Source organism: Salvia hispanica, chromosome 5 (assembly GCF_023119035.1).
Source record: "Salvia hispanica cultivar TCC Black 2014 chromosome 5, UniMelb_Shisp_WGS_1.0, whole genome shotgun sequence".
NCBI classification, from domain to species: domain Eukaryota; kingdom Viridiplantae; phylum Streptophyta; class Magnoliopsida; order Lamiales; family Lamiaceae; genus Salvia; species Salvia hispanica.
In genome coordinates this window covers 25336510-25406091 of record NC_062969.1, presented here as the reverse complement: position 1 = coordinate 25406091, position 69582 = coordinate 25336510, and the positions used below count along the sequence as shown (strand labels likewise).

Genomic DNA, 69582 nt, shown 5'->3' with positions numbered 1-69582 from the left:
TTTGATTGAGTAATGCTATGCAGCTACATTATGGCTACCCACACAAGGGTATAATGGTACTAAACACTATTAAAATATTAGAAAAACTAAGCTTAGTTGTTAGTGCATAAGTATTTTACCTAATGGCCCTTTCCCTTTAAAACTTTATATTTCTTCAATATAAAACTAATAATTCGTACCAAATTCTTTAAGCAAAGGAGATTAGTTTGACTAAGAACGATAATTTATATAGTTTGAATTAATGATGATTTATAGATTCGGATATAATTTAAACGATTGATAATAGTAATAATGTTAATAATAATAATGATATAATTATTACTATTATCATTAGATTATAACACACCTTTAAATTATTAATTTATAAAATATAATAGGATTATTATACTTTTATATATTAATATTATTCAATATTATAAATGTAATATGTTATACTTGTAGTTTTGTAAATTAATATATGTAGTACGGAGTACTAATTATTATTTACGATATAAGGCTATAACCGTATAAGTATAACATGTTTAAATTATTATATTTTAAAGTTATTAATCAACTGAATTTAAAATTTTTTCAATTCATATATTGGACCTCAATTAATATTTAGAGATTTTATTTTTTATTCAATTGAATTGAACAATTTATCATTTAGTATTGATTCTAAACACGATGCATAACTTAAAGATAAAGTACACACCAATAATTAACTTATTATAATTAATACAAAACACAAATGTTTAAAAATTAAGTTTTAATATCAAGATTATTAATAATGTAACTTCAAAACTGATTTCACGTAATAAATACTAAATAAAAGTACATATAGATAAAACAATAAAAACATAAATACATATACAATATATAAACTGAAACTCCAAGTTATTTAATTGAAATGAATATCAATTGAATAAAAATTACAATGAACTAAATTACAAACTTATGATTAAAAATAGAGTATTAATTTTCCCATCAAAATAAAAATAATAAATTAAAAAAATACTAAAAAGTAAATAAATATTCATTTTCAATCAAATGTATTAATGATCATACTTTTAATTGGAAACACCTTAGTATTTTATTATTCCGTTTCAACATTCTTATGTATATTAAGTCACCTCAAGAAACAATACTATGACTAAAACGTATTTTATGGGATTATTCGGTTTTTAAAATTATAGTTCGGAATTAAATATATATTGTATTTGGTTCATGAGATTGAATCTCACAACTCAATTCTAGATGAATAATTATTTGATAATTAGTCAGAGCCACCCTCTTTCAACTAAAATAATCCCACAACTCAATCCTACACAACGATAAGAGAGTAAAGTAGATGTTTTATTTTTTGTCAAAAATGAAAATGACTCAACTTTGTTGAACGTCCCAAAAAAGAATACTATGACTCAACTTAGTTGGAACGGGGGAAATAATAATAATTATTATTACTAATTAATCTTTTAATATTGTCATTATTTAGACTTTATTACAATGTCGTAACATTATTTTTTAAATTATCATTAACTTCAAATGTTAACTCTGTATTTTATTTTATATCACTATATTTATATTACAATTTATTAGTATTATTATACTCCCTCTGTCCCAAGATAAGTGACCTACTTCTTTTGGGCACGGGATTTAAGGAATGGTATTTAAATAAGTTAAAGTGGAGAAAGTAAAGTATGAGAGAGGGAAAAGTAGAGGAGAGAAGAGAGAATAAAGTAGGTGGAGAATAAAGTAAGAGAGATGACTTTTTGCTAAAAATGGAAATAGGTCACTTATAGTGAGAAACCCCAAAAAGGAATACAAGTCACTTATCTTGGGGCGGAGGGAGTATAATTTATTAGTGTAAAACATGACACTACACTATAGCATGTACAGTAAAAAAAATTAAAATTTTATTATAATATTATACTATAGTATACTTACTTAATATTGTAAATTCTTATTATAAAAATCTGAGAAAATATGAAAAGAAAGTATGCGTATATCTTATAGAAAATTAAGGAAAATATTTGTTGATGAATTAAGGCAGAGGGTAGAATAGTCCTGGAAATTTTGATACTTTCTAAGTGTATTAAATTTGATTGAAATGAGCATTAAAAATCTGATTATGTCAGCCATAATGTGGCCATTTAGCATCACTCTTTTTTATTAGCCTTAATTTTCCTAACAAAAAATATATAAATGCGACTCAAACTACAAGCATTATTATTGAATGGGGTCTATTTATTTCCATTGATTAATGGATGAAATAAATAATCCAGAATAATATGGGAAACTTAGTCATAATATTAGTATATTAAATAAGAACTGTCGATTCGAAGTCGATATAAATTAAATATGATAAGTCAAGATTCCAAGCTCTTCTCTGGCTATTTGGTTAGGATGGCATCGTCAACAATTTGCCGCACTTAATTTCTTATGACTATTATAACATAGAATTAAACTTTTATTAGGATGCCAAAAAGCAGTATATGTATGTTTGTGGGGTAGTGATATAATACAAACTCTAATAATTGTACAAATTTCAAACTATGATCTGTACCGGAAAATGTCAACAGATGACAAATAATAGCAACAAGAAATGTCAAACGCAGTGTCAACATAATGTCAACAGAGCATCAACCGTTGACATTTTGTATTGCTATTATTTTATCATCTGTTGATATTTTCCAACAGTTTAGAGCGTAGTTTGGAGTTTGTATAATATTAAGAGTTTACATTTAATTACATCCTTTGTGTGTGTATAATTATATTACTACTACATCCTTTGTGTGTGTATAATTATATTACTACTACATAAAAAGTTACATGATGAGCGAATGAACAAATAATGGTAGAAAAGTTGACTCAACTTTTGGCCGTCAATGAGCCCTAAACTTTCAAATACTTTAAGAAAAAGTCTCATCTTTTCTTTCATTTTAGTTAATCCCCAAATAATTAACTATTTATATGGCAAGCACCACACAGATTGAAAGATTGAACATAACACATTTCAAATTATTTAATCATATAACAAGTAAATATATATTGTTATCATAGATGTTTTAAATAAACATAAACCGCTAAATACTTCATTAGACATATTTTACCGTGTAAGATGTACGATTGCACCATGTTTGAAGCTAAACAATTTCGAGAAGAAAATTAAATTAACATATAAGTTATGCTAATCCCAACAGTTTATTAGTTGCTAAACTAATAATTCAAGTACATTAATTACTTCCGATCTCCTCAAACTAGCCGCCATGTTTTAAATTTACAAGTAAGCGGTACAATTGATCTTAAATATTACTCCAAACTATAGACGAATTATGGTATTCATCGCAAACTTTAAAAGTGTACTTAAAAATCACAAAAATTTAGATCGATGTCAATATTCCAATGCGGGTCATTCTTCAAACTTAACATATCTGCGAGACACATTTTTATCTTATCAGACATGTATTATTCAACGTTGATTCAAGAATTAGAGCATCAATATGACATCAGTTCATGCACTATAATTTAGACTAAGCCAGATAGGTTATGCAGCTAGTCACATAGGACAAAAATATGCCGAAATTGGACCGTGCTTGGAAAATTGCTCGCATTAAAAGTTTATGATATTTAACACCACTTTTAGAGTTCACAAAATATCAAAATTTGCTCAATTTTATAATTTTTAAAACCAATATTCCTATATGTACAAACATCAAATGTTAGTAATAATCCAAATGGCAAATGCTAGACGAATCTTTTTACATGGAGTGCATGTTAAAGTTCACGTACCTATGAATCAAAGAAGCATATTTTATTTAGCCATGGATCATAAATTAACAAGTAAAACAAGTTCAAAGCATGACCTAAGACGACAAACTGCCGAAAACATGCTTAACACCTAAACGTGGGGGCCTTTTCCACATTTGTACTTCCCTTAATTCATCTACATTATTAATATAATAAATCTCATCATAAGTTAATCAACCACTAATCTAATAACAAATTAATCTTTTGGGCCTCACCTCCTATATATAAACTCCATTCCACAATCACATCCAATTCCAAACTCTTATTACAAATCAAACAAGTCTAGTGAGTGAGAAAGAGAGAAAGAGAGGGTTAATAATCATTAATCAATCTCATCCAATTTTGAAAAATCAAAGATGGGAAACAGCCTAAGGTGTTGTTTGGCATGCGTTCTTCCATGCGGGGCGCTAGACTTGATCCGGATAGTGCACTTAAACGGGTCGGTTGACGAGATCACGGGTCGGGTCACGGCCGGAGAGATCCTAAAAAACAACCCGAATCACGTCCTCACAAAGCCTTCCTCCCAAGGCATGGCCCGCCGGATCCTCATCCTCTCGCCCGAATCCGAGCTCAAACGGGGCTCCATTTATTTCCTCATCCCCTCTTCTTCGCTTCCCGCCGACAAAACCAATAAAATTCTCAAAAAACTCAGCCCCTGCCGGAAAAAGTCGCCGGAGGTCGCCGCCGTGAAGATGCCGGAGAAGAAGCAGTCGTCGAGGCGACACCACCACCGGAGCAGGAGCAACGCCGGAGTTGCTTGGACGCCTTATCTTGAGAGCATTTCTGAGGACTAGTTTTTTTAACTTCTATATTTGGAAACAAATTTTTTTACCCCTTTATTATTAGTTGGGGGTTTATTTTTCTCTTAATTTGGTTCATAAAATGTGGATAGTTGATCATCTCTCTTTTCTTCTTTCTTGTTTGATTTTTTTTTTGGGGAAAAGGTTATTTCTTAATTTTTACCTCAACAAGAATCCATAAAATGTTGAGGTGTGTACGTACCTGTAATGTGGAGTAACTTTTAAGAATAATATTTTCCCTCTTTCATATAAAAATCCTAGATGTTTTGTGTATTTTGGTTATAAGTCTAAGGGTGACACGAGTATTATACAATTTACTTATGTTTTCTCTTTGATTTTATGTAATAAAATATCTTAGATACAAAAACCACAGATCTTTACTACTAGTATTAAGATATGAAGTAAGATCATTTCTAACTAGTTACACTAAACTCAAATTCATTTTTGAGTATATGTCACACAGTTTTACTCTAATCATTTACACCATATTTAAAATTTATATTTTTGGGTATTTGTCTCATAAAAATTTTGAAGTAACATCAAATATGGTGCTATTCCATTGAAAAATTCAAAAATGGGTTTTAGTTTAATGTATGGTTGGGGAAATTGTCTACACCAAGAATGAGTTTTGGTGTATGATTGGAGATGGTCTAATACTACAAATTTAATTTTATTTACAGTTTGATTATGTGACTAAGGACACTTGGTTACTTAATTACTTAAGTAGTGATTACTATGCTTCTAGCCAATCGGCGAACCATACAAATTTATATAAGGAAGTACGATGAATCTACATAAGACTCAATCATTATATGATCCAATTTATGTATGTGTTGTCTGTAATTTCTAAAAAAAATGACTAGTATTGGCTAAAATTGTTAGTTGACAAAAAAATCTAATATAGATTGTAGTTCCAAACCTTATCATACAAACGAACCCAACATAGATGATCTGTAACAATTATCAAAAGGAAAAATAAATTACAGTATGATGAAAAAGACAATGTATGTAGCAAAAGAAATATTATTGAAATAAAATAGACTAGGGGGGAAGTATAGAGTTTGTGAATTAAAAGTAAATTTTATTTTGGAAGTTTAAAATAGGAGTTGTGTTTTGGGATGTAGGAGCAAACAAAAACATTAATAATGGTGTCCCTAATTAATATGACTTCTTACACGGAAAGTAATCATGGTTTAGCTGGCACTTATCTCAAATAATCATTCATCACATATGTTTGATCGGAGCATTAGCCGCCGATGATAGCTCTACAACTGTGCAGTTATTAATTTTCAAATTATTGTCTTCAATCACCTAAAATAATTATATTCATCAATTAATCGAAGAAATATATCTTACCACAGTGTATGATAGAATAATATACTCCAATTAAAAAATAATAATAAATAAATAAATAAATATAATATAATACTATTATTTTTTAATGTGCAACCTGAATCTAGTCTAGAATTATTGAATTTTTAACGGATTAACCCGATAAGAACACAAACCCAATAAAACTTTACTTAAAACTCATTAATTTTGTGTGTTCATGTCAGATTTTAATATGTTGTCGAAAATTGTAAGCCAGTCATATTATACTTTGATGAACACCTTGCCTATATTAAATGGTAATTTAAATATTATGTTAAATTTTAGCAATATAGTGGAAGTTCGGTTAATGAAATAAAATTATCTTGAGATGCAGTTTAAGATACACTAAAATAGACCTTGACTAGGATTAAATTAGTCTCATGCATGGTTGTAGAGTAGGATGGAGAGGAGAATAATGAGGATAGCGAGATGGACAAATTAGTAGGAGGGGATGAAGTGAGATGGTTAGTTATGAGATTAGGGGAAAAGGAGTCCATTCAAATGGGCAGAAACAGCTCCAAATCTACAATTGTTAGCTAAGATTTGGTTGAAAGTGTGAATGGAGAAGATAAAAGTTATCTTGGGAGCCGAACTGGCACATAGAAAACTTCAAATTATTGGCGTGATCCTTGATTTTAGTGAAGAAAAAGCTAAAACTGATCGTACCTATATTTTATAGTTTAGCATCTATTGGTATTAAGTACTCCCTCCGTCCCAAGGAAGATGACCCCTTCCTTGGGCGGCACGGGATTTTATGCAACTTTATTTTATGTGTTGAGAGAAAAAAGTAAAGTAAGAGATAGAATAAAGTAGAGATAAATGTGTTTCCATTTTAAGTAATGGGCCATCTTGATTGAGACAAACTAAAAAGGAAAGTGAGTTATCTTCAATGGGACGGAGGGAGTAGTATTTACTATTGAGTGATGCTAACGAGTAGCCCACTTCAAATAATAACTATAGTCTATATACATTGGATTTTGATTTAAGTTCTTGGAAGTGAGGGCCAGGTTAGACATGGAATTACGATAAGTTAAACCATTAATAACATTGCCGGGACCAAAATATGTGGTAATACTTGGAAAGTACAATGTTGAAAATGGTCGAACTAAATGTATGTGGTAATAAATTAAGTTTTGGATGGAAGAATTTGGTTGAACACGATTATTAGCCGGTATAATGTAATGACCTGTATAAATTCGATTTAATATGAAGTTGTATATTCAATTGAAACCCTTTCACCAAATCAAATTATGTAAACGTACTACCCTTTATTGATATTGAGCACAATAGTCAATGTTTGTACCAAAATCAGGTACGCGATGGAGAGAAACCATAGATATTTATATGTTTTTATTTTATGTCATTAATAACTTGAAAGAGATTGAAAAATGATAATGAAGAGCTGGCAATTCATTGATTCACATAATTGTGTTTGGCACATGTCATGTCAAGTTTCCTCTGTATAAATAAATTGACTAAACCAGACGTCCCTTTCTCACACTCCAACCTCAGCTTAATTTGGATCACACGCTTTCTTCTTTTGTACTACCTTTCTTTCATGGGTTTTTGTTTTCGGTGATATTGATGGTTATCGGTGGTGCACACCACCTGAACTTTACATTAGTATGATATTATTCGCTTTGAGCAAAGCCATCATAGTTTTGCTCTTGGAGTACTCCCCAAAATGCTTCATACTAATAGAGTTGAAATAACTCATATATATGCTTGCAACTCTTGTTCATTCTCCAATGTGAAGTATTATTTGCCCTCACAGATATTTCTTCAACTTTTTTGTAACTCAGCACCTAAAGAATATGCTCACTTATAGATACATTACAGTAACCAATGTATTCTAGTTTGCTTTATGCTCCATATAATAGTCACTTACAAGATTGTCTTACTATTGTTTGGGGGTGAAACTGTTTGCTAAGTAACATACTCCCTCCGTCCCAAGGAAGATGACCCCTTTCTTAGACGGCACAGGATTTTATGCAACTTTATTTTGTGTGTTAAGTGGAGAGGGTAAAGTAAGAGAGAAGGAATAAAGTAGAGATAAAGGGGTTTCCATTTTAAGCAATGAGTCATCTTGATTGGGACAAACCAAAAAGGAAAGTGAGTCATCTTCAATGGGACGAGGAGTACTTGGTAAGATACGATGATGAAGTGCAAATTTATTGGTGCAGCATTTTACCTTCGACCGATTAGGAGGGGGTTTAAGTCATCTTGGCTGCGTGAGCATGAGATGGCTGAGAATTATGCTAAATGGACTTACAAATATAACTTGAGCATTAGAACTACAGAACAATTTGGGCTTCAGTTCCCTTGACTGTATAAATGACCTACTGAGCAACCGCGGCTAACGTGGCCTTGACCTACTCTTTATTTTCCTCATCAAGTATTCCTCCAAGCCAGCACCAGCATCTACTAATCTAGTATCAGACTTGATCTCCACCTTCACAGCCTGTTTTAACGCTTCTTCTAATGCTTCTGCATCTTCTTCCTCACAGATCCGCGCTACAATTTCAGCCCAAGTGTCGGTATGTGGAACGCTCCCATGCCTCAACAACTCACTCAACACTTCACAAGCATCCTCTAGTTTACCAAGTTTACAGAAGCCTTGTACAAGCATATGTATAACCGAAAAATGAGGATGAAATTCCTTGGACAACATTACCTTAATATACCTCTTGGCCTCGTCGTACATGCCCTGATTGCACAAGCCCCCCACTATATTTTGATATGATAACAAATTTGGTAAGCACCCATTTGAAGACATGTCATCAAGAACCTTACAGGCATCAGCAGCACACCCTACTTTGCAATAACCTGAGATAACTGTATTATAATGGACAATATCAGGATTGCATCCCTTTATTTTCATCCGACAAAGAAGCTTGTACGCCTCCTTCAGCTTTTTCTTCCTGCACAAGCTATTCAAAAGAGTAGTGTAGCTTAAACTGTCGGGCACAAACCCTTTGTTTAGCATGTCCTCCAGTAAATCAACAGCTTTATTCACCTGACTCTTCCTGCACAGTGCTTGCATTAGAATCCGATATGACTCTACATCAGGAAGAACATCACGCTTAAACATGTGATTGAACAAAGTATATGCAATGCTCAAGTCGCCATTCAGGCAAAAGGCTCGCATCATTATTTTGTAGGAATTTGTGTTGGGGGAGACTCCATATCTGTGGGCAGCCCGGAACAGGTCAAATGCAGCGCGGAGGAAGTTACTGTTAGCAACAAGGATTTCGAGGATGCAGTTGAGGTGTTTCTGACGGGGCTTAATATTGAATTCAAGAATTGTATAGAATGTTTTGAGAGCTTTCTCCGGTTGGTTTGCATCACCATATATTTGGATGATGTGGGTAAAGAGAGAAGGGGAAATGGAATAATCAAGAGACTTGAGGCTTGAGATAACCGCATTCATGAGAGAGAAATGGCGAGAGCGGCCCAGTTTGAGAATAAGGGTGTGATAGGTAGCATAGGAATGGCGGAAGTTGGGCTGACGTGAAGCCAAGTCAAAGATTTCCTTTGCCAGAAGTGGATCTGTTTGAGAAGCTATCAACTTTTGGATTCGAGCTGGAGAACCAATAGAAGGTTCTGCTTTCTCCTTTGGCTCACGGTCGTATTGTCTGTATCCATACTCTCGTTCATCTTCTTGATTACGATTAATGGGTGCTGATGAGTATGAACAAGAAGCTTTTGGAGTTTCAACAACAATGAAGATCGAGGAGATGCTAGGTGCATATCTCTGCAACTGCCGGATGTAATTGCAGAAAATGGCATTCGCCATTCTGCAAGTATCACATATGGAATTCTTACTGGTTTCTATCCCTCAAGTGAATTTAGAATTATAATCCTGAAAGGTAGAAATGTGAGCAAGGTTAGATTATGATTACATGACAATAACGCAAAATTTGCATGCATACATTTATGATCTTGTGTAATCGACAATTCTGCTTGCTATTATCATAGCATGTAAGGACCAAGCATATCATACATGTAACACCCTTAATTAATTAAATCGAATAAGTGGTGTCGCGTTTAACGTTTTGATGCACTTAACTTCTTATTAAAAACATGTCTTTCTACCGTGTACATTTTTTTAAAGCATAACAACTCTTGCACACTATTAAATAATTCACCAAACCTGCTAGCAATAAAAACCTACCAACTACACATAAAAAAAACCTCAACTAAGCATGCCACGTGTAACACTTCAACTTTGCCGGCAAAAGAGATAATAACTTGACACGCACAGTTGCCCAACAAGTGAGATATCTCACCACTTTACTCAGCAAAGGGACAGATAGGGGGTGAGAAGCTCGTAATGTAATCACATTACAGAATAATGTCATTACATCACATATAAGTTAAAGTATTTCCAAATTCTTCATGTCAATAAGAAAGAAAGTAGTTCAATTTTAACTAAATAAGAAATCCCAGAAAAACTGAGTTCTCACGGCTGTCCCAAATAATAGTAATCTCAAGGTTCATTCTTTTCATCATAATTCATACTCCTACTTGTTTTATATAAAGAAGGTGATTCCCAAGCCAAATTAATAAGCCAAAGCACAATTTTCAACATTAATCCAAACATGTAGGTTGTCCGGAAAGTCCTCTGTAATCAACGAATATTTCATCTTCAAAGTAACCACATAATATTGCATTGACAACGCAGCCCCAACTTGATATTATCCTAAATTCCATCAAGAAGATAACTTTCTTTATTTAAAATTACTCTATGATTTCACAAGCTACTACATAGTGTTTAAAACCACTTCATGCTCCCATTTTTAGTGGCTAAAATAGATTTTTCAGATTCACAAAATCAGTTTTTCAACAAATTAATAAACAATCTCTCAGTTTAAGTCATAAGCTTATGGCTCCAATTGCATAATTTCAATGTTAAATTACATAAATTTATCACAAATATAAAATCCCCAATTCAAAGAACCCTAGTTTTTTATTTTATCACAAACTGAAATTAAATGCTATTTTCATGATTAATCATGCTAGAAATTCATTCTACAGTCATTTCCATCAAAAAGAATCAGCCAACAATTTGAAAATTGAAGTGAGAAAATTGACAGCTTTTCAATATTGTTCTTACTCATACCTAGAGTCCAAATCGCCCACTGTAAGGCTCAATACTAGTTTTAAAAGCAAGAACAAGAAGTTGGAAGGAAACTCAAACCTTCAATATGAATTTATGAGGGTGGATGAATTGAATGGGATTTAGGGAGGAGACTGATGGTGTGGGCTGGCGGTGGCTGGACAGTGAGAACAGAGGCGGAGGCGGAGGTGGAGCTTTAGAAACTGGTGTGGAGAGAAAAGGTGAGAAGAGAGAGATACTGCTCTATTTTCCCTTCCTTTTCCTTCTTACTTTTCTGTCAAAACATTATTCAAATTTAGTTCTTTTTTCTCCTTATTTTCATTTTCTAATCTAATTAATTAATGCATACAACTATAAATTCTAGATCTGATTTATACTTCTATCTTCAGCTACTTTTCTCAAGTTCAACTGAAATTACATCTCTGAGCCGGCTTTTTCTATCACAAACAACCAAATTTCAGCTTTTTCACCACATAACTACAATTAAATATTTAACCGTTCTTGAAAAAACTAAAAAAAGAAAATAGAATTTCCTTTCAACAAATTAAAATAGGTTGAGCGCGACATAAATCCATACTATTTCAGGATGTTAAGGTAGCCAAAAAAGATCAGTACAGCAGCATGTTTGCAAGTAGTTTCATAGCCACAGCCACTTAACCATCCACACATAACTTCTATTTCACCATTCATGCTTAATAGTAAAAAAATATCATATATCTATAGCTATTATAAACTCACGAATCAAAAGATTTACCTATCTTTTAACATTACTTCAATATCCCAAAAGAATTGAATTTAGAAGTCAAAATCCTAACAAATTTGGGGAGATTAAAACTTCTATTTAAGGGGGCTCTGGGTCCTATATCAATCTTCCACCACAAGCCACAATATCTTCCTTTCATCATAAATACTCAATCAATGTAACAAAATAAATATATTGGAAAGAGTTCTTAACGAAATTTGCCGAAAAAGAAGACGGGAAAAGCTTGGGTTTCAACCTTAATTCATTCTTAAAACACATTTAAATAGTGCGCTACCATTAATTTTCAACAAGTTTTAAAACACATTAATTTAATAATAATGGGATAATTTGTCATATTTCATAAAAAATTTGCAGTAGCACCCTATTTGGTGTTGTACCCCAAATTTGATATTGTTCAGTAAAAAACATTCAAAAATAGGTTTGGGTTTGGTGTATGATTGAAGATGTCTTATATACAAAAAATGAGTTTTAGTGTATGGTTAGATATGTTCCTGGTGCTGCATAACTTCTAAACAAATTCAGAATTTTGGCATCTTGTTATTATTGGGTTTCTAAATAAATAATTAAACAACTAGGTTAAAAATAACAAAAAATCTTGCAGGAAAATCAGATTTTTCTATTATTTTGTGAAGACTAATAATAGTAGAACCAAATGATTTTTCACGTCCACAATTTGACGATAGATAGAGAGAATTTTTGTAGGTATTTTTTCCTTGTCTCATGCATGTCCATCCTTACTCCATACTATAAAACTTAGTGAAAATTAATCAAGTTAGCTGTTTTGAGAAAATAGTATGCCAACAAACTTCATTCTTCTCTCTCAGATTTGATAGCATATTTTTCCTTAGAAGATAAAAAAGAATTCATGAAAAATGCCAGCTTCATCTACATTAGGACATGTGGAGGGACCAGATGGGGGTGAAGAAATGTTGATATGTCAATTTATCCACATGACAAATTCACAGGGAAGCACATGGTTTGGGGGAGATCCCTTCTCCTACACCGTTCCACTTCTCCTAGCGCAGCTTATTCTCATCTTCATCGTCACAAGCCTCATCTGGCTCTTCCTCAGACCTTTTAAGCAAGGCATGATCAGCGCACAACTCATCGTAAGAATTATAACCCCCCCCGGTCTTCCTTTCATCTCCATGTCCATATCAATATCATATGTTTGATCATCTGAATCAGGGAGGCATCATCATGGGAAGGTCTTGTCTCGGGCGGATCAGAGCTTACAGCGATAAGATATTTCCCACGTCAGGAAGACAAATTCTAGAAACTTCCGCAGACTTAGGGTTCATCTTGTATTTGTTTATAATAGGAGTTCACGTAGATCTAAACTTAGTGAAGAAGGTGGAAAGATATGCAGTGGTGATTGGAGTTTCATGCTTCATTGCCCCTCTGACTATTGGCTTGGGTGTTATTTTTCTGGTGACCAACACCATGGACCTCGACCCCGAGACCGTTTCATGTCTTCCTTTTGTCGCGAGTTTAACAGCTATATCTTCCTTCCCGGTGATCACCAGCTTGCTCACTGATCTCAACATTCTGAATTCAGAGATTGGGAGGATGGCCACCCTGGCTTCAGTGGTGAGCGACATGTGCAACTACGGCTCCTCACTGATTTTTGGTGGATTGGTTGTTTATTTGATGACCAAGCAGTTCGCAGTGATTATGTCGGTCATCTGTGCCATTTTATTTTTCATGATCATCTTATTTATACTTCGTCCCATGATCACATTCGTAGCTAAGCGTGTTCCTGAGGGGCATCAGATCAAGGAGTCGCATTTTGTTGTGGTGGTGGTGGTGGTCTTAATATGTGGGTTGGGCTCGGAGATTTTGGGGCAACCCGCGGGGCTTGGGACGTTTATCTTGGGTGTTTTGATTCCGGATGGTGGGAGTTTGTTTGCGAATAAGATGGAGACATTCAGCATTGGGTTGCTTGTTCCCGCTAAATTTGTTATTAGTGGTCTCATACTGGATATTTCATCTATCCACGCTTTGTCCGGATTTGCATATGGAATAGTTCTTCTCGTTTGCTACACTTGCAAGTTCCTTTCAGTTTTCATTATTTCCCTCTACTACAAGTTGCCCACTCGAGACGCTTGCGCCCTCGCTCTCATCATGTGCTGCAAAGGCGCAATCGAAGCGGCTCTCTACATCACCTTGTTCGAGGATGGGGTCATTCACTCTACTTTTCTCTTCTCTACTCATTCGATAATTGATTAATGTTGTTTTTGTTGTACAGGTCATAGGACGTCAAGCATACGCCATGTTACTACTGTCATCATTGTTGATGACCGGAATAGCCAGACCTCTAATAGCACACCTTTACGACCCATCATCTCGATACCTAGGCCTTTGCAAGAACTCCATCATGTTAAACCAGCCCAACGAAGAGCTACGGATGTTGCTCTGTATCCACGATGCAGACAACATTCCCACCATCCTTAGCTTCATTGATGCTATGCATGGCAACAGGCCCATCGCCCTCTTCGCCCTCAACCTCACGGAGCTCAAGGGCAGAGGCGCTGCGGTCCTTGAACAAACCACCGACATCACTTCTAACCAAGCTGCCAAAGCCCTCAACTCACTAGCAGACAGGATCGCTGGCCACTTGGTCGTCCGCCACTTCACCTCCGTCTCCCCTTATGCCAGTATGCACGACGACGTATGCACCCTCGCGGCCGACCAGGTTGCCAACATTGCCATCCTCCCATTCCACAAGCAATACACCATGGATGGAGCCGTGGGGCTATCCTCCCCTTCCATAAGGATGGTGAACCAAAATGTGATGGAAAAGTCCCCCTGCTCCGTGGCCATCCTAGTCGACCGCGGCCAGTTCCTCACCAACCATAAGTCGAATCAAAGTTTCCACGTGTGCCTCCTCTTCCTAGGTGGCATGGATGACTGTGAGGCCCTTGCTTTATGCACCGGCTTCATCCACAACCATAACGTCACCATCACCTTCCTTTGGATACGGTCGTGGGACCACGCCAAGTACACCCAACAAAACATGGAGATTGAGATGGTGAACCAATTCAAGGCGAAGACGATGGGTTACCATAGGATCAACTATAAAGAGGAGCTTGTGAAGGACGCTATAGACACCACCAGGATTATTGGATCGCTCAAGGACTACGATTTTGATCTATGCGTGGTGGGAAGGTCCCACGATGCCGAGTCAGAGATGTTGGCCGGGATTAATGAATGGAGCGAGTGTCCAGAGCTTGGGGTCATTGGAGACATGCTGGCTAATCCTGATTTCCACTTTTCTGTGCTCGTTGTACAACAGCAGCCGGCGGGGGCGGATGTCTTCAAGTATGCCAACGTCCAACCCGTTGCTAGCGGATATATTTCATCGTCGCGTTATAGCGATTGCAAAGATGACTTCGACTCGTTTCATCGTGTCTAGTGTAAGTGTATGGATGATCATCTGTAAATGTCTATTTTCGTTAATTCACTTCTTATAATTTATTGAACATTTCGTCTTTGAGTTTGAAACTAAACAAAGATGATGAGATTGCAACATATTCTATTTGACATAATAATTTCCAGGTATGACTTGCACATCAAATGTTCACTTTTATCCATCAAATTTGCATATTTTTCTTTATGAATTCAAGTTATATGGCATGTGATTTGTGAATGTGAATTCAATTTAAGCATGTGAAAACAAAATAAAGATTTTGAAAAAGATAAAAGAAACATTAAAGGAATTTTTAGTACATCCAATGTGAGAAAATATTTTGTCCCATTTATTTACTGGGATTGTGCTTTCTCAAAAGTAATCTCATTATCAATTATTATATTTTGTGTTATGAAAATAAGGAAAGTAATTTTATATTTAAAAATAGAAAGATTTATGCAAAATTTCAAATAGTGGCGGGATAGAAGAATAAAATGGGAGGGTGGAATGACCACTAGTACAAAGGCTCCATCCCTGGTGTCACAGAAACTCGGTTTAAAAGAACTAAATATTAATATGTCATCTTTTGATGCACTATAATTTCTTTTAAGTATGTTGTTATCATAACTAGAACATTATTAATGAAATTATTAAAGAAAATATTATTCCTTCATGACGTTGGGTGTAAATATGGCATACTAAGATAGTAAGATGCCACATCCATTTTTTCGTTTATTTTAAAACTATATATCACACTAAATTTTTAAATCTAAGAAAAACTTTATTGTAAATAAATCCAATTCACTAATTTCTCTCGCGATTAAGTATTAAGTTAAAATTAGTAAGACTATCAAGCTCTATATAAATGACATGATTAGTTATCAGTTTGTGTTAGATAATACTAATTGGATAACTAAATGAATTGTATAAATACATTAAAACAAAATAAAACATTATGAATTTTTAGACAGTGGTTACTTTGTATATCTTTACATGAGTATAACATTTAGAGCATGTCCAACTATGCCTTAGCTAAGAGCGAGCTCGTGCAATTGTTACGGCAAGCCCGCGAGCTCACCATTGGGCTCTCCCAGCAAAAAGGGTATTGCTCCACTCTTTGGATTAGGGCATCCTTAACTCAAAGTTGTTTGCATCAATGTGAGGATCCTCGGGGGTAGTTATCAAGTTATCATGGTTGAACATTTGCATCACGGGTACTAGCTCCTTATTTTTCCTTTCTTGCTCCTCCTTGGCGGCCTTCTCCGCAGCTTTGTCATCTAATAGTTCTTGTATTTGTCTTCGCAAAAATGCGATCTTTTCTCGTGTATTGTCTCTCATCTTACTTTGACCACTCTTAATTTTCCTACGAGTCTTCTCGATCTCCGGATCAACGGGAGCTAAGATCTCCTTCCTAGAACGTGTTCGCATGCACAACCTATAGAAAACAAAACCAAAATAAAACAAAAATTAAAAACAGAAAGCAATTAAATCCAAATTGGCGAAATAATTTGTTGAAAGATATCAATCACAAAACGTGAACATATTCCCCAGCAACGGCGCCAAAAACTTGATGCACTTTTTATTAGCACTAAATAAACCTACAAGTATACAGAGTAGATCTAGTATAGCTAATGGTCAGTATCGAATATCGAACACAGGAAAAACGATCACAGACTGACTATCTCTTACTAAGCATTTTTCACTATTTGGAGACACAGTTGGTTTTGATGACAAATAATAAATAAAAAGGAAAGCAAGTGAGCAATTGCAATAAGTATTGTCCATGCGGCACAAAGTAAATCACACACTAGGATTGCAATCTAAAAGCACATAAGACTCATATTGTTCTCGCTCATTAAAAGTATCGTTTTAAGGGGAATTAATTGTAGCGTCAACTAAACTCTATAAACATGCAAATCCTCTCTCGATTACTTTGCAAGTCAATAAATCATCACATAATGTATTGCTCAAACATGAAGCATCATCCCACACTTAGAATGAAATAAATGATGAACAAAACGGATATTAAATAAATATAAACTATATAAATCAAAGTCGTTACCAATACATCCTAGAATTGTATGAATTTAGCTACTCATGGACAAATAAACTAAACCCATAGTTTGTAGGAAAAACATAGAAAACATAAGAACTACGATAATAAAATCCAAAGGTTGAATCCCGTAGCCTTGATATTCTTGAATACACACTTCAAACTCCTTCATTGGTTGAAAACGATGATGAAAAGTGGAAGAAACTCTCAAATATTATTCTCCGGTGTAATATGCAGCAAAAGGTTCCTTTCATGAAGCCTTAGGGCGTATTTATAGCCTCCAAGTCATGCACAATGATATGACAATTCTTCAGCATACTATGGTAATTCTTGGAGAGAAAATATGGCGAATTCCATGTGCCGCTGGATAAAGTCCAGCGGTCGCTGGCCAACATTCTGTAGCTTATGGACTCTGATGAGCGGTCGATGTGCACAGTCCAGCGGTCGCTGGGCGTATTCTCCTTTTCAGCTCAAATTTCCGAGATGGGCCGCTGTAGGGACAACGATCGATGGGCGCCAGCAGCCGTTGAGTAAGGTCCATCGGACAACTGGCTGGCTCGAATGCTCAAGACTTCCAATTTTGACTTTTTGCTATCTTTTTAGGTTATATTTTGCACATTTCTCATAAAACACGTCAAAATACCAAAATATATAAAATATGCAAATAATTGACATGTAATGCAACTTTGACACTTAAAACGGACCAAACAGTGATCTCAAAACAGTGCAAAATGCGAGCGTGTCAACAAATTTTGGAAGAAGATTGTTATGACATACAATCGGACGAAGCCCGTATGGGCACGTGTGCGTGATTTGGACCATCTTCTGAAGCATTGGGGCAGGTTGATGGAGGAGGAACGTGGCCACTTGAAAAAAAAAATTAGTTTTAGTTTTTATGTTTAAACTAGTGTAGTAATTGTTATTTGAAAGTAATATAAAATTATTTTTAAATGATTTTATAAAATTAAATTGAAATTGATTACACTGTAATTTTTTAGGATGGAACTAAAAAAACTAGTGTAATAGCTGAAAAAGCTGGATTTTAGGAAGAGCATGGCGGATGGCCTTATTCAATTCCTCCGTCCTCTTTTCACGCCCCTGTACAGATGTATAAATATAAAAAAGAGTGAACTATATAAATGGTATTCCCTCTGTCCGCGAATAAGAGTCTCATTTTTTCATTTTAGTCCGTTCGCGAATAGGAGTCCCAGTTCACTTTTACCATAAACGGTAATAGGGTCTCACCTTCCACTAACTCATTTTACTCACATTTCATTTAAAATTAATATATACAAGTGAGAACCTTATTCCACTAACTTTTTTCCACCCACTTTTCTTAACATTTCTTAAAACTCATGCCGCCCATAAATGAGATTCCTAATGGCGGACGGAGGGAGTATCTGATATTTCACTTTCGCATATAAATGATACATGATCTTTATTTTAAACTAGTATTATTTTTGGTACTCGTGACAAATATGATTGGCTATATTGGATATGATTGGAAATTTCAATTAAATAGTACCTCCTCCGTCCCATTATAGATGTCACACTTTCCTTTTTAGTTTGTCCCATAAAATATGTCACATTTTCTTTTGTGGAAAAAACTCCTTCTCACATTAATAAAAATATATTATTTTCTCACTTCACCTAATACACAAAACAACATCACCTAAAATCTCGTGTCAATTCCCAAGTGTGCCATCTACTATAGGACTGAGGGAGTACCAAACATGTGATTTTTTTTCCTTTCTTATTTCTTTTTTTCTTCTTTAGTTTCCTCTTGTTTCTTTCATTAGTTTCTTCTTCTTTCTTTTTTTTTTCATTTTCTTCTTTCTTTTTAGTATTTTATCTTCCTTTCTTTTTTTCTTAGTTTATGTTTCCTCTTTTTTTTTCTCTTCTTTTTCTTCTTTCTTTTTAGTGCTTTGTACACACATCTAATTGCATTCATAATATAAATCAAAAACAAAACATCTAATTAAATTAATTATTTAAAGTAACTAACTCAATTGAATATTTTTTATTAAATTATTTTATGCTCATTTTAGGGTTGAAACACCTAACTAAAAATATTCAACTCTTTATGTAATTATGAATACAATTCAAAATTTTAAATTTTTACTAAGACTATATTGATTAGTTATTAAAATAATATAAAATAACAATAATAATAACTATTATATAATATTATATGATTCATAATTTAAATAATTATTACTAGTCTTTAACAATAATTATTATTATTATAATTAAATATAATTATAACTATAATTATAATTAAGTATATTTGCATAACATTAAAAAATAAATTAATTTATAATTTATAATATTAATATAACAATATTAATATTGATTAATAATAATAGTATAAACAGAGGAGAATAAGAGAAGATATTATAATATTACTTTTGGTACTAGTTTTGTGTATGTTCAAATTATCTTCTATGACACAAATGAAAAAATATACTGATTTATTTACAAGATATTTTAGAATGAAAATTAAATCAGTTATAAAAAATGTAATTTATAAATATAAAAAATAATATAAAATAAAGATCAGTTCACTCATATAAAAAACAAAAGTTATTGACATAGAAGCTTCTATTGAGCTCTCTCTCGCTAGGGCGACAATGTGACATTGACCCACCCACCACCACCGTGCGCGCGAAGTAACTCCTAATAAAATTTTGACCCATTCAAATTAGACTGCTATTACTTTCGTGTCTGATTTTTCTTTTCTTATCCATAGTTATCCTGCAAATTTTGGTAACAAAAATTCTGATTCAGTTTTAAGATGAATGTGGACCACCACAAAATATCCAGTTTTCTAATATCTCTTCATCAAAGTCAAGTCGGCATATAATGTAAATAAAATTGATTAGTTCATAGTCTAGGATTGGGTTTACTTATCACATTACTTTAATCATTGATTTGAGCCACAGATCATTTTATTTATTTATTAATTTTAAAAATTATAATGGACCAGAATTAAAAATGAAATCCTTGTGAAAATTGCGGAGTAATACTATATCTCTCGGGATGTACAAGAAATAAATAATATGTATGTGCATTACAAACAAATATCAAGAACCCAAAAAATGAACAATCAACAATTCGAAACCTACACCTAATAAAGCAGACACCCTCTCAAAACCCAAATTGTGTAAGGCCATCAGTTCAATACTTTTCTTCTGCAGACAACAACAAACACTGATCTGATCTCAATTCAGCACAACAATGAATCGAGAAACAAGTCATCTTTAGGCTCATCTTTGGCTCTTGAAAACGGTGTAGTGTTGTCGTAGGTTCCAAAACTCGAGTAGCCATAGCTTCCCATGTCATAGCCATCGATCATGGGCTTATTTGGCAATGGGGTCGGCCTGCCATTACCATTACCACTACCACTACCACGAGCAGCAGGGATGTCGTGGTTGTGCTTCCCTTCGTACGTTGTTATCACCGACCGGGGATCCTGAGATGCCCGCTCCACATGCTTCCTCACCGCGCACTCTGGAGTCGTGCACTTGTAGTAGCTCCTAGAATCACCAACAACTCAACATCAACAAAAATGCAAATTCCTCACAAATTATACAAATTTTGTTACCTAGGATTTGGATTCCCCTTCACCACTTTCTGGCCATACTTTCTCCATCGGTAGCCATCGTCGAGAATATCAATGTCGCTAGTCGTTTGAACTACCACTCTGGGTTCTCTCACAGCCTTGCTTCCAACTGCAGAAACGCATTCGCTCTCACTCTCGCATTTCCTGCCAAACACACCATCAAAATTAGCCTAATTAAATATAAACCCTAATTGCAATTGGGGATTTACATACCATCTCTTGGTACGAGGCTCTTCATCGTCGATCTCATCTCCACCGGACCTACTCTTGTGCGAGCTCTGCTCCAGCTCATCATCCCCAATCGAAATCGTCGAGTTGTCGGGAGTTGCGACGGAAGAATCGATCCTCTCCTGGCCGTACGATTGCTCGGAGATTTGTGCAGAGTAGGACTTGGGGTGTACGGATGAAGAAGACAGCGACGATCTTCGAGTGGGCTGAGGCTTGGGATGGTTGTGATTGCCTTTGTAGACGATCTCAGTGATCCGTCCGTCTAAATCCGTTTCCACTTTCTTCTTCATCGAGCAATTCGCGAAGGTGCACTTGTAATAGCTTCTCGGATTTTCGCTCCCCTTCACCTGCTTCTGCCCGTATTTCCTCCAGTTGTAGCCATCATCCGACTTCCGATTCTGAGACCATGATTTATTCTGATTGTATTCTATTTGCGCGCTTTGATCGTTTCCTTGGATCGCAGCCATTTCTGGCGAGTAGCTCGGCGTTTGATCGATTTCCGATTTCGCGCCTGGTTTGTCTTGATCGTTTGGATTGGCGGATTGCTGGTAATTCCATCTCTCTTCTCCCTGATTCAACAGTTTTTTGGTAAGATTATGAGAAGAGAGATCAATCGAGCACCAAACAAACAAAAATTGAAGAAATTAGACGTACCAAATTATAAGACGGCAAAGGCGTTTGGGTTTGGAAAGAGAATTCTGAGAAGTTGTTGTGTTCGAGCTTGATGTCGTTTCTATTGGAACTACTCTTCCAACCGAAATCCTGAATCGGAAAAGTCCCGGTGGTCGGAGACGGCAAAATCTGCATTTACAAACAGTAAAAACTCAGGTAAACATAAAAAGCTAGGAAACGCATGAGAAATAAGGAATAATCAGGAACTGACATTGGAAGCGGGAAGAAGAATCGGAGAATCGAGAAGCTCGGCGGGGCTGAGGCCCGGTGGAATAGCGAACCAGGAAGAAGGCGAGGCGGCGGAGAGGGGAGTTATCGGCAGCGAAGGCGGCGGCAGGGACTTGAATTTGGGAACACCAGAGCCAGTCCTCTCAGCTATCCGATCACCGAGGCCTCTGCTCACGGTGGAGGAGGTGGTGGTGGAGTGGTGGTCGGAGGTGAGGAGGCTGGTGAAAGAGGCAGAAGACATGAATAGTTGCAGAGGAGAAAATGGATTATTGGGCGATGAATTGATTGTGTGGGAACACCAGACTTAAAATGTCATCATTTTCTCTTCTCTCTCTGGCTATATATTGTCTTTTAATTTCAGCCTTTTTTATCTTTGCACTGTATTTTCAAATTAATTTATCCTCTTATTTTGCATTCACACTCGTGAAAAATATGCATTTCTCCTCACTATTGTGCTCCCTGATAATTATTGGGCTAACCTATAAACCAAATGGGCCACGAGTAATTAAATTGGAATGAGCTCTTTCTCAAAGTTATATGTATTTAAATTGAGCCACCAATGAAATATTAATTTATAATCCTTCATCAGACTAAATTTTTTATAGATAGATTTTCAATTTTCACTTTTATTGTGACTTTGACGTGGGATGAATGGTAGTTTAATAGATAGGTTTTCAACTTCAAATTTCTTTATAATTTCGATAAAAGACAATTAGTTTCACACTTTAAAGAGAGTTTTTGTTACTTTATGTAAAGCTTTGTTTGATTTCAATATAAAATCTATATTAAGCCTAATGGTAAATGTGTTTTAAAAACTTTAGAGGTATGGGTTCAAGCCCCAAACTCAACTTTTTGTTTTTAATTTTGACTTTTATTATACTTTTCTCATTTATTCGATTGTTTTTTGTTTATACTTTTTTCCTATAAGCATGTTTATATTTTTGTGATAATGTAAATTTAATTTAATTAATGTAAGTGTTTTTTTCAACTAATGTAAGTTTCCTATAAGCATGTTTATATTTTTATGGTAATGTAAATTTAATTTAAGTAATGTAAGTGTTTTTTTCAACTAATGTAAGTTAAATTTGTTGTGTGTTTATAGTACTCTCTCCGTCTCATAAAAAATGTCATACTTTTATTTTTAATTTGTCCCACAAAATATGTCACATTTCCCTTTTTGGAAACAACTCTCTTTCACACACTTAATTATAGAGTATGTCACAAAAACTTTATTTTAGATTTCTAAACATTTTTTTGGAATAGTTTTAGCCCTCAATTGAAACCCTACTACAAAATCCAATCATAAAAATGAGCTCTCTTTTTAAATTAAAAAAAAAACTTATAAATTCTAATTTACAGTAATCCCTAAAACAAAACAATTATCTAAATGAAATAAAAAATTTGTGAAATAAACTTATAAATGGTATAGTGGAGTATATAAAAATGAACCTGACTCAAAAAATAAATCAAGTAATCAAGTAATGGTACGTGCTTAATGCTTTAGAACCTGTGTTTGAATTAAATAAAGAGTGAACTATATAAATGGTACAAGATCTTTTACTTTCGCACGTAAATGATACCTGATCTTTATTTTATATCTCTTTTGGTACTTATAAATCACATTTTTGGTACCTGATGCAATTTTCTTCTCAAAATATCCTCTAAACAAATACATTTTCTCATTTATGCCATAAAGGATATTTTAGGTAAACATAAAATTAGTACCAAAAGTGATATTTTAATATTTTCTCTCATTCTCCGCCCTCTTTATACTATTATTATTAATCAATATTAATATTATTATTTTGATGTTATAAATTAATAATTAATTTATTTTTAATATCATTCAAATATAGTTAATTACAATTATAGTTATAATTATATGTAATTATTATAAAAATATTATTGTTATAATACTAAAAACTTGTAGTAATTAATAAATAATTATAGTATAATTATATAAATTATGAACCATATAATATTATGTAATAAAAGTTGTGAATTGTATTCATAATGATATAAATAATTAATTTAATTAGACATTTTATTCTGATATAAATAATTAATTTAATTAGACATTTTGTTCTTGATTTTTATTATGAATGCAATTGATGTATGTATAAAAAACTAAAAGGAAAGAAGAAAAAGAAGATAAAAGAAAAAAGAAAGAAGAAGAAATATAAATTAAGGAGAAAAAAAGAGAGAAAAAGAAAGATAAAATACTATAAAAAGTAGAAAATGAAGAAAAAAGAATGAAGAAGAAACTAAAAAGAAAATAAGAAAGGAAGAAAAAATAATCACATATTTAGTACTATTCAATTGAAATTTCTAAAAATATCCTCCGTAACAAAAAAAATTTACATATTTGGTACCTTAGATTATTTTTATCACATGGTACTAAAACCAATATCAAATAAAGATCAGGTACCATTTATGTGCAAAATGATCGTGTACTTATTTACGTAGTTTCCTCTTAAATAAAATGGCGTGGGTTTGATGCAGTGTTTTTAAGCTCAGTAGGGTATACACTCCCGAGAATACCCTTCGTCTCTACAATCTACACCACTCTCTGTTTCTAATAAACCCCAAACGGCCAAACCTTGAAACCGAAAACCCCAACTACAGCTTATTCGTAACAAAAAAAAAAAAAAATCAACAAGTAAATATGTTGCTCCGATCACTCCTCCGAGCAACCACCGGCGCCGCCTCACCACTCCGGCAATATCAGTGGCAGCTCACCAATTGCCGGAACATGGCCTCTAAAACCCCTAAAGCTAAAGGTGGTTCCACCAAAGGAAAGAAAACCCAGCCAAAATTCGATAAGAAAACACAGACCAAATCCGATCTAAAGGATAAGAAGCCTGAAGAAGTGCTGGTGGCGAGCCCCGACTCTATTGCTAAACAAGATGCGGAGCTCCGCCGCCGTCTGCTAGCGGAGGATGAGAAGAACCCCGCCCTCGACGTGGGCCCCAATGGCCGCTCTCTCTTCACTTCCGCTCCGTCTCTCTCGTCCCTCACCGATAATGATGTCAACCATTACTTTCGATTCAGGTAGTGCATTGCTGATTAAATAACTCAAAATCGTTTATTGCTTCCAATGTAGGTTTGAGAATTTGCTGCTCTTAACTGATTTCATTTTGTTATTTGCCGTCGGGAAATTTATTTTAATCGCGTCTGAGCTGACCTAAAAGGTGAATTAGCGGTTTGTATATTCGGCATTGATATGTAGCTTTCGCTTGATGAATTTTTTTTTGGATTAAGCCGTTTCTTTGGTTTACTAAAACTCTGATATGTGGTGATATGCGAGTGAATGATTATCTCATTGACTTGCAAAGTGTGGCCATGGCATTTTCTTTATGATCAGTTCCAATATGTCATTTGCTGTTTACACATTGCCCGTGTGGATGTGAAGTAGCAAAATTTGATTGTTAGATGCAAATATATTTGATATGTTTTGTAGCATGAAGGAGTTAAACGAGGTTTTGCCAGAGGGGCTTCCATTGGGAATGGTGAAGGAATTTGAGGAATCATGCAGGAGTGCCTTGTTGGTGCGGCGGTGTTTCATTGAACTTCGGGATAATTTCAGGCAGGCTGCTGATCCTTCATTAGCAGCTAAGTCTAAAGGTCATTTTCCCCCTTCTTTGTTTACTGTCATGAGTATTTTCTAATTACATTGCAGAGATTTTTCTTCATGATTAGTTCAATGTTATGTGTGTACACAGTCACTTGTGGTGTACTTTATGTATGAAGTTGTTCTTATCGACTGTTTTTTATTCTTTCAAATAGAAGAACTACTAAAACTTTTTTGGTGCTCTAGTTTCATTTGAAAATGAGTAAGTAATTTCCATGATCTTAAATAGCAGGTCATAAAGTAAGAAAGCAAATTGTACTAGATGGCCTTTTGAGTTGTGGGAAGAGTACTGTACTTGCAATGCTTGTTAACTGGGCCCGCAAGGAAGGTTGGCTTGTGCTTTATGTCCCTCGAGGCCGAGACTGGACACATGGTGGATTATTCTATAAAAATCCTGAGACTAATCTGTGGGATACCCCTGTGCAGGCTTTAAACATTCTACAAGTAAGAAATCTTAAAACTTAATTTCACTTTTCTTACAGATGACACTGTTTCACTATAATTCATTTTTTAATTGCATTTTTTATGTTGCATACGATTCTTTACTTGCTTACATCAGGTTGCTTTTACAAACATTTCATCGGTTAAAAGCCACAAGACTTCAAAATTAGGCCTTTCAGTAGCATCTCTACCTTACAATGATTTTGTTGTCATGACTCTGTCCAGTTTATAGTTATTCCTGCAGTTTCTTAATCACAGAACTTTCCTCTTCAGTTGAAGTCATTTAATAATATTTGTGTTTGTTTCTTTTATTAAAAATGATCGTGTTTGACTCCATTTCTTGTATTAATATCGACTCTGGTTTCTTGGCTGTTTATTGCAGGATTTCTTGAAGTTCAATAAGTCTTTATTGGAAGGTATAACTTGCAAAATACTTGATCCTATTCCTTTGGGAGAGGGTGCTGGTGTTGGCTGGCCAAAGGGTAGGGATAAGATGCAAATTCTTGAAGGGACAACTCTTTCCCAGCTAGTTGAGGCTGGAGTTAAAGACTCACATGCTGCTGTTGGAGTGGTGGTTAGATTGAGGAAGGAATTATCTAAAGTGACTAGCGTCCCCGTTCTTATTGCAATTGATCAAGTGAGGATTCTTTCAACTTCATATTTCTGTTCACAGAGTGACTGTTTGCATTTTGGAATCTATTTGCATCTTCTACTAACTGGCTGCTGTTGCATTTGAACAGTATAATAATTGGTTCACATTTACTGACTTTGAGGAGCCAGTGACGGATCGTTCTGTTCGACCCATTCATGCTAGAGAAGTTGCTACTGTAAGTTGTGATTTATAAATATATAATTGGAAATTTTCAATTTGTTGTGTGGTTATTTTGTCTGGATATTTGAATGCTAGCTGTGTATATATTTCAATTTAGTGGACCAGGAAGAGACAACTTTGGGGACTTTGTTTCCCTTTCTCAAGTAGAGATGTACTATTATATGGTCCGGGACACTATGTTTGAACTGAATCACCTTTTGGAATACTCTACTGTGTTAAATCTTGGGCTGTTTAAGCTATGATACTTGGTTTTTCGCTATATAATTACGATGATCCCTTTTTTACGTTTGAATCTTCATATTTCTGCAAGAGGAAAAGAAGGTAACTTTTGGTCTTTGGTGACAATTTAATAGATCCTGGCAAGATAATTAATTCATTCATAGGCTGCATGTTGTAATACTGAACATTTTATTTTATGTCAGATGAAATTCATTCCATATATTTGAAATCAGGTTTTAGAATTGCAAGCGACATAGATAAATAGATCCTCTTGTACAGTAGGACCTGCTGAGATGCTGCTTCTTAATTTTGAACTTTTGGATATTATACTGCATCGCCTCACAGTATTACCTGATTTTGTCTTACCGTACACGTTTATAGAAATGTTACTACTACACTACTACTGCTATAGATTATGTTAATAGAATAAGTATCCCACATAGGTTATGTGACCTACTCTAGCTTAGTCTCATGTATTATATGTGCTTAATAACGTTCTATAACATATTCTATAATAACTACTATTGCCATACAATATTATTTAAACTGGCGTCCTTTGATTATTTATTTGTACAAGAAGCAACTTGAAAAGAATGGAGCTTATAGGGATGGGGAACCTCATAGGCAAAAACAGTCCAAGTACAATCACATTGTCAATTTCCTAATTATCTAAATGACCTTAAGAGTCATTAGGTTTGGGACCAATTATATAAAGATGACTGTATCACACAATTGACACCTCTGAACAATCTTCTTCATTCTAAATAAATTCTATTATTCACTTTCCAGCCATTAAGAACAAAGGGCTGGAACAATTAAACCCTGTATGACACTGCCTTTTCTACAAATAAAACTACAAATACTGGAAAAAAATAGATCATGGATCAACTGTGGCACTGTGGTCAAGTCCAGCATACACCACTCATTGAACACTCTATACAAAGTCCGAGAGTGAAGTGGCACCTTTGTTTTTACTTCATACAATATTATGTTTTCTTCATCACTTTCTTAATCTTCTCAGAGTGTCCCCTTGTATATTTGTCTGAAACTCCTATAGGTGATACCGTGATATTGTGGTGTACACAGTACCACAAGGTCTTAGAATCTGGCTTACGTGGGACTTGGGAGGAATGGATTTGAAGTGTTTTAAAAAATAATGAATCTTTTTTCTTTCCTATTTCTCATGCTGGACTGGATGAGAAGTTCCTACTTAATTTGGGTGCAATTAAGAATTCATTAAATTCCCAAAGAGTGTTTCACTCCAACACATGCACACCTATCGTTTACTTTAGATGTGGACAACCTGATTTACTTTTCACTTTACACGATGTTTTTTGTCAACATTTCCCTCTAGGTCAATGCATTCAGGTCAATGATGCATGATGATATGATGGTGGGCGCCTTTTCTCATTCAACTGCCGTTGGAAAATTGCGTCAAGAATTGCCAGATGTTCCTACTGATGCTCGAATCATTCTCCCTCGGTACAATTTGGATGAGGCCGCTACCGTCTGCCATTACTATCTCAGGTTTGCTCCTCTTCACTTGTAATTGAGCATAACTGTATAAATATATAAAAACTTATGTTGTCTCATTTACAAGTTGAAGTAACTGCATATAGATGCATCTATCCTTACTCTTTCTTGTGCAAGATCATGCATGATAGTTTTAGTTAAGCTAGCGCTATGTAGTCCTGGGATTCGGGAACTTTAACTCAAAAACACATACTCATCCCCTACTTTTAAGCTTCCCTATATAACAATCATCATTAATTTAGAAAGTCAAAATGCTTGGATCCTATAAGTTGAAAAGATAATGAGGGACTTTTTTTTCTTCCTTCAATCCTTACTCTCTCTTGTCTTGGGCAAGATCATGCGTGCTAGTTTTAGTTAAGCTAGTGCTAGGTAGTTCTGGGATGCAGGAACTTACTATAACTCAAGCAAACACATTCCCATCCCTTAATTTTTAGCTTCCCTATATGACGGTCATCATTTATTTAGAAAAATCAAAATGCTTGGATCCTATGTGTTGAAAAGAATAACGGGAGAATTTTTTTCTCTTCCATCAATCAAATAATTTTGTGGAAGACAATATATTACTACAGTATACATACTGTAGAAAGTTAAGTGGTCAAAGGAAAATTAGAACAATGTAGCGAAAAATTCATTGGCAAATTTTCCCACTACACCTTGGTATTTGCAATCACCAGTCACTCCAAAAGTTTCAATCAACAATACTCAGATGATATTAGTTGACAGTTAATAAAGACCTTTTTCATATAAATTAGAAAGGATATTCAAGTACAGGTGGTAAACAGTCACTGACTAAACATGAGATTGTACATAGAATTACTAGAATTGATTGACAGCGTCACATGCATGTATTCATCTCATCTAAGCCAAATTTTAGATATTAAGTGTTGCAGTTGCTACTCCAGTTTGGACCGACATATTTGAGGGTACATAATGTTCTATTTAAGTAGTATATTCTTGGTAACTGCAGATCCTTGCTACTTCAAGTAATTGTGATGGGTCGATTTTTAACTAATAGTATCTATGTTCATTTCCTTGATGTCTAAGATAATTGTGGGCATGAATAACCTGTATTATTAATTTTTATGTTGGGGGAAGAGCTTGAGGTTAAATAGCTATAATTTGGGTTCGTCGCAACCCTTGCAATTCAGCAGAATTATGGGGACGTATACTCTTGACTCTACCATAAAGTATGGCATGTTTAGTTTACAATATGGGATTATGTATAACTGAAATTCCAACATTTGTAAAGCCTTCAGGGATGGAAAATTTGTTTCCCTCTTTTCCTTGATTTACCTGAAACAAAGAATATGACGTGTTGCAAATAACACTCTGTTCAACAGGCAAAGACTAGCGAAGCATGATGCATTTACGGAGGAAAACTGGAAAAAGATCTTCTACTTGTCTCATGGAAATGGAACAGAAATGAGATATTTAGTTCCTTTCATGCGGTGACACACATCAACTCTCAAAAGACAAATGCTAAAATTTTCACGGTCCCAGCAGTCAGAAGAAGGTTGGGAGCATGCTGCCTTACACCAGAGAACCAACTTAAAAAATGTTGTGTTTTGTTTGAGATAGGATACCGCCATTTCAGGTTAATGTGTTTGGACATACTAGTATAATGCCCTGAATTTTTTTGGGGGGTTGGGATTATTAACAATCTAGGATTTTGGGTACAATTGAATTATTGATGTCATGCCTAGTCTCCCATGTTTTATTTTGGATATAATATTTTCCGCTTGTAATGAATAAGGCTGTCATTACATACAGGTTGGTGCTACTATGCAACAAGTATTTATATTTATATTTTTCTATGTTATCAATATTTTCGAATAATTGAACATAAGATATATGGAGTACTACATATTATTGTAAATTAGATTTTTTAAAATTTTTTTAATTAAGAGTTAACTTCTACTACTACGTTTTAGGTGTCCGAATAATTGCGTTAAAACCTTTACAGTCCCCAATAAATTTTAATATCATTATAGAGTTTTTTATCCACCAGAATTGTTCATATATTACAGCCGCTAATATATGTGACATTTAGAGGATACAAGTGAAGAGAAAGAGATCCAAATAAAAATATGATTGGAGTGAGAACGTGATAACCGATCGATTGAATTAAATATGGAGTATGTGCATTGTGACAAAATTAAGTTGTTGCATGACTAATAAAGTTGTACTCGTTTCTAAGCTCAATGCAGAATTTGTATATTCGGTCATTCGGTGCAAGTCATTTATTGATCCAACACACTAAATACTATAGTAAATACTGGAGTAGTATGTTTTTATTATTAGTACTCTGATTATCGTCAGTATAATTCACTGCTATGCACATAATTGATTACACTGTAAACATTGACACATTCAAAGTGTGAATCTAGATAAATTTCATGTCTTTGCAGGTGCAATAAATTACACGACCATATCATTAAATTTATTGGGAAGATTCATTAATAATAAGGGGACGAATCAGTAATTTCATTTTCATCTTGCTGCCAACACAGTAATCTAATGTTCGTTTTTGTGTAACAGTACATATATCTTTACCTTTTTACAATGTAATCAAATAAATAGTACTTCTAAATTGTGTTGAACCGTCACATATCGAACATCAATATTCAATATTTGATCATATCTATCATTTACATTGACCAATAAAATAGATTAGAAAACTAAGTGCCTATATGTGTTACAAAATCTGATCACTAAGCTACGCTCTGTGTAGTATGCTTAGGTGAGCATAATAATTTCTTGGTTCGTAAATGGAGGACAAAAGCCAAAAAAGTCCCAAAACAACACAAAGAACCCCATAAAATAAAAGTGGTGTTGTAGCAATTTTGTCCCATGCAAAGTGATGAATTATGATTTCTTGCTTTATTGTAGAGAAGTGCAGCAAAATCTCCAAACAAGAAGGAACCTATTGGAATATTTGACACAAGAATATTGTGATTCACTCCGAAATTCTTAGTTCCAAACAATTCTGCAGTTGTCGAAACAGAAATTGATGTAATCGCGCCTGTGCATATGCCTATAACGCCCGTGCCCACATATAAAGACACGTCTTGTCCATTCAATAGCAGGAAAAAAGCTCCGCACATTGGACCCATCATCACTCCCATGGCTCCGGCTCTACTCACCAACCGCTTACTCCTACATTAATTCATCACCACTCATCATAACTCATGTACAAGAATATGTATCTGCTAACATAAATTATGCCATAAATCTTTATCTTGAAACAGAGAGGCTAGTAGTCGATATATTTGACTTTTCATTTCCCTCAAGGTGGTGGAACCACACACATACAACCAAATAAATTGGCTCAATTAATTTACCAACTAACTCATGCTGACACATTGAGCATTTAAACCTAGAATTTGGCACCAATATACTATGTTTCGAAGAATAATTTTATATGATAATATAGCCTAGAAATAATTGGGCTTTTTATAAATTCAGATTTTGTGTACATAATCAAGTCAATTTAAGTAATATGCGGCTATTATGGCGTATTAAGAAAGGAAGAGAAGGAACATGCGTATACTACTCCTTAATTTGTGTTTATAATCAATCACACGTGGACAGAATATGAGGCAGTAGTTGATTCATTTACTCCATTTTTCATCATTGCATGTGTCTAAAATGAAACGCATTTATATAAAAAAAATGACAGATTGTCAAATAAATTATGATAGATAGGTTAAAGTCTTAACCATTCTTTACACATTTGAATAGGTGGATGTATTATACTCCCATCTTATGTTAATTTACTTTTGTATGGTGATATATGTTTATGTAGTGTGTAACGTGTTTAAAATCAGCTGATATACTTTTGCATATTTCATAAAATATAGATATAAGATAATTGTGATATTTCCATCTTTCTTAATTCAATTATCAGATTTTGAGAAGTATGTGACTGACAAGAATTCGAGATATTTTTCGTGATTTATTTGGCAATTTACCATAAAAAACGAGAATATGTAAAATACCTAGGAAAAAAGTAGTCGAGGAAGGACGGAAGGAGACGGCCGAAGAAGCTGAAGGCGGCCGAGAGCGAGACCAACGACGAAGTCCCCGAACACCCTCTCGACTCCGCAATTTGCGCTAAATTATTAACAAACACCAAACCCAGCGTGGCTCCAAACAAATACACAAAAAAATACAACCAAAATTCAAGCCTTCTCACCATCACCAACGGCCCAATCTCATCCACAACCCCCACACCTTCCACATTAGCATCACTCTCCACATCCTTCTCCACCACCGCCTCTCCTCCTCCGTCGTGGTGGTGCACTGCAATCAAGCACCTCCTCCGCACCGTCTCCGTGACCTTCTCCCCCGCCGGCACCACCAGCGGCAGGAGCAAAATGACCACCATCCCCGCGAGGATCGCGTAGCTCGGGATCAGGCTAGTCACCACCGCCTTCAGGCTCGTCACCACCGCAAACACTCCCGTCACCATCGAGATGACGAACATGGCGAAGAAGCCTCTGGAGAGCCTCTTCGACTTCCCGACCACCGCGCCGCGAGCGAGCGGCGCCACCGCGAGGCAGACGAGGAGAGGGAGGGCGGAGTTGAGGAGGAGGAAGGCCTTGGCGCGAGCGGAGGAGGAATTGGAATCGGCGATGACGTCGACGATGTCGGTGTAGAGCTTGGCGCTGAGGCCGATGTAGCTGGTGGATAGGCCGACGGCGATCTGGCGGTCGAGGGGGAAGTTGCGGATGGTGATGAGGTAGCAGACGGTGTTGATCCAGCAGATGCCGTTGCCGGCGAGGGCGGTGAGGAGGAAGACGAGGGGGTAGGAGAGGGAGGTGAGGAAGAGGAATTGGAGGCCGTAGCCGAGGAGGCCGAGGAGGGAGCCGATGAGGAGGACGAGCCAGAGGGGGAGGTGATCGGCGGCGACGCCGGAGATCCACCCGAAGAGCTTGCCGGCGTCGTTGGCGGAGGCGAGGTTGTTGAGGTTGAGCTGGGAGGCGGAGAGGATGCGTTTGAGCTCGGAGGAGTAGGCGGGGAAATTGGAGTTGGTGCCATTGATGGATTGGAGCCAGATTGCGGCCACTAGGGTTAGCCATTCTATGGCCATTGCTCACTCACACTTGCACTTCAATGCATGGATTTATTTCTATTTCTATGTTTGTGGCCTGCTTTTCTTTTATTTATACACGTTAAATACAAATGAAATTTGCTTCATTTTAAGTGTATATATACGTAATTAATGATGTCAATAATGTTTCTCTTTCAATTTCTATTTCTATGTTTCTGGCTTGTTTTTTTTTCTTTGATAGAGTGGTGTATGCATAGGGGAATTCATTTTGATTCTTTTTTGTTTCATTTTTCGTGTATATACGTAATTAGTGATGTCAATAGTATGTTTTATCCATAGACAATCCAAAATGGTAAAACTAGTCTACTTTTATGAACAGAAGTAGTGCTATATTTCATGTAAGAGTTCGTGCAGTCGATGCTGACGACGCCAAAAATGTTTTACGTGCGAAATGACTTGAATTTGGCTATCTAACATTGCTAAGGGGGCGAAAAACACAATTATCTATATATCTAGGCTTATTTATAATTTTTGTTTTATTTCATTTCTGGTCCTTGGGATTTTCTAACCGATTACGAATAGCCGGCGTCTCTATTTCGAATGCAAGTTTTCAAGAAACTAAAGATTCTGTAGTTACTTACTAGCTCAGTTATTCCGAGAAAGTTAAACCCATAACAAAAATTCTTTTATTCTTATAGTAATACTATTATTGAATAGGAGTAATATTTTAAGTAAATTACTATGCAAAAATCACAATAATCAAAATAAATCATAATAAAATTTTCCTTCCATAATTTTAAATATAGTACTAAATATACATACAGCCCCACCAACAACAAATTATACCTGCATGATTATGCCTATCTTGCTCTAGTAGTCAGCTATATTTTGTTGAATTTGTTCCTTTTGAATTTCTAACTCTAATAATTAATTTGTTTGATTTTATATTTTTTAATTATGATTGTTAATTTAGTTAAGATTTATAATTTTTTATATGTATTTATTACGTACGTATCTAATTATTTGTAGCACGATAATATTACTTTAAGATTAATTGACTAGAGGATTCAATTTTTTTCAGTGTTAACCATGATAAGCAATGGAGAATTGCATACTCATATTTTATCAAGTACTATCAACTCCGAAAATTTAATAAAATAAGTAGAACCGATTTGATTGGGATCCCTAAATTTATTGAAATGTTTACTAATTATGGAAACGAAAAGATTGGTTCTAATAAGTCTCAACTTAATTATCAAGTGGGTTGTTGATATAAATATGTGAGGGGTGATTTTTTGGCGTTTAATGAAACCAAAAGGTCGGACATGAAAATTACATATAGAGAAACGAAGAAATTAACTACTAAGGGAAATAACTTTTTTTTTGAATAACAGAGTTACTAGAACTTAAAAGAAATTAATTTGGAGAAGACTATAGATGAGCAACCCGATTGATTGATTATTTAAAGAAAAAACTCCCATGACCGCTCGCGTACCTAATTAAAATCCATCAAAGGTAAATCAAATTATTAGTTGGAATTTGATTAAAAGCCACGCTAACATGTCATGGACCGGTGCCATAAATAACCAACCATTAGTGACCACTGAATCAATAATTTTGTGGTTACTAATGGCTGGTCATTTATGGTAGTAATTCAGTGGTCACTAATGGCTGGTTATTTATGGCACCGGTTAATGACACGTTAGAGTGGCTTTTAATCAAATTCTAATTTGATTTACCTTCGATTTATCCCATCTCTTCTTTGAGTATGAAAGAAAAGTTAATTGTTTTAATGTTTTTATAAGATAACCAAATATCAACATGCATATGCAATCACGTGTATAGGACTTTTAACAAAATAAGAAATGATCTTAATACAAAACGCATGCCAAATCTTGATAATCGGATTTTCCAATCTGAGGTAAAAAAAAAATTATGCATTTTATATGGGTGTAATTATTAGTCAGTTTTTAGGTTATTTAAAAAAAATCCAAATTTAAGGTTATTTTAAATTCATTTTAGGTCATTCTTATAAAATTATCTAAAATTAAACTAACAATAACCTAAGCGATACCTAAAAATTATCTTCGTATTTTGGTTTAATGTTCTGCAATAAGATTGAGTTGATACATGCAACTCCTATCTCCACATGTATAGGGGGTGCGTTAGAGTGACACCACTCTTAAAGTGACACTTAGGCAAGCAATCTGCGATATGAAATCTGAGATAACAAGCAATCTGGGATACATAGGCAAACAAGTCTGTCACGTGACAAACTAAGATTGAATCTGCTCTAAATCTAAGGATTCTCACTGATGATAGGGTGTCATTTTAGTACAATTATATTCATATATATATATAGTTTATGATATACTATTGTCATTTTAGTACAATTATATTCATATATATATATAGTTTATGAAATACCAATAGTATATCATACCAGTACTCTAGTTACGTATGTTGCTTGTTTGCATGTGATGGTGCTACACAAAATATACTATGTTTATTCGTTCAATAAATTAAATCAAGCTGGATACAATAATCCAGTCGATGTCCCATTCTTACACACTTGACGCTATTTCCGAAAAACGACATCGACCTAATATATTTAATTCATTAAAGTGGGTGAGCTCATACATTTGAATATCATAGAAATCAACATGAAAACCGAGCCAGATTTTTCCATGTAACATGTGCTAGTATATTTTAGTACTTCATTAATCTGTGTTACACGTATGAGACAAGCTCATTTGTACACAACACATTACTTTAACATGAAAATACTACATAAGAAAAATATCCAAATGACCAAAAATGCATGCATGTTTTTAGAGATTTAAGGGTTTGTGAATTAATTATGATTTGTTAGAGTCAATTTAATACTTGGAAATCGACGCGTGTATAATTTAAACTTAAAAAATAGAGATATTAATTAAGTAGCAGCCCAATATAGAGTAATTAAGATGCCATGGCATAAATATAAAACAATAGGTAGGGTGGTAACATGGAAGATGTTGAGCCCAACATATGATATGCATCTAATAAATTTGTGGTGTGTAGTAAAGAAGTGTGGAGTTGTAGCGGCCACCAGCCTTTGCCATTAATGGTAGTATTGTGGCGAATTAAGACAAGATTTATTGTTATTGGTTGTGAACACTAATTAAGTTGGATTAGTGGGAGATGTAACGTCCACATAAACCAACACGTATTCTTACCGTTTCATGTGTCCATCATTTTGTGCCGTGCTAGGCTGACTATTTTCCATCTAACCTTTCCTTTCACACCTTTGTAAATTAGGAAATCTCTAATTTCTATCTACATTAATCTAGCTCATTTTTAGCGGCAGCGGGAAAATCATGTTGTTATGCAATTGCCTACAAATCATATAGTTTGACTTAGTGATATGCGAACATATGCACCTTGAAACTTGCAACATCGACTGTAGTACTACTTCGACATGTAAATAGTTTAAAACTTGAGGATATAAAAGCGCACTGACTAAAATAAAATCAATTTTAATGTAAATACTAATATTTTGACCACAATGCTAGTCAACAAACTTGTGGTTAAATTCACATGTTTGAAAAAATTATTAAATGCAACAAATGCTATTTTTTTCTATTAGACCGTCTCCAACCATTTACACCAAACTCAAACTCATTTTTAAGTATACATTACATCAGAAAATAGTTTTACTCCAATCATTTACACCAAATTCAAAATTTATGCCATTTTTGAGTTTTTGTCTCACAAAATTTTTGCAGTAACACCATAATTGGTGTTGTTTCACAAAAAAGACCAAAAATGATTTGAGTTTGGTGCATGGTTGGAGAAGATTTCTTTTACACCAAAATATTAGAAATGAGCCACTCACCCCTTAAAAAGCCTCATAAGGGGGAGGGTTATCCACACTTATATAGATTAGATTGGATCATCACCAAGTCGATGTGGGACAGAATTTAGAGAATTTAACACGCCCCCTCACGTGTGGGCCGGAAAGGACATCGGTCTTCCATCACGTGGGTAGGCAATGCTAGAGATAAGAGAACCATCATCGATGTGGGCCGGAAAGGACATCGGTCTTCCACTCGTGAGGTAGATAAGAGATAAAGAGAAAACTGATATACTTGCATTTTACATGGTTTTAGAGGGTGGTTATGTATGAATTTGATCATATTTTGTCTATTATTGGACATGTTTATATATACTTCTCTATTATATTGGTATGTTGACCATTTTGTTAAGAATGTGTACAAAAAGGTACTCTCTCTGTCCCATTAGAAATGAACGTTTTCCTTTTTGGTCTGTCCCATTAAAAATGAAACGTTTCTAAAAATGGAAACAATACTCTCTCTACTTTTTCATCTCTCTTACTTTACTCTCTCTTCATTACTCACAAAACAACACTACATAAAATCACGTGCCGAAAAGCAAATGTTGCATATTTACTGGGACGGAGGGAGTACAAAATATGTGGATGTGCAACAGTCTTGCTTTGAGACAATATTTACTGGATATTTTGAAGTCCAATCAGCCCATAATGCATATCAATCTCTTCGTCTTCGAAAGAGCTTCGCGTGGGTATCTTACACGCCTCAATCGGAGTTCGGTAGAAGAAGTTATGGCCATTACAAGAACACTGCGCTATCCAGAAACTTACACCCGGCCGGGTGAATTATTACACTGTAAATTCACCTGGCCGGGTACTGTAATTCTGCGGGAAATGGCCAAAAAGGGGTCGAAAATGACCACCAGGTCGGGTGAATTTTTCTCTTTATAATTCCACCCGGCCGGGTACGCTATTTTGGCGTATTCTTTTGGCAAAAACGCGATTTTTGATGGAAGATTAAAGGAAAACCGCCTAGGGTTCACATCCATTCAACATCTACCGCCTCCAACACTCACACACACCCCCAAGAACACCTTTGAGAGAGAGAATTGAAGATTGAAGACTTCCAATCGGAAGATTGAAGTTGCAATTCCATAGATTCATTCTCACATGAGTATCTTAATCTTTTCTCCATGTATTTCATTGAATCTTGTGTTTTAAACATGGTTTTTGTGAAGAACATGAGTAGCTAAACACCTTTTTGTAGAATTCTTGGTGAAGATGCATTAATTTCATAGTTTTTATCCAATTGATTTTGTTCTTACCTTGCTCTTGTAGTTATTTGATTATTTTTGGGTTTATTCCTTTCAATTGCTTGATCACCATTTGATTGTGTAGGATTAATTAGATTAATCGGGAGATGAAATAATTAATCTGGAAATAAGAATAATTCACACCTTAATGCAATAAAACTCGGGAGAGTTGAGGTTTTGAGTGAGGTCTTTGACCTAATCGAGCTTTGGGAGTTAGGGGTTTTAGGATTAGAAGGGGACTTCAATCCTAGCACCTAATCTACAGGTTTCTCACCTCGGGAGGGGGTTTAATCTATAATTGTGGTCGACTTAGTAATTCTAGAGACACCAAAAGGTAAGACAATTTGATTGGATAAGAGCTTGGAATTGTGCATCGGATCCTTGAGTTCTACAATTTTCTCCATATATCTTTTCACTCCGTGTTTACTTGCTTTTATTTATCTATTCGTTCATTATATGCTTTCCGTAGTGTTAGAACAAAACCAAACCTTTCCCGATTCTCTAGATAGTAGTCAATATTTGTTCGTGGTAGTTAAGTTGATACAAATTAGTCTCTGTGGGATACGATACTCTTGCTTGCTAATTGCTACACTAGCCCCGTACACTTGCGGGTATCACTTGTGTTAAAATAAGTCGAGTCAAAAACCATCATCGACTTGCTCAACATTCATTCTTCAAAATCCCTTTGATGCTCGACCATGGAAGCAGATGCTGCCGATGAATTTTTCAGGAAAAGCTAGCGCTTGAGTTTTCGTAAACGATGGTTTTTCTCATCAATATTTTTAACACTATTAATTAAAATGCTTAAATATGGAGTGTTAAAATAATAATAAAAAATTATTAATAATTTCTAGTCAAACGCTTAAATATGGAGTATTGATTAATGTTTTAATTTTTTGGTTATACAATAAAAGTGAAAAAATTTTAAAATTTCAAAATCTTCGGAATTCAGCCCCGAAACACTAACTTTCAGTTGTATTGTCAACCACTACCTCTATTATGGCCATCTTGACATGGTCTAACGATTGCGCATTCACCAATTCAAGGTAGTGCGATGTGGCCATTTTTGACGAGTGTCATCTTGTGTACATCTTGTCTCATTCAAAATCCGTTGCCAATGTGCGACATGGCCGAGCATCAAAGAGAGTTCAGAAGATCATTGGATGATGGCCTTTAAAATGCCTTACATTTTGCCGCCATTCGTATCATGAATGAAACTCTGTCACTGTCATAGTTTAACAACTCCACCAATTATTTAAAATATAGATCTATTCATAATATTTTGGGATATTAGTCTCTAAAATCATCAACTTTACCCAAAATTTGGTATTTCCCATGAACTTTAAAATTGGTTTAGAATATCACAAGCTTTGCACTTTGTTTGGTATTTTCCACGGCATGTCTACGACCATATTTGACTAACTTACAAGGTTTTTTTATTTTTTTATTTATCATACTTGACATACAATGTCGTTTTCTACGTGACTTTTTATCCTACTAGTTATGAACTTAAAAAGTGGTTTAAAATACCACGGTTGCTCACGTAAAATGAGATTTTGATGAAAATATCACATTTAGGTCAGTTTGAGAAATACCAAACAAAATGCAAATTTTATGATATTCTAGATCAATTTTGAACAAAGTTCATGATTTAAGAGCGACATAGTATTCTTGGGATCAAGGGCGACATTATGAGCAAAACATGAAGTCCAACGTAAAAGGTGTGTTAAGAGTCACTTAAGACTTAAGTGAGTATTCCGGCCAACAAAATAGGCCCAGATCATCAAACACACCCTCCCTACCTGAACATTTCGGATCTGGACTCGCTCCAGCCCGGCCCAATTAGCCTTTCAAACTCGTAGAAAACGGGTCGGATCGCAGGTTTCCAAATCGAGTTTTATCTTCTTCTCCGCCTCCTATCTCTTTACACTCTCCACTCTTCTCTTCACTTAATCTAAAACCCTATGAACTACTCTCAGCTCTCTCTCACCATTTCAAGGAATTAGCTAGGTTAAGAGGCACATACTAATCAATTTACCATGAATCCATCAATTCTGCTCACAACAGCTCCTCCCTCGCCCTGCCCCAACACCCCCCTTCTCTCCCCCTTTCTATCCACCACCGCCCACCTCCGTTTCTCATCAGTTAATCTCCGCCGCCATCGCTATAAAATCTGCGATATCCGCTGCTCTACCGACCAATCCTCGACTCCCGCGGTCAAACCTGATTTAGTCGGGGAGAAGCGGCAGCTCAACGCCGTCCAGTCCGTCGTCGATGCGCTGCCTCCGCCCGTCCGAATTGCCAGCTCCGTGCTGATCGTGGCTGCCGCGGCTGCTGCTGGATACGGTCTCGGCTCGAGGTTCGGTGGCTCTCGCAATGCCGCCATCGGTGGTGCCGTGGCGGTTGGTGCTGCCGGCGCTGGGGCGGCCTATGCGTTGAATTCGTGTGTGCCGGAGGTTGCGGCCACTAGCTTGCATAATTATGTGGTGGAATGTGGTGGTCCTGGAGCCGTTAAGAAGGAAGATGTAGACGCCATTGCGAAAAAGTAATTGAATTTCTGTTTGCGCTTTTTCTGTTAGGTTTTTAAAATGGTTGATTTTCTGAGTTTATGCGCTTAATGATATGCTAATTTTTGTTGCAACTGGCTAAAAATTTTGGTAGAGATATTTACTCTCGCAATTGGTTGTATAACTCGTGAAATCTATTCGGATATATTGTCAATGGAAATTGTACCTAGGAGCAATGTAATGATGTCCAGTAGCTGTAAAGCACCTGTGGTAACTAGATAATGGGTACATTGTCGTTGCTGCTTGCTTTTGTAAGTACTTATTGAAGGCTATTTATTCCTAATCATATGGATACTTGATGTAGTACTGGGTTTGAGGTTGGACGTGATATAGAATCAAGCATGCTCACATGTCAGGTTTTCAACATAGTCTTGCATAAGAGTATGGAAACTGATTGATATGAAACTTGGTTTGTGTCTGTTCTCTCTTTCTTTTCATCCTTGCCTCCTTGCTCAGTTTGGCTTCTGAGATTTATTATATTATTTCTGATCTTACTTCTGTTCTAATTATTTATACTTCTGAAATATTCCAGATATGGTGTTAGCAAACAGAATGAGTCTTTCAATGCAGAGCTTTGTGATATTTATTGTCGGTAAGCAATAGTATTTGCTCATTATGATGCACACAGAGCAGTCTGTCAGTAGACTCAGTACCCGTATAAAAGCTTATTGATCAAAATTTTATGTTGTAGATTTGTAACATCTGTCCTTCCTCCTGGAAATGAAGATCTCAAAGGTGACGAAGTTGAGACCATTATTAACTACAAAAACTCATTGGGCATTGATGACCCGGATGCGGCAGCCATGCACATGGAGGTAGTGTTTCATCTAGTGCTATTTAGAACGCCCTATGCTTAATTATGGCTGCGAATGAGCCGAGCTACTTGTAAAGCTTCAGTTTAGAACATTGTTTGATCTTGTATAATGAAGTTTGTTAACATAAATAAGTCAAGTGTGGCTTGACATTCTTTGGCTTGTTAGCTCACCACTAAGCTCATTAATTACTCACAAGCTAGCTCACTTGGCTTGACATTCTTTGGGTTGTTAGCTCACCACTAAGCTCATTAATTACTCACGAGCTAGCTCAAAATATAAATATAATCTGAATCATCTAATATTTATTTTATGTATTTCTGTACTTTTGTAATGAGAATATTACTGTATAAGAAAGTTATTTATGATGAAGTGATGATTTTTTAGTATATATGTATGTTTTGAAGAACAACTCAAATGTTTTGAATATAGGATAATAGGAAGAATGTCTAGTTTGAGTATAATTTGCCAAAGTTTAGGCTTGAATAACTTGACAAACTCATTAGCTGAATATATTTGATAGATTAATCTTGGATCTGGTTTGGTAGTAATAGATTAGCCAAGCTTGAACTTACCAACATCGGTTCAATTGATGCTTCTTAATTGGAAATGGAGATTTAATTGTTCTGTGGTGTTAATCCACTGTTTCTCAGATTGGTAGGCGGATTTTCAGGCAAAGACTTGAAACTGGGGATCGTGATGATGATATGGAACAACGTCGGGTATGGTGTTGTTAGTCTCTTCAATATAACATTTGTAATGATTCTTTGAATTTGCAAGGGTAGAGCTTGATCATTTAAATGTTTCTAGTGCAGGCCTTTCAGAAGCTGGTTTATGTCTCAAATCTTGTGTTTGGAGAAGCATCTGGTTTCTTGTTACCTTGGAAACGTGTGTTCAAGGTCACTGATTCTCAGGTAGCATCTATTTTCATTATTTTTTTATTGCCAATTGTCTACACTGTGACTTGTCATGTCTTTACTGCTTGACCACAGTTGTTTAAAACTTGTTGCTCGTGTTTTATATCCTATAACCTCAAATTCTTGTCTATCAGGTAGAGGTTGCTGTCCGGGACAATGCCCAAAGATTGTATGCTTTCAAGCTTGCACCAATTTCCCAAGGTAGCACACTGTTAAATATGGTTTGCAGATCTCTGACAATGTCAATAAGTAAAAAACTTTTATTAGTTTTTTCTGTAGTCTGCTTTATAAGCCTTTGTTTGCTCTTGATTTTTCTCAAGTTTCTAGATTATGCTGACATGACTATTGCGATAAGCAGCATATCGAAAAACATATACTCCTTTGTGGGATACCTTTGTTTACACACCCTGAAGATTTTCTGATAATTAAGGCATTCTATGTAGATCCTATTCAACTGGGTAGTTCTATACATTTGTTATTATTGTTATCTATTCACAGTGTAGTTTATTTTTTCTCGCCATGACCTCTTAAAACTGTATATTGTTCCACTTCGGTCTCCTTTTTGTTGGCTGTGTTACATACTTAAGAATAAGTACTAAGCTAATGATTGCACCAATTGATGGCTTGAATTGTTTTCTAGATGTTGATGAGAGCCAGCTGATAAGCCTTAGGGAAGCGCAACTCCTTTATCGATTATCTGATCAGGTACTTTCTTCTATGATGCCATTCTCCACATCTTTGATCACATCTCTGATTCTTTATTATAGATGCAAAAGATTGAGTGCCAAATGGTGAGATCCAAATTATTCGATGTTTAACATGTCATGATTTATGTACTGTATCTCTGTGTTGTTTCACTATTAGTTCTTTCTTCTGTTTTGTAGCTTGCTGAAGACTTGTTTAGGGAGCATACAAGAAAACTTGTGGAGAAAAGTATTTCAGCAGCTGTCAGCATATTGAAGTCCAGAACTAAAGCTGTGTATGAACAATCTTATATACTTTGAAATTTGAACTCCACAAATCTGAATATTTATTGGTGATGCAAATTTTCTTCTAGTGGGTTAGGTTGGTTAACAGTCTTATTTACGCTAAATCCTTGTAGTGGTGGTGGAAGCTGTCTAATGATTATATTCATAAGGAGTACTATGTTAGCCTTGTATGAATATAAATAACTTTGATGGTTGGTCACTGTACACAAAATTTCAAAACATGTTTTGCTAACTGAGTGTGTGTATTTAACAGGAAACCTGTGATTGAGGAGCTTGATAAAATACTAGCTTTTAATAATAAGTTGGTCTCTCTTAAGAACCATCCTGATGCCAGTCGCTTTGCTCGTGGGGTTGGTGCCATATCTTTAATAGGTTTGTCTAAGATATTTTTTCACATCCCCTCTCTAATGCCATTGTTTTATGCTTTTCTGTTATCCATCACTTGATATGCTTTAATGAGAACCCTTTAGTTCAATGTGATAGTGACAGTCTTTTTCCTATTGGAAGTGTTGAACTATAGCTTATGTGTATTTCATTCAGGTGGGGAGTATGATGGTGACCGGAAAATGGATGACTTGAAGCTTCTGTACAAAGCATATGTGTCAGATGCTTTATCAGGGGGACGCATGGAAGATGAAAAGGTGCATAGGCTCCTAAAAGCCATATAAAAAGATAAATAAGTATCACATCTATTTTCTTGCTGTTATACTTGATTCTCAAAGACTTTCTCAACTAAGTGCACCATCATTTGACTAACCCCATATTTCTCATACTAACAATTTCCAATTTAGTGACGGTCTCCAGTGCAACAAGATGAGAATGAGAATGTCCATCTAGAAGTTCCTTAATTAGATTTTCAAGAGTGTCCTTTAGGATCCTGAAAAGGTACACATAGGAGGATAAGGATACATTAAAATATTCATTACTGCCAAAACCAAAGTTAGTCTTCCTGTGCAAGACAAAAGTGCTCTTTTCTACCCTTTGCATTTGATCTCTTCGGCTGCCTCTTTGATATCTCTCTCCTAAATTATTACGCAAAAGTACACTTCCATTCATGTTTATTTGAAGCCCTGATCTTTACCAAAACAAGTCTAAGATCTTTAATCAGCCGTCTTAAATGAGTCACACTGGAATTAGTAAAAATAGAGTATAATCAGCAACTTGAAGAGCAGAGGTTTACACTCCATCCCTACCCTAAGTGAAACCTCTTATAAGGAAAGAGGTATAGCCTTACCAACTAGTCCGCTCAACACATCAAGCTACCAAATTAGAAAAAGACATGGGATGGAAAGATAAACAATCAGGTGCATATGAGAGAAAGTAAACTGAATAATCATAATTGCTGGAGGGAGAATAGCCTGGATTCTTGTGATACTATACCGGTGATGAGCACACTGTCACAGCTTCATGCGGGATTATACATTATAGTGTTGGAATTTCGGGCTTTGCCTGGCCCTCGGTGTACTTCTCATATTTCCCTTCTCTTATTTGCTGGATTGGAAAGAAGCTATGATGCAGTAACAAACCATTGGCTGACTCAGTATACTTGGGCTACTTGGGTCACTTGATTTGAGTTCGTATATTTCATATTTGAACTAACATACTTTCTGATGTTAGTTAGTGTCTCATATTATCTCAGAAAATTGTAAAATTTGTTTATGCATGGTGAAGGATATGGTGGTGCATTTATTAAGTTCAATAAAACCTGAACTTGGAAGAGAAACTTGCTAATGTTCACTGTTCTGTATTTACAGCCATAATTGCTGTGTAAGCAGCTGCCTGCTGTTATGATTATACTGTTGATTTTAGATTCATATGTTCTGGGTATAAACATTGTACATGCAATACTCATTTTCAAATTTGTTGTTTTACCTGTCTATTGACCTCATCTTTTTTGTTCTTTTTATAGCTTGCTGCACTGAATCAATTGAAGAATATATTTGGTTTAGGAAGACGAGAAGCAGAGTCAATAACTCTAGAAGTTACAATCCAAGTTTATCGTAGACGTCTTCAGCAGGCCGTATCCAGTGGTGATCTGATGGAGGCGGATAGTAAAGCTGCCTATCTTCAGAATCTTTGTGAAGAGCTGCACTTTGATCCAGAGAAGGCCATAGAGATACATGAAGGTTTAATTATATTGAGTTTTAATAGTAAATGGCATTATAGTTTAGTCTCTCATCATTTTTAGTTGATTAATATAACTTGTGAAAGTAATGTACTCCTTTGTTATACAAGTTCTGTTAACAACTTGGTTTTGAAAGGATTTATCTTCTTTACCTGTAGAAATTTACCGGAGAAAACTTCAGCAACTGGTAGCTGATAAAGGTGAACTCAGTGACGATGATGTAAAAACTTTGGAGCAGATACAGATTATGTTCTGCATTCCAAAGCAAACAGTCGAAGCAGCTCATGCAGATATCTGTGGTGGTGTATTTGAGAAGGTGATTTCTCTTTATTCATTTCCTTCAGTTCTTCTTAAAAGTCTGCAAAATTTGGATTCACTAATAAATTATGATATCCAGCAACACTTTGTGGCGTTAAGTAATTGTTCAATGCGATTCTATGTTGCCAATTCTTGGATGTCACAATTTTCTACTTTTTTTGACGGCTGCATGAATATTACAGCTCGTCAAGGAGGCAATTGCTTCTGGTGTAGATGGATATGATGCGGAGACTAAGAAGGCTGTCAGGAAAGCTGCCTTTGGTTTGCGCTTGACTAGGGAGGTTGCAATGTCAATTGCCGGTAAAGCAGTAAGTGTCCATGATCCTTGGTGCTGCGAACTATTTTTGGGAGCATGATGTCTTCTCAAAAGATTTCTTGAGTCTTAACCATACATAGTGGAATGTCTCTGATGTGGTCTATGTTAATTGGTTACATTCAGGTCCGCAGGATTTTCATCAACTACATTCAACGGGCAAGGGCTGCTGGTAGCCGCACTGAGTCTGCAAAAGAACTAAAGAAGATGATAGCTTTCAATACTTTGGTTGTCACCGAACTAGTTGCGGATATTAAAGGGGAGCAGACGGAGTCTGCTGATAGTCCACCTGAAGACCCAACTACGAAGGAGGAACAACAGACAGAGGATGATGAGGAATGGGAATCCTTGCAGTCACTCCGAAAAGCACGACCAAGCAAGGAGAACACTGCTGGGAAAGCTAGTCAGAAGGAGATAAATCTTAGAGATGACCTTCCTGAAAGGGATAGAAACGACCTTTACAAAACATACTTAATGTATTGTCTAACAGGTGAAGTTACCAGGATTCCATTTGGAGCTCAAATCACTACGAAGAAGGATGATTCAGAGTATGTTTTGTTAAACCAACTCGGTGGGATACTTGGTTTGACTGACAAGGAGATTGTTGATGTTCATCGCGGTTTAGCTGAACAGGCTTTCAGGCAGGAAGCTGAGGTTATTTTGGCCGATGGACAATTGACCAAAAATAGGATTGAGCAACTTAACGAGTTGCAGAAGAATGTCGGATTGCCACCTCAGTATGCACAAAAGATCATAAAAAATATAACCACAACAAAACTGTCAGCAGCTCTTGAAACTGCTGTTGGCCGGGGACGGCTTAGCATAAAGGAAATCAGAGAACTGAAAGAAAATGGAGTTGATGTGGACAACATGATCACTGGAAGCTTACGGGAGAATCTCTTCAAAAAGACTATTGATGCTATCTTCTCATCTGGTACTGGAGAGTTTGACGATGAGGAAGTGTATGAGAAAATCCCGAAGGATCTCAACATCGATGCTGAGAAGGCCAGACAAGTTGTTCATGAACTTGCTCAGGCTAGATTATCGAATTCTCTTGTTCAAGCAGTAGCGCTGCTTAGACAGAGAAACAATCAAGGAGTGGTAAGTGGCACAAGTTTAGTTACATTCTGCTGTGTTACAATAGTCTCAACACGAGTGTTGCTCTACTAAATTTCTGTCTCATTGCAGGTTAATTCTCTGAACGACTTGTTAGCCTGCGACAAGGCTGTACCCGCAACCCCCGTTTCATGGGAGGTGCCTGAGGAACTGGCAGACCTCTTCCTCGTGTACTTGAAAAGCGATCAGGCGCCTGAGAAAGTAGCAAGAGTACAGTATCTACTGAACATCAGCGACTCGACAGCAGAATCTTTACGAGCTATGAAAGACAAGGGATCATCAAATGGATCAGCTGAGCAGGAGGAGTTCGTATTTTGATTTGAAAATGTCACTTTTTAGCATTAATAGTTTGCCAGTCGAAGTTTGATGCAAAAATGCTGCTAATGGTTGCCAATTTTGTCTCATATTGTTAGAGCATAGAACACGGTGAGCAGGATGATGATGTTGAGTGGAATTCTTTGTATTTTATAGATGTTGTACCAGTAAAATAAGTTACATAATGCAAACCCTCATTTTAAAGAAGTGATTAAAATTTCTGCTCTTGCTAAGAATGAATGTATCTGCTTCCCTATTTCATTTGATATACTGTAAGTTTTAGTGGCAATTGGTAGCTGATTAATATTTGCATTCACTTCCACTATCCATGGCAGAGTTTGACAAACTTGTTAGTACTTTATTATCAAGATAGAGTTGGATACCATTAACGCCATTTTCAACGTAATTAGTTCCTCTCCAACTTCAACTTCAACTTCGAATACTGTTCTTTTCAATGTGAACTTTTTGGACCTTTTTCCGTTGTCTTTATAATTTAATATAAATATCAGAATGTATGACTAGTTTCACTCCCCCACCCGCCCCACAAACTTGCGAGAATAGTAATAGTACTTAAAATACCACCAGTTTAGAGAGAAGATGAACACTTGAATTGTTTTTCCTTTTTTTCATGTTCATGCACTAGAACTGATTTTCCTTGCACAGAATCATATTTAACCAAAACACTTTAAATAATTATTTCGTAAATAATTGGCGTGGGTTGCCCCTTTTGTTGGATCGAGCTAGAAAATAACAACTTCTTTCTTTCTTTATTTTTATTGAGCAAAGGGAACAATTGAAGGAATGCCTTAATACCAGAAAAAGGAAACCATATATCTCATATTTAAAGGATTATCTGGAGAGAAGGAAAATCTAAATGAACCTGATCAAACTTGGTTGTCGTAAGTAGTAACCAAATTGATATGATTAACATAAGGTTAACCTATAACTTATGTGGAGAAATTAATTCTACATAACCAAATTAATCAATAGTAATATACTACCCCCCTCCGTCCCATAAAAATAGGCTGAATTTTCTTTTTCGTCCGCCTCATAGAAATAGTCCATATTGGAAACATTTATCTCCTTTTTTACTTTATCATTTTATGGATCATATCATCCACTATATTACTACTTCAACTATTTTTTTTCTTCTTACTTTATCAATTACGCATTAAAATTCGTGCAATCCACAATTAGCCTATTTCTGTCGGAGCGGATGGAATATATAAATTGCTTAGCCTCATATTAGATGCGTCGGGGGAATTTCACAATTGTAGAGTAGAAAGAGACAAGGAATAGTATTCAGTAATATAATGATCAGATTCCTGAGGACATCTTGTTCACATTGAATAGTCAAACGCTACTATTTTTTTAGCACTTTCAGTTATAATTATTCAAGAATTGTTTTGGGCTCCACTAACCATACAATTTGGGAGGGGATCTTTCATAAAATTAGGTTTTCCACGCATTAACTACATAGTACATCAAAGAGAAATATGCATGCTCACCTACTATTCAATATTCCTGTTTTGATTTTAATTTTCACTAATTGTAATCACGCAAATGTATTAATTTTTCACTGTTTGTCACCATGCATGCTTGCAAATCTACTACAAGGACAATAAATATTACTAATGTGTGTACACGGCTGATACCTGTAGTTAGTATTTCTATATTAAATCAGTAGCTAATTCATTCATGGGATTGAAATAGTCATTATAAAATCTCTTGTGTATTATATATAACAATATAATGATCTCCAACTAATTAAAGTAAAAGACGAATGTATCATGTAATTTACAACATGAGAAAATTTTAGGCAGAAAGTACGATGTATATAATGTATAGTCAAAATATGAAAACGACATCCACCACCACCACCACCACCACCATTTTATGGTTTGCAGTTTCAAACTTGATAACGCATCTATAGATTGGGCGGTATTTATTTTATTATTATATTCTAATTAGAAAATTGTTGTTAAGTAACTAGTTATTTAATTTACACATAACTAGGATCCCATAATCATCTCATCCTAACTCTGTCGACCCACGGTACTCCCATCCAAAGGGGAGTGTTTTCTATCCGATCAGTTTTTATAAAATGTTATTTTGTGAATTAAGGTGTTGTTATGTTGTCATGACTAATTATTAGTATGAGATAATCCATCTATGATTGAGTTGTGAAATTATTTTAGTTAGAGGGGTGTGACTATCACTAATTATCACATGATTATTCATCTAAGATTAAGTTGTAAGATTCAATGTCATGAACTAAACACAATAGATATTTAATCTCGGGATATAAATCTTGCCACTACAACAAAAAAAATGAATAAGGACACTTTTTAGTGCTATTATACCAGCAACGCTTCGTAAACTGTGTTTAAAATTATGGGTCACAAATAAAAGCTTCCTAAAAAAGCAAAAGATTAAGATACTCTTCCCTTAACCTACGGACGTTTTCTTTTGCATCCTAAATTATTATTTTTATTAATAAAATATTTTCGAACGCTAGTAATTGTGTCTTAATTTTTATGTCTTTAAAAGATAAGTTTTTTTTGTAGTGTGCCGAACAACCCCTAAGTGAATAGAGATTAAAATGGAGAAAATGATATTTTCATTTAAGAGGAAACATGTAAATTAAAATGTGACTACATAAAATGAAAAATGTACTATCACTTTGAATGAGATAGAAATCCTTGTAACTTTTTTTTTTCAAGCTTACCATAAAAATCATAAATCCTTATATTCATCTCAAAAATCATAATCGGGACAAAGGAAATATAGTAGATTTCAGAATTAATTATCTATGAATACAAATTTAGCTATTGACCAATGAAATTTGGTGTTATGCCAAATTCTAAAAAATATAAAAGAAAACCATGCATGATTCTTTCACCTAGAAATAGAGTGGATTAAAAATCAGAATATTAATTCACGTATTAATAAATATTAGTAGTAATACATAATTTTGGCTCCAGTTTAGTAATCATATATAATACTCCTAGTAATACTGCAGTTGAACATGTCAAAGTTAATTCCACATTCTGCCACAAAATAAACGTATCTTGGAGTTGCTTATATCAGCCTGCTAAGCAAATGAAACTTGTTAATTAAATTACGAGTATAAACCATAGTTTAGTAATTTGTGGGATAATTATAACCTGGTATATGAAAGTCAAAGTAATAAATTGGAAAAAAATGGAAAAATTTAAATGATAGTCAGTTCTACTAATCCCAAACTAATTACTAATGAAATTAATGCCTCGCTAATGTAGTAGTAGTAGTATATGATAATAAATGGGAGGATGGCCGCAACTACTACTATATATAGGCCATGTTGGAGTAAGATTCAGCACCACAAAATATCCATCAATTTATAGGTAGTAGTTTAAGAATCAAGCATGGCAATGAAGCGTTGGTCAGTAATGATAGCGATGATGTTAGTTTTGCAGCAGCAGATGTTGATATGTAGAGCCCAACTATCCTCACACAACCCCTACGCCACATCTTGCCCCAAAGCTCTCACCACCATCAAAGCTGCTGTCTACTCAGCTATTCTCAAGGACCGCGGCATCGGAGCTTCCTTGCTCCGCCTCCATTTCCACGACTGCTTCGTCAATGCACGCTCTCTCTCCCTCTCTCTAATTGCCAAGTTAATCCATGCATTAACTAACTACATCGAATAAATCAACAGGGATGCGATGCATCGGTTCTTCTAGATGACACCCACAGTTTCACCGGAGAGAAAACCGCAGGCCCCAATAACAACTCGCTGAGGGGCTTTGAGGTCATCGACTCCATCAAGTCCCAGCTCGAAGCCATCTGCCCTCAACTCGTTTCTTGTGCCGATATATTGGCCCTTGCTGCCCGCGATTCTGTTGTCGCGGTACCTATCTATCTATCTATCTAGTATAAGTTTCCTCGCCCAACATAACTAACTCTCTATATATGTATGTATTTTGCAGTTGAGTGGACCTTCTTGGGCTGTTCAGCTAGGGCGGAGGGATTCCACCACCGCCAGTTACGACGCTGCCAACTCAGAAATCCCGTCTCCATCCTTGGATGTAGCCGACCTCATCTCCGCCTTCTCCAACAAAGGCTTTACACCCAAAGAACTGGTTGCCCTTTCAGGTAACAACAAACTATCTTAATAAATATACAAAATTTGAGACGCAATTACTTGCGTTGAAAAATGTAAATAAAATTGAGAGCGCAAAACACTTTTTTTTTAAAACGTAGATGGTATATTCAAAAACACATAGTAGTACTTAACATCCTAAATTGACCAAAAAAAATTGTCTTTAGTTATAAAATATTGAAATATTTGCATGTAAAGAGATATCAACTTAATACCTAATGAGCCACTCTTTTTATGACTAATTAAATTTGAGATATTGGTTGATCTCTCCTTCACGTATCAGATACACTTTAATGAATGAGACCGCTTTATAGATAATGATGTATGGAAATGCAACAGGCGCTCACACAATAGGGCAAGCAAGATGCTCGGTGTTCCGAGGGCGCATCTACAACGAGAGCAACATCTACGCCTCATTCGCCACCTCCCTCAAATCCAACTGCCCCTTAAACGGCAGCGACGACACTCTCTCCCCCCTCGACTCCACCAGCCCGGTCTCGTTCGACACTTCCTACTTCAAGAATCTGCAGGCCAACCGTGGCTTACTGCACTCCGACCAGGAGCTCTTCAGCGGTAGCGCTTCCACCGACACTCACGTCACCGCCTACACTAATAATCCGCCGGCATTCTTCGCCGATTTCGCCACTGCCATGATCAAGATGGGGGGCCTCAGCCCCCTCACAGGAACCGACGGTCAGATCCGAACCAACTGCAGGAAAATCAACTAATCAGATTTAATTACCAACTCAATTATATCATAATTATAAAAATAAGGGATTTGAATGAGTGAAGAGTGATTTTAATCTTATATATGTAGTGAAGCCGGAAGCTCAAGAAAGCAACAATTTGTATTATAGTTATGCTTGTTAATTGTTATAGTATTATGTACTTGTGGTTTGATTTATGAGAAGGTTTCTCATTCAATGATTTATGCAACCTGATTGAGACTTTAAGTGAAATTCCAGGTAAATTGTGTCCCAAAGCCCAGCGGAAAAGCCCAATAAGTTTGGGCCTATGTTACATGGCCCAGCCCAAGTCAGGTGTTATCTAAGTTGGGTGAGAGTGACACCAATGTATACATGTGTACATTGTGTATGACTATTGACAAAGACTTAGATTTATTTCCTTTTCCTTTTTATATGAGTTGAATAGCATAACATGTGGCCTTATTTGTTTAAATAAGAGCTGCACCATAAAGACTATAACTATGTGGCATCTATATACTCTGACACCTTTCAGAAGTACCATTTTTTTAAGGATTAATGATTTCATAGGAGTATTATTTATAAAAATTATACCTATGGTGAAAAAAATGATCTGACATCGGTAACTTTGAAAATTTAGAGTTACCTATTTTTGGTCTATATATTCCGGTAGAAATAGAATAATACTCACCAGTCCCTTAGATGTCACACTTTCTTTTTTAGTGTATCCCGTAAAATATGTTGTATTTATCTTTTTAGAAAAAGTTCTCATTCATATAAATATAAAAATTATATTTTCTCTCTCCATTTAACACACAAAACAAAATTTTCTAAAATCTCGTGTCGTTCAACAAATGTGACATCTTTCCTTGGGGTAGAGGGATTACTACAGGTCTACAATAATTTTGCATAGGCCACAGAAGTACGCATGTATATACTATTTTGTCGTTTTGTTAGCTTCAAAATCTACCATGGAAAATTGGAAATGGAATCATAAAAGTCAAGATCTTCCTCGAACTCAAATTCGCCTAATTTGGTCACATATTCTTCACATCATTAATAATGAATCTTTGTAATAATATTTAATTTCCGATATTTTAATTTGCAAATCAATGATTATTCGAATTCAATAAATCAAATTATGATAAACACAAGCTTTAATTGTATAAAACATTTTGAATTTTAGAAATAACTTGTACAAGAGATCGTTTAATTGGTGGCGTCCACAGTTCTGGGGACACAATACCGAACTCAGATTCGATCTTCTTTTATTTGCAATCACAACTCACAGCGTAGCTTTACACCAACATCACGAGCTCTCTCTCTCTCCCTCTCTCTCTCTCTGCGCGGGGAAAACACAAATCAAGGTAACCAATTATTGATTCTTCTTGATTCCTTACCAATCTATGGATGCGATCGAATGATTGATTTTAGCTCGCCAATGGCGCCTCTGTTTTTTTTGATATCTGCCTCTTCTTTTGGGTGTTTTCTGATATTTTCTGTTAAATGGTATGTAATTTTGTCTTATTTTTGAGTGAATTTTGTGTTTTCATTTTCACTTTCTTTTCATGTTTTTGGTCGGCATTCGTTGTTCATACTCAATAATGGGAAAAGTCTAGCCTTTTTCTTGATCGTCTCAAAACTGAATCATATCTTCTTTCTTTTTAATTCTAGTTGCAGCATATGAGAATAACTATTAAAATCGTGGTGATTGGAAAATTTGGAATCCCCTTAACACCATGATGATTTAGGTATTTCTTGTCAGTGGTGATTGCCCCAAATTCATTTCTGAATAAGAAATTGGGTGGGAGGAAAATGTGGAGTTAGAAATTGAATATGGGCATTAGTAGAAAAAAAACTAGTTTGAGGACTTTCTTCAATTCATACATACATTCGATTGTTTAAAGGTATAATGAGTGAAAATTATTGCATAGTATTTCTTCCATTTCAGAATCGAGTTTACCATTTTCAGATTAGCATGTAATTATGTAAGGCACTTTGATGTTGTTAACGTTTTAAATGATAACAGTATAGCTTCTTCACATTATTTAGATTTGGTTGGTTTTCAAGAAGAGTCACTAGCTATGTTTCTAAGTAGTATAAATGATTCTTGATCAGGATCTGTGCTTTTATTATCAATACAATCAATCTTTTTCCACCTCTTGCATACTTTAAATCTTCATAATGTTCTCCAATTTCATGTTTTTCCTGTCTATGCTTAGCTTAACTGATTCTGTGAAATTCCTCTTCTAACAACATGGTACCGTTGATTAAGTTATCACCGAACTTTTCAGTTTCTCCCTTACTGGTCTTCTGAAAGAGAGGAGTTGGGGTATGCTGAAAAATGTTCTTGCAGAACTGGACTCATAATTCCAAGGATTACAAAGACTTGGCCTTATATGAGTTGCTGTTCGTTCACGTGGACGAGAGTGAAGAAGATAGAGTGTACAGCGTGCATGCTTTTTATTCAAGATCATTGTCAACTACTGAACTCCCCGCTTCTTTGATAGGAATCTTGGGTGAAGATGGTTGAGCCCTTCATCACGTTCCACGGCCTTCATAATTTAACTCTTCAAAGGCGAATAAGGAATAGATTATTATAGTGTTTTTTTTCTGTAGTTTCTCAGTATGGATAGTAAGAGTAATGTGTTGATGCATAGATATGAGTTAGGAAGGTTATTAGGGCAAGGCACATTTGGAAAAGTTTATTACGCAAGGAGTCTACAAACGGGACAGAGTGTAGCCATTAAAGTTATAGACAAGGAAAAGATTACAAAGGTGGGGATCATAAATCAAATCAAGAGGGAGATATCGATTATGAGATTGGTCCGGCATCCTTACATTATTCATCTTTACGAGGTGATGGCTACCAAGACAAAGATCTACTTCGTGATGGAATACGCTAAAGGAGGCGAGCTATTCAACAAAGTCGCGAAAGGGAGGCTAAAGGAAGATCTAGCACGGAAATATTTCCATCAGTTGATAAATGCAGTCGACTTCTGCCATAGCAGGGGCGTCTACCACCGGGATTTGAAGCCTGAAAACATATTGTTGGACGAGAATGAGAATCTGAAGATCTCCGATTTTGGTTTGAGCGCGCTAGCAGAATCAAGGCGCCAAGACGGTCTTCTCCACACGACGTGTGGGACACCTGCCTACGTCGCCCCTGAAGTGATCAGCAGGAAGGGCTATGATGGCACCAGATCCGATATCTGGTCTTGTGGGGTGATTCTTTTTGTTTTGCTGTCTGGATATCTTCCATTTCATAGCTCAAATTTGATGGAGCTGTACAGAAAGATCGGGAAGGCCGACTTCAAATGCCCTAAATGGATCTCTCCCGAAGCGCGAAGGCTGCTTTTAAGAATATTGGATGCGAATCCAATGACTCGGGCTTCAATTGCGAAGATCAAGGAAAGCACTTGGTTCAAGATGGGATTGAGCTCTAACTTAGAAGGCAACGATGCTGAAAGCAGCACGTCCACGAGCCAGCACGACAGTACATCTCCAGACAACAGACTCGCGAACCTTAATGCGTTCGATATCATATCCCTCTCAGCTGGATTCGACCTATCCAGACTGTTTGAGGAGCCTTCAGTAAAGAAAGAAGCTAGATTCATTTCACTGAAGCCCGCCTCTGTCATCATATCGAAGCTGGAAGAACTCGCCAAGCGCATGAAGCTCAAGATAAGTAAAAAGGACGCTGGGTTGTTCAAGTTTGAAGGAACCGAAGAAGGTAGAAAGGGGTATTTGTCGATTGATGCAGAGATCTTCATGCTCACACCAGCCTTTCATATGGTTGAGATCAAGAAAACCAGTGGAGATTCGCTGGAGTATCAGAATATGTTTGACGAGTCTATTAGACCTGGCCTGCAAGACATTGTTTGGGCTTGGCAAGGCGAACCACAGCCTCACCCCGAGCCCAACCGGCAACAGGACGAGCTCCTACTGCCATCATCATCGTCATCATCATCGCAGGAGCAACATTCGGAGCAGCAGCCAAATCAAGATCACTTACAGCAGCAGCTGTTGCTGCTGCAAGAACAACTGCCTTGATCTTCTCCAACTGGCAAGTTTCTTGGCATTCTCCTACTTTATTTTTTTTATTCGAATGTAGCATTCAGGTAACTATTGAGTATTGGAATGATTTTTTTTGTTTAACACATAAATCATGATCCTGTGCGCATAACTTGAATTTTTGTTGCTAAGTGTAGTTTTATTTATGAGATCGAATTTTGTTAAAAACCATATTATTAATTCACCAAAAAAGTGGTAAGGTTGGTCACATCTCATATGCTATTGGACTAATTAACAATCTAATTTTGAACAAGAAGAGAAATATACGAACTGTGATACCATTTCAAGTTTTCAACAACAAATCATGCTTATTGAAATACAACCTTAATGAATAATACATTATGTTTATGGATTTACATCATCACTAATTATACAAAGATGGGAGAATTAGTCAAGTCAATCACCTCAGGGCCCAGATTCGGCCGCCTTCTCCTCTTCTTGCTGCCTGACTTTTCCATATAACAAGGTGAAGGCGTGAAAAGATCAATGACCTCCACGTCGTGGCCACTGATGTCAGTACTGATCAACACTCGATATCCGTCAGTTTGTGGCTCATCTGATACTGTAGTTGGCTTGCCTAACCCTGGACTCTGTTTCTCTTCAGCAAACAAGGAGCTAGAAGGTGAACACAATTTTCTGGCAGGGGACGAATTGGATTGAGATCCCACCCATGTTCTTGCCTGACATCCACTTGATTCAGGACTAGCATGATTTACCTGATGGTTGAAGTTTTCTTCAGAAACATGATATCTAGGAGAATAGTGAAGTCGTTGTTCTCTCATTGCTCCAGTTGATTCAGGACTAGCATGGTTTATCTGCTGGTTAAAGTTTTCTTCAGAAACATGATAGCTAGGAGAATTGTGAACTTCTTGTTCCCTCATTGCTCCAGTTGATTCTTTTTCTTTCAGTTCATGCAAAATGCACTCACTTTCAAAATCATCCCATTCATCGTTTATACATACATTTTCATTGTAACATGGCAACTCGTCCATGGAACTGACTTTGGTCTTCATCTGCTCGGGCAAGGCTGGACAGCCGGAGGTATGCAGTCGGTATTTTGTTGAGAATAGGTTCACCGTGAGGTCCAAACTGACAAAGTGAAACAAAAACCATAGAAAATTGAGATTACAGACGGGATTAAAAACAAAAACAAAGAACACTCGCAAGTATTCACACCTTTGCCAGGGAGGAAGGGTTAGCATTGTATAGGCCAGTTTAATCTTGTTTGCAAGTCCAGATATCGATTTGAAACCTGCAGCCGCCTTCCTGATCGCTAGAGATTCTAACGGGTGTTGCCACGCCCACTCGAACTGCCACAAAACAGATTTTCATCAATTCAAATTCATTTAGTAGTGCTGTTACTTCAAATGCTTGTAGCAGATAAGCAGGCATGTATATTGTGCAACAGATCATTAGATTACATATAAATACCCTTGCAAAAACCTTCAACAAATAAATTAATGGATTACAAAATGATCAGTTTATGCATCAAGAAATATCAGACTGTTGTTTGAAACAAAATCACTCGCGATTTGTATATGGAAACAACTAAATTAACCAATTTGGAAAGCTTATAAACGGAAAGAGGACCAAACCCCCAAACTCCGCTTTAATATTTTATTTTTAATTTCAGAAACAAAATCTCCAAAGATAAAGAAGAAGAACCTGAAGAGCCGCGATATTAGTAGGGAAGCCGTAGATGCAGAGCACCATTTCCCAGGGGCGCTTCCTCTTGGTGCGGCACGCGCCGCTCCCTATTTCGCCGTTATGCTGACGAATTCTCCGTCGTGGATTGACAGTATATCTGTAGAATCAGAATTAAATCGACAAAATTATGTTTGAAGCTTAGATAATCGATAGATTGAATTGGGCGGAATCGGAATCGAAATCGGAATCCTACCCGATGTATGTTTGGCCTTTGAAGCGGGGACAGAGAGAAGTGAGCAAGTAGCAGGCGAAGAAGCCCGATCCCTTATCATCATCATCATCTTCTTCTTCTTCTTCACCATTTCTGCCGATTTGATCCGCCGCAGGGATTTGGGGCTCTTTTGCCTTTCTTCTTCGCCCCATGCCTTACTGTCCAACTCATCCGATCGATACCCTCATTTCTATCGTAAAAAAATATGACCGTTGCAATATAAATATTTACTATATTTTCTTTTCTGTTTTTCAGTTTATTGAATTTGAATTTTGAATCGGGCTTTTTTGGAGAGGTTGTTAAAATGAGTAGTACAAATAATTAAATTGGCAGACCACGTCATGTTCTTATACAAATTTGTGGTTTATTAAATTTTTTTACTAATGTGTTTTGTTTCATTGGATCTTTTTACAATTTTTTTTTATTTCATTAGGTTCTTATACTAATACATTTTGATTTAAGAGATTCTTTGATTATATCCTTATTTAACAGACTTCAAAACTTAACTAAAATTTATTTTTTCTTATTTATTTGAATTGCAATACCAATTCAAAAATCATTACAAAGTTGATTATGCGCAATATCAATAACTATTTTATTTTTATTCAATGATTTTTGAATTGAAATTGCAGCTGATTTAATTTTAAAAATATATATGACTAAAAAGAAAAATAAATAAATATAATTGACATAGAAAAATTAATTAAATTATGAAGTTCATTAAATAAAGATCCAACTAAATTAAAAATAAAAATAAAATTTTTTTTAAATATAAATGCATTTATATAAGTACCTAATAAAACAAAAAAAAATGTAAAAGAATCTAATGAAATCAATGCATTAGTACAAGGACCTAATAAGCCAAAAATTTATAAAATATTCTAATAGTAGAAGGACCTCTAGATGAGTTTTGCCTAATTAAATTCTATCTTTACTCTGTATATAATTTTCCATCTTTATTGTCTATCTCCCCATTCAATTCAATTAACCAATAATAATTTAGAATCGAATACCTAAGCCATGCGATAATTAACGAATAATAATATAAAATCGAAAAGATAAACCATGAGGTTAGTCTAGTCGTCAACTAATGCACAAACCTTAGAAATGTTTTACTGAGGGTAACTCCGGTGGCGCCCCTCCCACTCGCCCCTCACTAGCCCTTCCCACAAAAACTGCATGTCACGTCAGCACTAGCCCTTCCTATTCCATTGCCACATCACTAGCCCTTCCCACTGCACTAGCCCTTCCACTAACCCTTCCCACAATTAAATTAATTCCCAATTAAAATTAAAATTCACGGAATTAAATTCGACACAAATACGAACGAGAAATACGAATATTTCATTAAAAAAAAACATACGTCATTCGAAAAAAAAAATTACATAGTAGATAGAAAAAAAAACAACCACATCAGTGTCCACCCCTCCGCGTCCAAACCTCTTCGATGATATCCTCCTAAAGTCGAATATGGGCATTTCTTTGCTGCATGTCGGCAAATGCGCGCAACCTCTCAACCTTTCCATGAGGTACCCCCATGTTCACATTCGTGGTGGCCACGCCGTGGCTTAGACCGGCACCCGTGTCATCTTCGCTGGTCCACTGAGTCAGTTCGTCCCCTTCACTTTCGACAATCATGTTGTGCAAAATGATACAAGCGTACATGATGTCGCCGATGTTGGGAATATACCACTGCCGTGCGGACCCCTCGCCCATCGACTCACGGAGCGCACCAAATGCGCGCTCAACATCCTTGCGCGCTGCCTCATGCCGGGTCGCAAAGTAGGACTTCTTTGGCCCGATCGCATGCTTGATCGACTTCACAAAGACGGGCCGGTTGGGTATATCCCATCCGCCAAATAGTATCCCATGTTGTCTTTGGTTGCCGTTGGCAATGAAACCCGATGGCGGGACCAACGCCATTGCAGCGATCGTTGAACAGGGGGCGACGATCCCGGAGGACGTTGATGTCGTTGTTCGACCGGCCACTCCAAAATAAGCATGCCATATCCACAGCCGGTAGTCAGCTACAGCTTCAAGGATCATCGTGGGATGCTTGGCTTTGAAGCCGGAAGTGTGTATCCTTCCGGGCGGCGGGGCGGTTCCTCCACTCCCAATGCATACAATCGATCTTTGCCCAACATCCCGAGGGAACCCGTGCACCGACCCGTGCATATTAATTAGCCGCTGGCAGTCTTCGGGGCTCGGACGCCGAAGATACCTCTCCCCGAATATAGCTCTAACGCCCGCGCAAAACTCCAACAGATACTCGACGGCTGAAGACTCCCCAATGTGGAGGTACTCGTCGAACATGTCGGCCGGGCCTCCGTACGCCGGTTACTGATTGCGGCCGTACACTACGTATTGGCGTGTGTCCGGGTTTGCCGGCCGCATCCTCCCGATCCTGAAAAACTCGTACCTTCTCTCTAATGCACCAACGATATGCATAAACAGAGGGCGATGCATCCTAAAACGTCGGCGGAATAAGGCATCCCCAAAACGCGGATGCGGAGCAAAGTAGTCCTCATACAACCGAATATGTGCAGCAATGTGGTCCCGGGGTACATGCCGTCTGAAAGGTTTAAGTTTCGTGTTCTATGTGTTCAAATAGGAAATAGCAGGTTCCCTAGATCCAGCAAGTCCACCAGATCACTCGGTCTAGGAACTCGTGGGTCGCGAGGAATCCCGGTCGTCGGACACACAGAGCACTTTTCCTTTCAAAAACCCTCAACCACTTTACTAAACCTAGTATAGGGAAGTAGGGATCGATCCCACAGGGAAGGATGCGTAATACTCATGTTCAAGGATTTGGGAGTTTTTTTTTTTTTGGTGTTGGCTGCTGCCACGCATTTTCTTAGGTTGAGGAAAAACAAAATTAACTTGACTTGGAAAATTTTAAAAAAATCTTAAACTAACAGCTAGACCTAGGCAAAATCATGAAAGAGCGTAGTAGAGGAAATTTAACTATCCGACACTTGATCTAAGAAAACCTCTACACTACTAGACCTAGGAAATAAAGCTACTGTGGGGACCATGTCTGAAAAAGCAAGGTACAAATGAAAAGTTGGCAGAATAACTAACTCTCGTACTAACTGACAGTGACATCGTCTTCTACAACCAAATTTGCGTAAAACTTCTTAAGAAAAACAGCATGAGCAAAATAAAAACAAAGCAACTGACTTGAAATCAAATTAATGTATAACAAATAAAGAACTTAACAGATCTGCATACTCTAGACGAAGTAAAATAGAAATCAAGAAGAAAAACAGAATCTATCGAACAACTATCTTTCCACACGTTGAATCCAACCTCAGACGCTAAATCCACTCCGGATCCAAGCGTCCGACATGAATTCCAAACAACAGAAACCCTCCATCACGTCAGATTTAAGCCAGGAACTCCGAATACTCAAACAACCACAGATCTGTCACCAAATTCCACATCAAACACCTCAACATCAAAATAAACAGAGATCGACATAACAATTGAAGAAATAAGCTAACAGCAGAGAGATCTATGCAAAATGACTTGAAATTTAACCACTAAACGCAGATCCACGAACGATAAAACAATTAAACATCATCAACATCAAGGTCGACTCCCAAAAGTGAAGTTCGACGGTGAAAACAAGCAAAACAACTGAAATTAAAGGTAATTGTATCTTCGCCCTCACTCGGACGGTGTTGCCAAACACGAGATTTTGCTAGAAAGTACCCCTCCGATCACGACTACCCCAGATCCATTCCCAAGTGTGTGTGTAAAGTGTGTGAGCTAAGAAGAGTGAAAAAAAAAAACTGTGTATCTCCCTCTTGCGTTGCATGCTCTTCTCTATATATAGGCGTTTGAGTGGGCCCAGCGAGGTATAGATAATGACTTTGTTGCCCTCAGCTGTAGACTCCTCTGTCACGCCAATTTTCCTTGTAAATCCTGCTCATTTCGTTCCTTTCTCTCGCTAGACCATCTCCTTCATTACTTCCTTGATCTAGCGATTTTCTTCACACACCTGGCTTAGGAAGCGTGTTAGACCCAGCAAATTATAACATTTTTCGCACATTACCGATGCATGAAATTAGCCTTATCAAACTGCTCACACTTAAACCATACTTGTCCTCAAGTATAAAGACAAGAAAAGAATAAGGCAAATTTCAAGCGAGGTTATCTCTTGACCGACTCCTAGACCTAGACACAAAGAAAAACTAAGAAAATATAAGAAAATCATACAAACACGTAAAACACATATACATGAGCTAGTTTCAATTTTAGGCATCTGTCCCCACAAGATTAAGGTCAATCCAATAGTTTGCACTCCTCCAAATAGGCCCTTTCCCTTCCTTTACCTAGCCAATCTGTCAGCTTGTCAAGATAGCTTTCTACTTACCCAATTGTTGGGTTCACTCGATCACTCATTCCTCACCAGGGATGTTAGGATCGATTCTCTCTTAAGTTAATGCTACACCACTGAAGCGTTGGGTTATGAGAGTTTCTCCTTCCTGGGTCAGGCTATTATCATTCCTGTTTTTAGACCATTTCCCCCCTGGACTTCGTCCAGCTTATTCCTCCTCTTCCTCTATTTTTTTTTTTTTTTTTTTATTTTTTTATTTTTTTTTTAAATTTTCCTCTGGACTTTGTCCAGCTTATTCCTCCATTTCTCCTTTCTTCTGGACTTCGTCCAGCTTATAACGCCTTTCCCTGGACTTCGTCCAGCTTATACCTTCATAACCCAATTCCTAATTTTTTCTCCTTCATAGCTCTTCTCCCTAAGCATTCAGTGGTGGCCCTTAAACATGTGTTAGCTCAAAGTTATCTGAGGTTTATAACTCACTATATAGTAGGGCTTCACAACTAAGTAAGTAGAGGCATTCTCCGTCGTTCTTGCTTCATTCAAATTAACTAGGCTTATTTAAGGAAAAAGCTTCTAAGTTGAAATGCCTCCTATCTTCAATTACTTTCACTAAGGGGATCATGCCGTATTATATCCACTGGCTCATGTGACAACACTTAAGACTAACAGACTCTTAATATGCAACACGGGTAATGCATTGACTCCTCTCCCCCTCCCACTTCACTCAAGCTTGTCCCTAAGCCATCGTCGTGAAGGGGGGAACAGAGAGATCAATGCAAAATAATAAAACAAAATAATAAAACTTCTCACACTTAGACCAAGCAATGGGCTAAGTGGGAGAAGAAACACAGAAAACATAGGAAAACAAACATAACAACAGAAAACACAAACTTCTCACACTTAGACCACGCAGTGGGCTAAGTGGGAGAAGATATAACAAATATTAAACACATATATAACAGGTAAAAATAAAAAAAAAAACGAAAAGAACGACAAATAAAAGTTACTTGGTCAAGAGATGATTGATCACTTCTGGGGCTGGCTCCCTCGAGAGCCAGACTGGGGTGGGATTCCGGGTCGGGTCACTTTCACTTTCTTCTTAGCTGGCTGCTCCAGCTCTTCTTCCTCCTGTGTTGTTTGTTTAGGTACTGGCTTTCTCACGATAGACTTTGATTTTGGTGGGGCTGGAACTTGCACGGGAATGGTCGGGGAGATCAACTGGAGCGACTGCTGTGGTCGCTTGACGGAGGGACTGCTCTGAGTGGGCTGCCTGACTTCACTGCTGGACCCAGGAGTTGTCCTCGACTGGGTCAAGGGGAGCGTCTGCTGCATCCACTTCAACATTTTCATTGAAAGCTCCACCGCTTCCGTCATCCTATCATTCTGTTTGGCACACTTCACCGCCAAATCAGCAATATTTCCCCTCAGGGTCTGTACTTCCTCCCGATTTCCCATCAATTCCTTCCTTATCCCACCGAGCTCCTTTATCATTTCTCTCCTCATCATCTGCATCTCCTTTTTCACGTCCTGGACTTCCTTGCGCAGCTCTTCAACCTCTTCACTCGGCATGGCTTCCTCGGCTTCCTCCGGCTCTGCCTTCACCTTGTCTCCCAACGAATAGAAGAGAGTTTTGGTGCCTTGAGTCTGCAGCAACCCCTTGTTGAAGAAATAATCAACACTAAACACCTCTGGGGGTTCGCACATGACTACTAGCGGAGCGGCCTTGGCAATTCTCATGTCTATATTTCTCTGGAGGTAAGCGCCGATGAGGTGGCAGGTGTACATATGACGCCCCGGGTTGCTCGTCATTTGGTGGCACGCCTGCGCCAACCAGTATCCGAGGTGTACCTTAACACCCTTCGCCATGCACCATGTGAAGTAGAGATCGGTAGTAGTGAGAGCTGAATTTGCACTGCCCATCAAATTATAGCTGACAAATGTTTGAGCAAAACGGAGGACCCGGTCTTCGATGTGGGAGGCTTTGGAGTAGCTGGATTTAAACGCCCCTGATTTAGAGTGCGTGACCAGTTCCCATGCTGTCTGTACTTTGAAACCAGGCGTGTTCTTTGGCATCCCGACCATCCTGTCGTTCCATGCCCCCTCTTCATCTTCTGCCTGGGTGAACAACCCCATCCGCAAAGACCACTCCCTAATGCTCAACTCGTACTCCTGATTAAAAAGTCTGAATGTGATAGAATCCGCGTCCAGGTCAGTGGTATTCTTCAAACGAAAAGTGGAGAAGAACTCCCTTGCTAAATCCACTGGTACCCTCTCCTGGCTGTGCTGCAACAGCCACTCAAATCCTATTGCTCGGATATAGGCGCGGAATTCTTTGTCACATGCGATCATTTTGAGCTCCCTTGAGCTGTACTGCTTTCCTGACTTAGCCATCTTCCCGGCGCTACATCGTTCCTTATACACTGCGATCCTCTTCTGGTCGTCAAACTGCCTCATCTCCTCCAACAAGTCTTTAGTTAGCCAAACTACCGGACGTCCGGGAACAGGCTCTTCTTCCATTTCCTCAGAGTTATAGCTGGGCTCAGGGATGGGCTCGTCGTGCTCCTCGACAGAGGTTTCCTCGGTCACAGGGGAAAGGGTCTCCTCGACCTCCTGGACGGAGGGAGCTTTCCTGGACCGGGTGGATGTAGTCGCCGCGCCTTTCCTTTTCTTGCCTTTTCCTTGGCCAAGCGCGCCTCTGCCTCTGTTGCGTCAGGTATAAAGTCATCGACTTCATCAAGGAGGCTTCTCCTGGTGCGCCTCCTTTCTGCCCTCTCATCAACCTTGGGCTCACTTTCTTCCTGGTCATCAACCAGGTCCACGATCAGTTTCAGCCCTTCCTCGGGCTCCGGTACTTCCGTTGAATGTAGATCTGACTCCGCCAGAAAGCTTTTCTGGGGTTTCCCCCTCTCTAACCAACATTGGGGTTGCCCCCTCGATATAAATGGGGTTCTCCCCCCTGACATCTTCTGGGGTTGCTCCCTCTTCCACGAACTCAGTGGTCCCTTCAAACACAGGGGTACCATCCCCCTCAGAATAGGGGTTTCTCTCTCACCATAGGGGTTTCCCCCTTAGTAGTCTTTTCAAACATAGGGGTTTCCCCCTCACGAACTTCAACAGAAATAGGGGTTTCCCCCTCACACATTTCCCTACCCTCAAGATTAGGGCTCTCAGTTTCTTTCCCTTCTGTCTCCACCAAGGTCTCGTCATGAGTCGGTTCACCATCCTCCGACTGTTTGTGTAATGCCTCCTCTTCCTCCGCCTCTTGCGAAGCGGTTTCTGCATGCGGTGGTGTAGCGACTCGCGATCCTTCTTCAGAGAGATTCGCCGATTTCGCAGCCGAATCTGCCGGAATTGTCAGTGACGGTGCAGTCGGCGCAGACGGCATTAGACTGGCGGCGAATAGGGCATACACCTCCTTTGCTTTCTCTATACTTCCCACCTTCTGCGTCAACTCGGCCAACAAGGTTGGGTCATACTCAGTGCCCTTGGTAGAATCCATCGGTGTAGATCTGAAAAAAAAAATGAAAAGAACTGGGCGATTTTTGGTTAGGGTTTCGTCCGTTTTTAGAGAGAGAAAATGAATTAAGAGAGAAGGAAGAGCAAACAAAAATTTTGTCTAATTAGGAATGACTGGAGAGAGAAGGACGACGGTTGCTTTTCTGGTGAAAAGATGGTGCGGTTGCAGGCGTGATGTAAGCAACCGTACGTCTCCCATAATTATCGGCCAGAATTTGAAATTCGAAATATCTTTTCCCTCCTTGACTCCTTCCTTCAGATTCTCCTCCTGGCTAATTCCCTCGACCATGCCCTACAAAATAAAGAAAATGAAGGTTCCAGACCCCTAGGTCGAGGTTAGGGCATAAAATATCGGTTCCCCTTGGAGTCTGGTGCTTCGAAAATTTTTTTTTTTAAAAGAAAACAATTAAACTATTTACATCCGTGTTGTATTTCCGAGATTCCCTGGTTCAGTTTTGAATTTTCAAAATTATTAACTTACTCCTTGACCCAGGAATTCATCGGAAATTACCCCCGTCCTTTTAGGCAATAATAGGGAGTGTGTGTAGTGGAATCTCGTCCACAACACACAACTCGGAATTATCCCTATAGACTTTCACTCTATGACCGTTTACAAGGAAAGGAACAGAGTTTGGAGCACTTCCCTGGATCTCCACTGCTCCATTTGCTCGGATGCCAACGATGGTGTATGGGCCGATCCATTTAGACTTCAGTTTCCCTGGCATTAGCTTAAGCCGAGACTGAAAAAGGAGCACCTTCTGTCCCACATGAAGTTCCTTGACCCGGAGGTTTTTATCATGCCATAACTTCGTTCTTTCTTTGTACCACATGGCAGACTCAAACGACTCCAGCCGAAGTTCCTCCAACTCTTGCAATTGTAACTTCCTCTCTTCTTCGCAAGCTATCGGCTTCATGTTCATTTCTTTCACTGCCCAGTACGCCTTGTGTTCAATACCCACAGGTAAGTGACACATCTTACCAAACACAAGTCTGTAAGGTGACATTCCAATAGGTGTTTTAAAAGCAGTTCTGTAGGCCCACAATGCGTCCCCGAGTCTTTTGCTCCAGTCCTTCCTTGACGGATTAACTGTTTTCTCCAATATCGCCTTGATCTCGCGATTAGAAATCTCTGCCTGGCCATTAGACTGAGGATGGTAAGGAGTTGACACTCGATGGTGTACATCATATTTCTTCATCAAAGCCTCGATGGTGCGATTACAGAAATGTGTTCCTTGGTCTGAGATGATGGCTCTAGGAACTCCGTATCTATTGAAAATATTATCCTTGAGAAATTTCGCCACCTCCTTCGATTCGCAAGTTGTGGTGGCCTTAGCTTCTATCCACTTAGATACATAATCCACTGCAACCAATATGTAAGTATTCCCACAGGATGACGGAAACGGTCCCATAAAGTCCATTCCCCACACATCAAAAATTTCGCACACGATCACTGGGATCAGAGGCATCTCATCTCTCCTTGAAATCCCCCCTGTCTGCTGGCATCTCTCACAACACTGGCAGAACTCAAAAGCATCCTTATTCAATGTTGGCCAATAAAATCCGCTGTCTAGAACCTTCCTCGCTGTTTTCCTTGGCCCAAAGTGGCCTCCACATGCTAACGTGTGGCAATGATTTAACACATCTCTTTGTTCCCATTCGGGAATGCAGCGCCTAATCACTTGATCTGAGCACATTTTCCACAGGTAAGGATCATCCCAAAAATAAAATTTGGATTCGCTTCTAATCTTCATCCTCTGGGCCCGGGAAACTTCTTCTGAAATTGGCATCTCTCCCGTGACCAAGTAGTTGGCTAGATCAGCAAACCACGGTTCTGCATTCAGCGTGCGCTTCCCCTTATCCGATTCCCCTAGACCGGTCAAGGCCAAAACTGCTTCCCAGTCAGGTGGTCTAGGAAATTTCTCCAAAAGGTACAAATGTTCCTCGGGAAAGGCATCGAGTATGGCCTCTTCTGTTTCTCCTTGGAAGATTCTGCTCAAATGATCTGCTACCCTATTCTCCGTTCCTCTTTTATCTCGTACTTCCCAATCAAACTCCTGTAAAAGTAACACCCAACGGATTAACCTTGGCTTCGACTCCTTCTTAGCCAGTAAGTACTTTATCGCTGCGTGATCTGTGAAGACTATAACCCTTGACCCAAGAAGGTAGGGTCGGAATTTTTCAAAGGAATACACGATGGCTAACATTTCCTTCTCCGTGGTGTCATAATTCTTCTGAGCTTGATTTAGTGTTTTGGAAGCATAGAAAATCACATAGCTTTTTCCATCAATTTTTTGTCCTAAGACGGCTCCCACAGCGAAATCGCTTGCATCACACATTATCTCGAAAGGATGGTTCCAGTCTGGTGCCCTGATTATTGGTGCTGATACTAACCTGTCCTTAAGCAGCTGGAACGCCCTCTCGCATCCTTCGTCAAAGACGAATTCCACATCATTTTGTAACAACCGAGTGAGTGGTTGAGCGATTTTTGCAAAATCCTTTATGAA

The 69582-nt window shown here is 37.0% G+C and overlaps 10 protein-coding genes across 14 annotated transcripts; 6 read left to right on the top strand and 4 right to left on the bottom strand.

Moving 5' to 3' along the window:
* Positions 1–4042: 4042 nt before the first annotated feature.
* On the top strand, positions 4043–4919 carry LOC125188882. Its single transcript, XM_048085956.1, has one exon. The coding sequence runs from the start codon at positions 4146–4148 to the stop codon at positions 4581–4583; it is 438 nt and encodes a 145-aa protein (XP_047941913.1). The 5' UTR covers positions 4043–4145; the 3' UTR covers positions 4584–4919.
* A 3294-nt stretch (positions 4920–8213) lies between these two features.
* Positions 8214–11361, bottom strand: LOC125188880 (pentatricopeptide repeat-containing protein At4g01400, mitochondrial). 3 transcript variants are annotated; one of them, XM_048085955.1, is made up of 3 exons: positions 11161–11361; positions 8787–9822; positions 8214–8687 (listed from the first exon to the last, which is right to left on the bottom strand). In XM_048085955.1, exons 2-3 carry the CDS (start codon positions 9754–9756, stop codon positions 8317–8319), a joined length of 1341 nt encoding a protein of 446 aa, XP_047941912.1. In that variant the 5' UTR covers positions 9757–9822; positions 11161–11361; the 3' UTR covers positions 8214–8316. The 3 variants fall into 3 exon arrangements, with proteins under 3 accessions (XP_047941912.1, XP_047941910.1, XP_047941909.1); XM_048085953.1 differs by having other exon boundaries at positions 8214–9822; positions 11083–11361; XM_048085952.1 differs by having other exon boundaries at positions 8214–9822.
* A 1340-nt stretch (positions 11362–12701) lies between these two features.
* LOC125187783 (cation/H(+) antiporter 14) lies at positions 12702–15335 on the top strand. The gene is made up of 3 exons (XM_048084416.1): positions 12702–12951; positions 13031–14023; positions 14091–15335. Exons 1-3 carry the CDS (start codon positions 12715–12717, stop codon positions 15255–15257), a joined length of 2397 nt encoding a protein of 798 aa, XP_047940373.1. The 5' UTR covers positions 12702–12714; the 3' UTR covers positions 15258–15335.
* Positions 15336–20292: 4957 nt separating this feature from the next.
* LOC125186184 (probable WRKY transcription factor 26) lies at positions 20293–22382 on the bottom strand. The gene is made up of 5 exons (XM_048082532.1): positions 22038–22382; positions 21809–21955; positions 21140–21723; positions 20909–21070; positions 20293–20840 (listed from the first exon to the last, which is right to left on the bottom strand). Exons 1-5 carry the CDS (start codon positions 22293–22295, stop codon positions 20531–20533), a joined length of 1461 nt encoding a protein of 486 aa, XP_047938489.1. The 5' UTR covers positions 22296–22382; the 3' UTR covers positions 20293–20530.
* A 2182-nt stretch (positions 22383–24564) lies between these two features.
* Positions 24565–30516, top strand: LOC125190274 (28S ribosomal protein S29, mitochondrial). Its single transcript, XM_048087536.1, has 7 exons — positions 24565–25105; positions 25515–25678; positions 25918–26129; positions 26509–26763; positions 26867–26953; positions 28532–28704; positions 30051–30516. Exons 1-7 carry the CDS (start codon positions 24720–24722, stop codon positions 30160–30162), a joined length of 1389 nt encoding a protein of 462 aa, XP_047943493.1. The 5' UTR covers positions 24565–24719; the 3' UTR covers positions 30163–30516.
* An 802-nt stretch (positions 30517–31318) lies between these two features.
* On the bottom strand, positions 31319–33869 carry LOC125187138 (protein NUCLEAR FUSION DEFECTIVE 4-like). The gene is made up of 2 exons (XM_048083669.1): positions 32709–33869; positions 31319–31866 (listed from the first exon to the last, which is right to left on the bottom strand). Exons 1-2 carry the CDS (start codon positions 33800–33802, stop codon positions 31422–31424), a joined length of 1539 nt encoding a protein of 512 aa, XP_047939626.1. The 5' UTR covers positions 33803–33869; the 3' UTR covers positions 31319–31421.
* Positions 33870–40828: 6959 nt separating this feature from the next.
* On the top strand, positions 40829–48587 carry LOC125188011 (protein TIC110, chloroplastic). Its single transcript, XM_048084724.1, has 15 exons — positions 40829–41453; positions 42008–42067; positions 42167–42290; positions 42941–43009; positions 43103–43201; positions 43339–43405; positions 43845–43909; positions 44089–44183; positions 44447–44565; positions 44734–44834; positions 46103–46319; positions 46477–46634; positions 46819–46944; positions 47076–48050; positions 48138–48587. Exons 1-15 carry the CDS (start codon positions 40948–40950, stop codon positions 48381–48383), a joined length of 3027 nt encoding a protein of 1008 aa, XP_047940681.1. The 5' UTR covers positions 40829–40947; the 3' UTR covers positions 48384–48587.
* Positions 48588–51759: 3172 nt separating this feature from the next.
* Positions 51760–53455, top strand: LOC125186884 (cationic peroxidase 1-like). Its single transcript, XM_048083368.1, has 4 exons — positions 51760–52006; positions 52081–52272; positions 52352–52517; positions 52864–53455. Exons 1-4 carry the CDS (start codon positions 51788–51790, stop codon positions 53250–53252), a joined length of 966 nt encoding a protein of 321 aa, XP_047939325.1. The 5' UTR covers positions 51760–51787; the 3' UTR covers positions 53253–53455.
* Positions 53456–54441: 986 nt separating this feature from the next.
* Positions 54442–57408, top strand: LOC125186882 (CBL-interacting protein kinase 18). 3 transcript variants are annotated; one of them, XM_048083366.1, is made up of 2 exons: positions 54442–54595; positions 55585–57408. In XM_048083366.1, the coding sequence occupies exon 2, from the start codon at positions 55857–55859 to the stop codon at positions 57279–57281; it is 1425 nt and encodes a 474-aa protein (XP_047939323.1). In that variant the 5' UTR covers positions 54442–54595; positions 55585–55856; the 3' UTR covers positions 57282–57408. The 3 variants fall into 3 exon arrangements, with proteins under 3 accessions (XP_047939323.1, XP_047939321.1, XP_047939322.1); XM_048083364.1 differs by having other exon boundaries at positions 55523–57408; XM_048083365.1 differs by having other exon boundaries at positions 55504–57408.
* A 156-nt stretch (positions 57409–57564) lies between these two features.
* LOC125186883 (structure-specific endonuclease subunit slx1) lies at positions 57565–59420 on the bottom strand. The gene is made up of 4 exons (XM_048083367.1): positions 59203–59420; positions 58968–59106; positions 58479–58612; positions 57565–58391 (listed from the first exon to the last, which is right to left on the bottom strand). The coding sequence occupies exons 1-4, from the start codon at positions 59370–59372 to the stop codon at positions 57671–57673; spliced, it is 1164 nt and encodes a 387-aa protein (XP_047939324.1). The 5' UTR covers positions 59373–59420; the 3' UTR covers positions 57565–57670.
* Between the last annotated feature and the right edge of the window lie 10162 nt (positions 59421–69582).

Excerpts from the sequence above, each read along its gene's own strand:
- LOC125188882 (XM_048085956.1), top strand. The coding sequence starts at position 4,146 with ATGGGAAACAGCCTAAGGTGTTGTTTGGCATGCGTTCTTCCATGCGGG.
- LOC125188880 (XM_048085953.1), bottom strand. The coding sequence starts at position 9,756 with ATGGCGAATGCCATTTTCTGCAATTACATCCGGCAGTTGCAGAGATAT.
- LOC125187783 (XM_048084416.1), top strand. The coding sequence starts at position 12,715 with ATGCCAGCTTCATCTACATTAGGACATGTGGAGGGACCAGATGGGGGT. Across the intron at positions 12,952-13,030 it reads TGATCAGCGCACAACTCATC|GGAGGCATCATCATGGGAAG; the intron begins GTAAGAATTATA and ends CATCTGAATCAG. Across the intron at positions 14,024-14,090 it reads TCACCTTGTTCGAGGATGGG|GTCATAGGACGTCAAGCATA; the intron begins GTCATTCACTCT and ends TTTGTTGTACAG.
- LOC125186184 (XM_048082532.1), bottom strand. The coding sequence starts at position 22,295 with ATGTCTTCTGCCTCTTTCACCAGCCTCCTCACCTCCGACCACCACTCC. Across the intron at positions 21,956-22,037 it reads TTCTTCTTCCCGCTTCCAAT|ATTTTGCCGTCTCCGACCAC; the intron begins GTCAGTTCCTGA and ends TTGTAAATGCAG. Across the intron at positions 21,071-21,139 it reads GAGCCTCGTACCAAGAGATG|GAAATGCGAGAGTGAGAGCG; the intron begins GTATGTAAATCC and ends TGTGTTTGGCAG.
- LOC125190274 (XM_048087536.1), top strand. The coding sequence starts at position 24,720 with ATGTTGCTCCGATCACTCCTCCGAGCAACCACCGGCGCCGCCTCACCA. Across the intron at positions 25,106-25,514 it reads AACCATTACTTTCGATTCAG|CATGAAGGAGTTAAACGAGG; the intron begins GTAGTGCATTGC and ends TATGTTTTGTAG. Across the intron at positions 26,764-26,866 it reads TTCTTATTGCAATTGATCAA|TATAATAATTGGTTCACATT; the intron begins GTGAGGATTCTT and ends GCATTTGAACAG.
- LOC125187138 (XM_048083669.1), bottom strand. The coding sequence starts at position 33,802 with ATGGCCATAGAATGGCTAACCCTAGTGGCCGCAATCTGGCTCCAATCC. Across the intron at positions 31,867-32,708 it reads CTCGACTACTTTTTTCCTAG|GAGTAAGCGGTTGGTGAGTA; the intron begins GTATTTTACATA and ends GAATTAATGTAG.
- LOC125188011 (XM_048084724.1), top strand. The coding sequence starts at position 40,948 with ATGAATCCATCAATTCTGCTCACAACAGCTCCTCCCTCGCCCTGCCCC. Across the intron at positions 43,202-43,338 it reads TCAAGGTCACTGATTCTCAG|GTAGAGGTTGCTGTCCGGGA; the intron begins GTAGCATCTATT and ends CTTGTCTATCAG. Across the intron at positions 44,566-44,733 it reads TGGTGCCATATCTTTAATAG|GTGGGGAGTATGATGGTGAC; the intron begins GTTTGTCTAAGA and ends TATTTCATTCAG.
- LOC125186884 (XM_048083368.1), top strand. The coding sequence starts at position 51,788 with ATGGCAATGAAGCGTTGGTCAGTAATGATAGCGATGATGTTAGTTTTG. Across the intron at positions 52,007-52,080 it reads TCCACGACTGCTTCGTCAAT|GGATGCGATGCATCGGTTCT; the intron begins GCACGCTCTCTC and ends ATAAATCAACAG. Across the intron at positions 52,518-52,863 it reads AGAACTGGTTGCCCTTTCAG|GCGCTCACACAATAGGGCAA; the intron begins GTAACAACAAAC and ends GAAATGCAACAG.
- LOC125186882 (XM_048083366.1), top strand. The coding sequence starts at position 55,857 with ATGGATAGTAAGAGTAATGTGTTGATGCATAGATATGAGTTAGGAAGG.
- LOC125186883 (XM_048083367.1), bottom strand. The coding sequence starts at position 59,372 with ATGGGGCGAAGAAGAAAGGCAAAAGAGCCCCAAATCCCTGCGGCGGAT. Across the intron at positions 59,107-59,202 it reads AAAGGCCAAACATACATCGG|ATATACTGTCAATCCACGAC; the intron begins GTAGGATTCCGA and ends CTGATTCTACAG. Across the intron at positions 58,613-58,967 it reads CTAATATCGCGGCTCTTCAG|TTCGAGTGGGCGTGGCAACA; the intron begins GTTCTTCTTCTT and ends GTTTTGTGGCAG.